The sequence below is a fragment of the Crotalus tigris genome, unplaced genomic scaffold, assembly GCF_016545835.1.
Source record: "Crotalus tigris isolate CLP2741 ecotype Arizona unplaced genomic scaffold, ASM1654583v1 scf7180000018541.849907, whole genome shotgun sequence".
In the NCBI taxonomy this organism is placed as follows: Eukaryota; Metazoa; Chordata; class Lepidosauria; order Squamata; family Viperidae; genus Crotalus; species Crotalus tigris.
Genome location: NW_024097065.1, coordinates 61,064 through 122,011, shown reverse-complemented (window position 1 = coordinate 122,011; position 60,948 = coordinate 61,064). Strand labels below are relative to the sequence as shown.

At 37.2% G+C, this 60,948-nt stretch overlaps 1 protein-coding gene and 1 long non-coding RNA gene across 2 annotated transcripts; one reads left to right on the top strand and one right to left on the bottom strand.

Annotated features, from left to right (window-relative positions):
• Nucleotides 1-4,666: 4,666 nt before the first annotated feature.
• On the top strand, nt 4,667-20,433 carry TMEM64 (transmembrane protein 64). The gene is made up of 3 exons (XM_039353944.1): nt 4,667-6,743; nt 14,433-14,588; nt 17,827-20,433. Exons 1-3 carry the CDS (start codon nt 5,985-5,987, stop codon nt 18,016-18,018), a joined length of 1,107 nt encoding a protein of 368 aa, XP_039209878.1. The 5' UTR covers nt 4,667-5,984; the 3' UTR covers nt 18,019-20,433.
• A 10,422-nt stretch (nt 20,434-30,855) lies between these two features.
• On the bottom strand, nt 30,856-57,825 carry LOC120312776. The gene is made up of 4 exons (XR_005557965.1): nt 57,643-57,825; nt 44,136-44,524; nt 42,928-43,032; nt 30,856-31,642 (listed from the first exon to the last, which is right to left on the bottom strand). It is a non-coding gene; the product is annotated as an uncharacterized LOC120312776 (long non-coding RNA).
• Nucleotides 57,826-60,948: the final 3,123 nt, after the last annotated feature.

Sequence of the window (60,948 nt, the reverse complement as noted above, 5' to 3'; positions counted from 1 at the left end):
AGCCCTGCCTTTCTCATGATGTGCTCTGCATATAAATTAAATAGGCAGGGCGACAGAATCAAAGGCTTTTGCATAGTCAATGAAGCAGAAGTAGATGTTTTTCTGGAACTCCCTAGCTTTCTCCATGATCCAGCGTATGTTGGCAATTTGATCTCTAGTTCCTCTGCCTCTTCGAAATCCTGCCTGTACTTCTGGTAGTTCTCGATCCACATACTGCTGGAGTCTAGCTTGTAGGATTTTAAGCATAACTTTACTAGCATGTGAAATGAGTGCAATGGTGCGATAGTTTGAACATTCTTTGGCATTGCCTTTCTTTGGAATTGGAATGTAAACTGACCTTTTCCAATCCTGTGGCCACTGTTGAGTTTTCCAAATTTGCTGGCAAATTGAGTGTAGCACTTTTACTGCATCGTCTTTTAAGATTTTGAATAGCTCAGCTGGAATACTGTCACCTCCACTAGCTTTGTTGTTGCTCAGATTTTCTAAGGCCCATTTCACTTCACATTCTAGGATGTCTGGTTCGAGGTCAGTGACCATCTCATTGTGGTTATCTGGGATGTTAAGCTCATTCTTGTATAGTTCTTCTGTGTAGTTTTGCCATCTCTTCTTAATCTCTTCTGCCTCTGTTAGGTCTCTGCCATTTTGGTCCTTTATCATGCCCATCTTTGCATGAAACGTTCCCTTCATATCTCCAATTTTCTTGAAGAGATCTCTGGTCCTCCCTATTCTGTTGTTTTCTTCTATTTCTTTGCACTGTTCATTTAAGAAGGCATTCTTATCTCTTCTAGCTACTCTCTGGAATTCTGCATTCAATTGGGTGTATCTTTCTCTTTCTCCTTTGCCTTTCGCTTCCCTTCTTTCCTCAGCTATTTGCAAAGCTTCCTCAGACAGCCATTTTGCTTTCTTGCATTTCTTTTTCTTTGGGATGGTTTTAGTTGCTACCTCTTGTACAATGTTGCGAACTTCCATCCATAGTTCTTCAGGCACTCTGTCTATCAGATCTAATTCCTTAAATCTATTTGTCACCTCTACTGTATATTCATCAGGAATATGATTTAGTTCATACCTGAGTGGCCTAGTGCTTTTCCCTACTTTTTTCAATTTAAGCCTAAATTTTGCAACGAGAAGCTCATGATCTGAGCCACAGTCAGCTCCTGGTCTTGTTTTTACTGACTGTATAGAGCTTCTCCATCTTTGGCTGCAGAGCACATAGTCAATCTGATTTCTATGTTGACCGTCTGGTGATGTCCATGTGTAGAGCCGTCTCTTGGGTTGTTGGAAAAGAGTGTTTGTTATGACCATCGTATTCTCTTGACAAAATTCTATTAGCCTGTGCCCTGCTTCATTTTGTACTCCAAGGCCAAACTTGCCTGTTATTCCGGTTATCTTTTGGCTTCCTACCTTAGCATTCCAATCCCCCATGATGATAAGGACATCATTTTTTGGTGTTAATTCTATAAGATGCTGTAGGGCTTCCTAGAACCGGTCAATTTCATCCTCTTCAGCACCAGTGGTTGGGGCATAGATTTGGACTACTGTGATATTGAATGGTTTGCCTTGGATTAGAATTGAGATCATTCTGTCATTTTGGGGATTGTATCCCAGTATTGCTTTTCCTATTGTTTTATTGACTATGAAGGCTACTCCATTTCTTCTGAGGGATTCTTGCCCACAGTAGTATACCTGATGGTCATCTGAGTTAAATTCACCCATTCCTGTCCATTTTAGTTTGCTGATTCCTAAGATGTCGATGTTCAGTCTTGTCATCTCTTTTTTGACTACGTCTAGCTTGCCTTGATTCATGGATCTTACATTCCAGGTTCCTATGGAGAAAAAATCTTTACAGCATCGGACTTTCCTGAATTCCCTACTGCGTTACTAAATCTGTCCAGAAATGGAAGGGTTTAGAAACTGTAGCTGGCTATTTCCAGCATCCTACCTGCCCTGCTTCATATCACTATTCAAACCATCCTTGGTGAGAACAACTTGGAGGACATGAGTTGGATAAATGGCAGCTTCTAAATGACTAAGAGATTGCACCATTTATAGTGTGACAAATTCAAATTAGTTCCCGTAATATGTACACTATTATGTATTTCTTGTATCACAAACCTAAAAAAATACCTCCAACATCATTTCTTCGGTTACAGGACCAACCTGCTTGGGTATTCAGTTAGTCAAGGGCCAATTCCTACCAAGTTTTCTAAGGTCCTATTTTGAGTTTGATCCTCAACCTGGATAACTGATACTTGTTCTGTGAATAATATCTGTGTCCTGCTTTTTTTCTGATTGACATATGCAGTTTGTTCCCTAAGTGCTCTGCATCTGCTTCTAGTCCTTGTGATCCTTTACTGTATTTTTTACTCTTTCCTAGTTTTATGTGTTCTTATTTCTCTAGTCTCTCTGATCTCTTTGATAATCTGTACTTTAAGCTCTTCCTGGGTTTGATTATTCACTTGAATTTGAGTTGTCTTTTTTCTTTTCTGCATTGGACTTTTGATCTCTGCTTGCTATGGACTGAATATACCATATGCTTTCTAGCTCATTTGGACTAATGTCCAGAATGTGTCTGCTTGGAGGCTGACCTTTTGTGAAGTCCAAAAGGATAATTATCTGCTCAATAAACTCCCTCTTCTTCCTTGACTTAAAAAACATTCAAGTATTTATTGTTTGGTTAAAGATATACTAAGAATAAGTTAAATGTCAAATCAACTTGTTATTCGGTTTATGTCAAAAACTACAAATACGGTCTTGGGATCTCAAAAGCTAATGTATTTATTATGTAATTATGTTGACAGAGCAGACATAACAAACAAACAATAAATAGAAGCTGGAGCATATGCTTCTTGTTGAAGTACTATATAAATACTGTACAAATTATTCCTATAGTTTTCCCTTATTCATTTTGAATTTGGTTTATTGCTTCTATTGTGGCATATATAGACTGCTCTGAGAGCTATTTAGAATCATTAAAAGATAATGTATTGGCAGGATCTTCTATTGCATTTTCAGTCCTCTTTCCTTACATTATACACTTGAATAGAAAAAATACAAATGCTTACAGCATACAGTAAACACACTTCTGTAATAGTGAAGCCTTCTCATGTAAAAAAAGGTTCATTGGACTAATGGAGACTTGAGTCAACTCATTTATTATCTTGCCCTGAGACAGAGACTGCTACACCCAGATCTTTAATGTATTTAGATAATATTCTCTCAGCTTGTCTAGCAATGGCAATTACATTCCATGGCAGAAGAGTAGCCTTTAGCATTAAACAAATTATAATGTTCAGCAGATTTCTGATCACGGTGTAGTGTGAGTGCTGATTTTCTTTCTCAGTGTAACTATTCCTTCCTAGTTCTAAGAGGAGTAAATTGGATAATGTGAAATATTTTTTTATCTTGTGGCCATAGTAGGTGACTCAGGATGTGTTCAAAGCTTTCAACAGAACTAAGAGTTTAAAAGAACATGAATACAAAATAGAAGATGGATGTAATCACCAAGGAGTTGCAGCACAAAAATTAGAAGAACTAAAGAGCAAAAAGAACTTAGATCTGCAAACGAAATGAAAAGCAAGAAAAAGAACTATTTCCTACCATACTAGTAAAAAAAAAAACAACCAGGAAGGGGTGGTGCAGTACTATGAATAGATGGTAAGAGAATAGTACATGATGGGGAGAAGAAAGAGATTGTCAACTTCTATATGCTTCAGTGTTCTCCCCCAAGAATTGAGATCAAATGGACCTAAATAGAACAACTAACAAAAGAGGATGGCAACCCAAGGGGAGCAAAAAGGTAGCTACTTAAAGAAATAGATCAATGTTTTCTCAATCTCTATAACGTTAAAATAGAGGTGTTTGAACATAGAGGCTCAGTTATACTGCTTGAGAACATGGACACTCTGAATTCTACTCCATGGTTAGGGCATGGAAGCCAGCTGGTTCCCTTAGGCAGGTCACTTTGTCCTAGCCCAGCCCAGCCCAGCCCACCCTACAAAGCTGCAGATGTGGAAAAATAAATCAAATTAACATCTGTCCCTGGCAGGGGGTTTGTACTAGGTCAGAGGTCCCCAACCTTTTGGGCACCAGGGACTGGTTATGTGGAGAGAAGTTTTTCTGGTTTTGTGTGCTGCCTGCATCCTGTGGATGGGGCTTTCCTTGTTTGTGCAGACCAGTTGCTGGCATGCCGCAGAACAGTACTGGTCCACGGGGTTGGGGACCCTTGACCTAGGTAATTTCAAGATCCCTTTCAATCCTTAGGCCTGATTCTATAAAAATGTAATAAAGTGGGGTGGGGTGAGGTGGGAAAGGAAAAAAAGGGGTGTAAATAGTTTGTTAAATTTAAAACTGACTGACTTAAACTTAAAATAGATCAGAGTAAAATATTACACCTTCTTTTTCCAGCATCTCTGTAATTTTGGAGCTCTAATGGAAACAAACTATTAAGGAAAAGCACCCCAAAAATTCTCAGCTAGGGTTTGTTTGCACACAGCTCAATTCCTGAAAATTAAATGGATCTATTCCACGAAAGAACAGTCTTACACTTATTTAAAATTAATATTGTCATAGACATTGCATTACCATTGTTTGCATCATACATTACATTATGGTACATCAAAAACAGCTCTTACATAACTAAGTACTGTATGCAGTTTATCCTGAAAGTCCAAGTTATTGTCTTCTTTAAAAAAAATGATTGACCTCAGAACTTCTTGGCATTGGCAGAATGCAAAAGTGATGGTACCTCGTTTTCACTTTTTTAGGTGGTATACCTTGTTAAAAAATATCAGTAAAGCCAGCGAGGTGATAGGTTTCAGTTAAGTGGCTGGATTTCAAACTTGTTTCCATTTTCCTTCTTTCGTCAGCTTTGCTTAATTTGTATTAAATTACAGATTATGAAGCGAACTTGTAATTATGGTCTTTATAAACCACACACTTCATTTTTTTCCAACTTAAACCAAAATCCTTTACGAGGTATTTGATATGCTAATAACGCCCCTAATGGCAAATCCCCTGGTACACTTCAGGCTGCGGTTTGTGCTGTGAATAGATATCCGCACCAGACCACAAACGTGTAGGAGGCCAAAAAGCTGTGCGGATAAATGTGAAAAGTGCATTTGTGTAAACAGATCGACGTGATTGCACTTAGGACAGCAGAGCTTTTGAATATAAAGCCAAAGGGGTTGGGGCGGTTCACATCCGTAAGCACGACGCCCTGCGCGCCAAAACAGACTTGTTTATGACTGCGAGGCGTCTGTGGTGAAAGACGTGGCAGACTCCGCAGAGAGAGACCCTGGTGGACGCAGACTTATGAAGTGTTTCATCTTTGCACCACAGCACAACGGGAGCTGGTTGTGAAGAGACGTGGGGGGGAGGGAGAAAAACAGCTGCCTTCTGGAAACGCACCGGACACCCACTCTTTCTACAACTCCGCTGCCTGAGGACGGGGAGGAGGAGGAGGCCGAGGAGGCGACGTCGACGGCAATCTCGTCCGGCCCCCTCCCAGCGCCGCCCATCCGCCCCCAGCAGGCCGCGGAGGATCGACGCATCCTCGGCGTCTTTTCTATCTCGCGCCCGCCGCCGCCTAGCCGCGCGCTTTTTGAGGCGGCTGCGCTTGAATTGCGGCGGCCTTTCGCACCGGCGGCGGGGCCTTGGCAAAGCTTGGAAATGGGGTGCTGCAGCTGTTGCTCTTGCTTCTTCGCGGGACGTCCCTTCTGGCAAGGCCGCGATGGCTTTGGCCGCCGCCGCTGCTTAACCGCCGGGTAAAAGGAGACCACCGGCTACGGCTGGTTGTGCAAGAGAACCGCCCGCGCCCTCCTCAGTCCCGGCGCCTTCCTCGGCTGAGGCGGCGATGAGCGAGCGGCCGCGTCTTCATCCGGCGAAGCGGGGAAGGCGCAGCGCTCCCTCGACCTTCGCCCGTTGGCGGCGCCTCCTACTCCGCCTCCCCCTTGCCGCGCTCAGCTCTTCGTAGACGCTGGCCGGCTATGTGGAGCTCCGGGGCCGCCGCGTTGCAGCTGCTCTCGCGGGCGACCAAGCAAGCCTTCGCTCAGGGAGCCCGGCAAGACCTGAGCCGCTGGCTGCCGCCTTTGGGAGCCGCGGGCGAGCCGGCGGCAGGGGCAAGCAAAGGGGCCGGCAGCGAGCAGCTGCTCTTTGGGGAGCAGAACGGGCTGTATCACTGCCCTCCGCCTCATCCTTCCCAGGAGCCGTCGGCGGAGCTCTTGCTCTGCCAGCTGCCCGAAGCGGGAAACGGCTTGGGGGAGAGCAGGACATGGCACTGCTCGGGATGCCTGCTGGGCACCTGCTGGTGCAAGAGTTGCCTGAGCGTGTGTTTTCTGGCGATGTTCTGCTTCGCCTCGCTCGCCTTGGTGCGCCAGTACCTGCGGGACCTGATGCTCTGGGCTGAGAGCTTGGACAGTCTGGCCGGCGTGCTTCTCTTCACCGTAGGCTTCATCGTGGTGTCCTTTCCTTGCGGCTGGGGCTACATCTTACTCAACGTGGCCGCCGGCTATCTCTACGGCTTCGTGCTGGGCATGGGCCTCATGGTTCTGGGTGTCCTGATCGGTACCTTCATCTCCCACGTGGTCTGCAAGAAACTCCTGGCCCGATGGGTGCTGGCTAAGATCCAGGGCAGTGAGAAGCTCAGTGCTATCATCCGTGTTGTGGAAGGAGGAAGCGGCCTCAAGGTGGTGGCCTTGGCTAGGCTTACACCAATACCCTTTGGACTTCAAAATGCACTCTTCTCTGTGAGTAACTGTCAAGGAGTTCTGGATGTGCCTTGCTTAACAAACCGCAGGTGAAAGGCTCCTTGAAACCAGTGCCAGTTCTACCTCAAGGCTTAGCAACTTGCTACTCTCCAGGTGTATTGTATTAGATCCCACCAGCCCCATCTTGCACAGGGTTGTGTACCTTATAGTTCAGAAGAGCTAGATTGTGTGAGATTGGCTATCCCACCAGTTCAGATCCAGTTACAGGACAAAGAGGTTGCAAATAATTGGTTTATCAATCAGTTGTAGAGATAGTAGTAAGAACCCAGGAGTAATCAGAATATATATTTTTTTCAAAAGCAGTGTTTTGGAAGAGTTCCTAAATCTGCACCGATTGTCCAAAGAAGATCAATATAGGTCAGATATTTCCTGCAGATGCATGTAATGATAGCCCACAATGGGAAAGCTTCCTGGAATGTAACTTGGCACTGCAAAACAAGGGGAGAGGGATGTTTAGGTGTTTTCCTTGTCTCAAATGTCTGCCAAATAGCATCTCTTCCTGTGTAGTGTACAGTAGTTTACTTCCTGGATGTGACAGAAGGCACTGCTAAATAGTCTTGCATTTAGAAAAAAATAAAGCTGTGCTATTCAAAAGGAAACACTGGCAGAAAACAGGTTAAATTATGCTTTCTTGCTATCAGTTCTCGCTTCCATTATCAAGAAGCTGTGGTTTTTAATATTATTTTTACAACTCTGTTAGCATACCTTTCATAACCACTGAGAGATGTACATACTTAGATATTGGTAGTTTATTATATTCCTACTTATTATTTCAGTGTTTAGAAGACAATATATGGGTTTTAAATTTGACAAAATTTGATCCATCACCAGAAGCTTCCAAAACAATTCTGATGTAGTTTTTTTTAACATAAGAATTAACTTGTCTCCCCTACTTACAAGAAATAATGCTTAAAACCTGAAAGCCAATTTTGTATTGGTTCTGTAACCCGTGAAGGTTAATTTGGTACATTTTATATTTTTCTAAAAGGAATAGTTGGTTTTGGCCTGTAACATAACCCATGTATTTTGCTGCATTCAAGGCAAAGGATGAATATATATTTAGTACTTGTATTTTGTCCTTAAAGTATTTTACATTTTATGATTGATTAGGAAGACTGGATTGTTTGTTACATGGTGACGTCTAAAAAGGTTTTATTTCCTTGGGAAACTGCAGAAACATATGGAATATGTTGTCATGATTGTAGGGCAATTAATATGCAAAATGTATTTTTACTTCTTTTTTGGCTTAGTGTTCACAATTAGAAAAAAAGATACAAAAAGAAAAAATAAAGTGAAAGAAAAAGGAAGTCATAATGTACATTTTAAAATATACATATATATAAAGAAAGCATTAAATCTTGAGCAGATGAAACAATATTGATCAGTCTTTCCATTACAACAGTAAAAGGCCAGTTCATAAACAGAGAGTGAATGTAAGTCATCAGTTCAAGATTGTAATTGAGAGTGACATTTCATACATATAATGTATTTTTATTGCAAAACAATAATCTTTTTTGCTGTGTTATAGCCCGGTGAATCTGTAGTTCTCTCAATACTAATACGTTTCAAAATATTGGTATATGATTCAAATCATATTCATCCCTTAAACTCTCTTCTCAAAGCCATATTAACAACTAAAATATACTCAACCAAAATCAAAACAATAAAATATACTCTAAGTGTAAATGTGCCCTCGGTCATTTTGTATAATCAATTCAAAGTAGACAAAAAAATATTTTAATGCATTCTTCGAGTATCCAATAAAAATGAAAAAAAAGGTTACATGAGTCTCATCCTGAAGTTATAAGTAACATGCTTAATGTTCTTTAAGACTCTTATTCATTGTTTTGTGAATATAGGATATTTCAATATTTCATTCCAAAGTACTTTAAGATAACTGATAACATATTTCAGTGATGGTGTTCAGGATTTTGAGATGTATCTGAAACTAAAAGTTTTCAGTAAAAAGTTGTTTTAATCAAATATACCACTGGTCTTAATTTTTAGACAACCTCAAATTCCCCTTGTAATAATTCAGATTTAAACAAATTAAATTAAACAAATTTAATTCAGATCTTGAATTGAACAATTATGTATAAATTTAACCTCCTTTCTCAGAAGTCATCTTAATCTTGACACCCTGGTCCTGCTTTCTGTCCTTTGAAATAATGACTTGCTCATGCACATTGTCACCTATCTATCTTTCAGGAAACACTGTATTTGGTGCTCTCCCTCAAATGTCCTCAGTGGGAATATTGACCTACGTATATCCATCCTTCAGTAATACTAATTTCCTTTTCCTATAAGCTCTTTAGGATTCTCTATGGAGATTCTTAGTCACCCCAAGCCATAGTAGGCCCAAAGGTGCTTTTCAATATTCTTTGGGATCTTTAGGATTTTAAAAATCTTTTAATAGTTAACTGAAATTTAAAAATTGACAAAATTCAAACTACAAAAAAGGGATATTGCCATGGGTTAGGCTTCGGGTTCGGGTTCTCTGGTAATTGAAAGTATTTTCCCACCAAGTCAGCTGGGTGACCTTGGGCCAGTTAATTTCTCTCATCCAAGCCAAGACCTCAAGATATCTTGATGTGTGAGTAAATAATTCCAATTGTAATTACCTTGCTAAGGGATTAGAATATTGCACATCAAAGAATATTGTGCCATAATTTAAACTGGCATATCAAGGATATTTCTACATCCATCAAAACCTCCATTGCCAACTCCAGTTTTTCTGAACATGTATCTAAAATAACAAGGGGCAATCTAATATGTTAGACTTGAAAATCTTTTATTAAACCAGATTGCACGGAATAGATAATTGAAGTAATATTGTCTGTAATCTGTAGGGCACAAAGAAAAAAATCTACAAACTCCATATGGCATCAAGAAGGGCATTGGGCCAGTAAATGCTTGGCTCCATGGAGTTGCCCCGATTTAATAGATTACAGAATAATAAAAAAGGAGTTATTGCCTGTAATCTGTATGCCAGGATTGTAATAAAACAATTGGTGCAACATTTAAATTCTGCAATCTATTGCATTACAGTAAAAGCAGAATTCTTACCATCTTCAAATCATAGTTATATGCACTACATTAAAGGATATTGGAAAAAATATTTTTAAAAAGTAATTGTAAACTTCAAACAGTACAGAATTAATATAGTTGTGAGGAGTTTTCATGTTTTCATATAGTTAATAATATTATTTCCTGCAGAGATATAGGAGTGTTAGATAAACAGCTGGTTCACGTATGGTCTTCAGTTTTATTATTTACATTTATTAAATGTAAAATGTGAGTTTTATTATTTACATTTATTAAATGTAAAAGTATAACTAAAGCTGATTATATTTATGAAATGAATTTGCTTTAAGCATGTTATTAATTTCTTATATATGGAACTAGAAATTGCAAAATTTGTTATTGCTTATTTTTGTTAGTTTGAAAGATAGAAAGGTAGAAAAACAAAGGTAACAAGGCCGTTGACCTAATAGAGTTATATATTTTGGGTCTATTAAAAGCAGATGTGTCAACCTATAAATAAAAAGGCAGCAGTAGACAAGCCCACATCAAAATCTGGCCAAATATAGCAATCTTCAGAAAAGATAAAACCTTTGCAAATCTACTCAGATAATTGGTACTCCTGCATTCACTGGGCTAACTTCAAACTTAAGCTGTTGCGGTATCATTTCTGAGTTGAAACCTACAGATAGTCCCCAACTTAGGACAGCAACTGGGCCTGGGAAATCTGTTGCTAAGAGATGCGGTCATAATTTGCAACCAGATCACTTAGTGACAAGAATTTTTGCATTCCCATTTACCATCATTAATTGAATCCCTCCTAGACAAGACAACTTCCTGCTAGTTTCCTACAACCAAGTCAATGGGGAAGCTGGCAAGAAGTTGCAAGTTCCAGGTAGCTTCACAAGCAGGATGGCAAGCAAGTAAGTGGCTCCTGCTGAGTGGGGGACAATGCGAAAGGGGCATGGTGAAGCTCGGAAACAGTGTGTAAGAGTGCGAGGGAGGCTTAGTGAGGCTCAGGGAGGGTCCACAGTAATGTTCAAGGATGTGAGTTAGGCGCAGCAAGACTTGGGGAGGGTGCAAAGTGTGTAAGGGTGCAAGGCTCAATGAGGATGCAACGGGCTGCATAAGGGGGTGAGGAAGTCATGGTAAGGGTTGGGGAGAGTATAAGGAGTGCACAATTGTTCAAGGGAGGTACAACAAGGATCAGGAAAGGTGTGCTTGGGTAAGCAAGTGGTGCAGTGCAAGTGCAGAGGGGCTGGGGGAGGGTGAGCAGGTAGCCATAGCACTGAGACTTATATATCCTTTGCAGTGCTTTACAGCCCTCTCTAAGCAGTTTACAGTGTCAGCAAATTGCCCCCAACAATCTGGATCCTCATTTTACTGACTTCGGAAGGATGGAAGGCTGAGTCAACTTTGAGCCAGTGAGACTCGAACTGCTGAACTGCTGGCAGTCAGCGTTCAGCAGAATTAATCTGCACCTGCAAAATTAGGTAGGGGGTGACATTCCTGCACATCTGTGACCTTCCCTGCTAATTTCCCCATTGACTTTCTGGGAAGCTGGCAGGAAAGGTGCAAATGACAATCATGTCATTGCAGGGTGCTTCAGTGGTCATAAGTGGGAGCTGGTTGCCATGTGCCCAGATCGCAGTCACGTGATGCAGAGGTGCTGGGATGGCCCGTGCTTTGAGGATAGATCATAACTACCATTTGTTCAATGCCATTGTGATTTCACCGGAAAAGGGTTGTAAGTCAAGGATTATTTATATTTGTTATTTAAAATAAAGTATCAGCACAGGAATATCCAATGTTTGAATCATAGTAAGCCATGAGCAAGATGTGATTATTATGGACTGTTGACTGCACACAGAAGTGTAAAATCAACACAGGTGCTCTAATTCAGGAGATGTAAAACAGTGTCTCACACAACTCATTCAACAGATGTAGTGGAGTTATTTTCATGTGCTACAACTATCTGAACTCCATAATTAATTTAATTCTCAAGTGTTGGACATGCATATTCTAACAAAATAAAAACATAATCTGTTTAGTCACATGGGAGAATTCCATCCTGTCTTTATAATAGCTACCAGCCTTTTCTATAAAGTTGTAGATGTGAGGAATGTGATTATGTGGATGCTTATGCAGAAGCAAATCACAGGGTCTTTTGCTGGGATTACTCTCACATGTGCTTATGATTGCAGCCTATGTTTGCACTCTTGTCCATCTAATATGGATATAAACCAACTTAATAACTTTCAGTACTGCATTGTGGAATCAGGAAATACAATAAAATAAAGTTTTAAATCCCAATCATTTAAGATACCTGCATTTTACAACCACAAGTATAATTTGTAATCAGTTCTAGAGATTTTTAGGAACAACTTTATATCCAAGTTTTTATAAATTTATAAATTTTCCATTTTTATGATAAATGTAATTAGCAAGCTAATATTTTAAACTGATATAGATTTGGAAAAGAAAGGTAAATATGTATCCATTTAAAATATACTGTATATTGGATTCAGTTAGAGTCTTCTATAATTAATTATTCACCTATTTGATATGTATAACCAATTAGATTTTACTGTAAATTGTAAGATAATCTATTACATCTTGTAGTTTCTAACATAAAGATCCAGATAATCAGGAATATTCGGAAAATGCCCACATTTAAGTCAGTTTTTCTTCTAATCTTGTAATCTCCATAAGTCTCTATCAGACCTTTACAGAATATCATTACAATACAAGGAGGCAGTATGAAGTACTGAATCTGGCTGAACTGCTAATGTACTCTACAAATGTTTGCTATGTATGTTATATCAGTAGTCAGAAGTAGCATGCCCATATCCCAGTGCTACATGATCTGCCTTGGTTGTCAGATGACTTTCAAATATAATTTAATACGCTGGTCATTACTTATAAAGCTCTTCATGGCATAGATCCTGGATAATTGAGGGACCAGCTTTCTCCAAATGTTTCTGTTTGTTTGGTACTCTCTAGCAATGCAGGTGCAGCCCCAGATCCTCTCTATTAAACATATTGAATATTCTTTATTGGCCAAATGTGATTGGACACATAAGGAATTTGTCTCCAGTGCATATACTCACAGTGTACATAAAAACAACAAAATGATAAGCCGTAGATCATAAAACATAATCACAGTCATAAATCATAAGATACAAACAACATGTGATCATAAAATACCAATAGAAGAACCAAGTGGGAACCAAGGAAGGAGGACCAAGGACAACAGAGTTGTAACCCCTACCTTCTGGAACAGTGTCTCCCCAGAGTTATGAATGGTGCTTTCTTAAGATAAGGCTCTAGTCCAGTGTTTCTCAAGCTTGACAATTTTAAGGCATGTGGACTTCAACTCCCAGAAATCCACAGCCAGAAATGCTGGCTGTGGAATTCTGGGAGTTGAAGTCCACATGCCTTAAAATTGTCAAGCTTGAGAAACACTGCTCTAGTCCAAGCCCTGAAGTTAATGCATTTTGTGGTTACCTGTTATGATTGTTTCAGTCTGAGCTGACAGTCTTGTATTATATTTTATTTATTAGATTTTTATTCCACCTGTATTATTTTCATAAATAATTCAAGGTAGCAAACTACTTAATACTCCTTCCTCGTCCTGTCTCCTCACAACAACAGCACAACAGTGAGGTGAGTTGAGCTGAGACAGAGTGATGGGATCAAAGTCACCCAGTTGGTTTTCATGCCTAAAGTGGGACTAGAATTCATAGTCTTCCAGTTTCTAGACCAACAGGTTAACCACCAAACTGGCTTTTATAAAACTATTTGGCTTACAGATTCTAGAGTATGCTGTAAAATTGCATAAGGCTATGTTTATCTCTACACGGAAGTAAATATCCATTTCCAAACATTTTTTGCAAAAAGGTTATGTATTCTGAAATAAGAAATTAAGTATATTCTTTCTTGAAAATTTAAATCATGTATCTGATTTACATCAAAGTGATCCTGCACAAATAGCAGGATATGATAAAAGAAAATATCATACTTTCTGTGAGTGAGTTGGGCAGTTTCTAAATTTGCTATATAAATAAATAAAATAAAATGAGGAAACATAATGGTGATCTATAGTTTCAGCCAAACGAATTTCAACCATGGAGGATTTGGGCTGCTTGTTAATGAGTTATTGTCTATGGTTGCAAAGTTGTAGTTGCAAAAACAATACAATAGAATGGTATCAGCATTAAAGAAAGAGGCAGAAGATCAAAATACAGATGTAAATGTAAGCTTTATATTTCCCCCCCCCCCCAAAAAAAATATACCAGAGTAGGGGAAAGAATTCTATAGAGCTACAGCTGAAAAGTTTCCATCCTGAGTAGGTTGCCATGATCTTCTTTCTGAGGTGATATATACAAAAGTCTTTTATGTGAATGAAAAATCCAGGATATACTCCAGCTTGAAATTACTATATAGCTTTGGCAAACTGTTCTTTACCTTTCTGAATAAACATAAGCTGGACAAACTGTGCTTAAGTATAGTCAGATGTCTTTTTCCCCGTCTTTTATTTTTCTTGAAATGTGGGGTTGTTAAATTGCTGTCATTTCAGCAGGAGTGAAAAAAACTGACCAGACTTGCTTGTCTAATGAATAATTTATATGTATTCCTTTTGTTTAGATCACAGATCTTTCACTACCAAACTACCTGATGGCTTCTTCCATTGGATTACTTCCAACTCAACTTCTAAACTCTTATTTGGGAACTACCTTGCGCACTATGGAAGATGTTATTGCAGAACAAAGTTTTAGTGGTTATTTCATTTTTAGTTTACAGGTAAATTGTTTCGACCTCACTCAGCAATTTGTTCTCATAGCATTTTAGCTTAACTTTTATGAATCAGTGCATTTCTGTGGTACTCTCTTGCTATTTTGAGCTGGGACTTCCATAATCTCTTACCTTGAATATATTGATGGAAATTGAACTACAAAATATTTAGTATATTGCCTACCTTTGCTGAAAGTATTTCATCTAATATCGCATAGTGTTTTGTGGAATTTACTCCTTCATTATAAATATTGTTAAACATATTGAATTGCTCCTTCCATGAATAGAAGTTTCTCAATCCATCTGAGTATCCTGCATAACAGAAAGGCTAATTCCCAAATTTTGATTGAAATGTTCAAGCTCAGGGAGATAAAAAATATTGGGCCCATTCTAGAAGCCATTGCATTTAAATAATGCTTTAATTGAAGGAAGCTCTTCTGGGTATTCATGTATTTGCTTTGGAACCAATGCAATGGCTCAGCGGTTAAAGAAGTTATCATATTTGATACAGTAGTTGATAATAGTTGGAATTCTGTCATTTTCCTCAAACTTAAAATGCTAGGACTTTTATTCATTTTGCCACAATATTGTTAAAGCAATATTTTCTTAGAGTTAGCATAAATGGCAAAAGGCAAGACATGAAAATAATTTACATTTTTTTAGAAGTTGGACAAATCGTGTATAAGTAGAGGTAAAACTGTAAGAAGAAATACATAATAAAATGTTGGGAGCAAATATAACCAAACCTAATTTTATGACTATTTTCACTATAATCATAAGTCAAGTCACTCAATTATAAGTGCGATTCCAGTTTAATCAATAGCAAATTGAGTAACATGACAGTGGGACCCTGCAGCTAGCTAGAAATATGAGCCTATTGCTAAGTGCCTGAATTGCAATCATGTAGCTGTGGGGGCAGGGTGAGAGTCAAAAGTTTGAATTTGGATTGTAACTGACCTTTTTGTAGGCCACTGTTAATTTGAACATCATTAAGGACTTACTGTATTGGCTTCTTTTGGTCATTTCTATGAGATCCTGTGAGAACACCTAGGGGTGTTTGCAGTGAGGTAAAAATCTGAAATTGACAGAAAATATTTGTGTGCAGAATGCATAGTCATTCATTAACTAGGCTTTCCAAGCTAGCGTCCTCCAGATTACAAATTACATAATCTCAGCCCATGCCAAGTGAGAAAAAATTACATTATTTACTTTTGAATATCTGATATAATATTCAGATGTTCTATCTGAATTTTTGGCACAGAGTACTGAGAGATTAGTACATTGGCATTGTGAATGATACATTGGAACACCAGGTAGTTCAGCATGACATGTGCAAATCTTTCTAAAGATTTTTTTCCCAAGTTAAATCAATATTATGGCTTCTGTGAAAAGATAATATTACTCTGTTGAAACAAATTTTATTTGTGTCCTGTAATGAGATACAATATGTCTTTTGGAAATGGCATTAATATTTTAGTATTTGAGAGTTGTGCAAATGCCAAGATCACTCTTTAGGCCTGATGCAGAAAGTTTGTTTGTTTGTTTAAGCCTAAATTGCCTAGAGAATCCATGGCAGAAATGAAATTCAAACCAACAGTATTATACAGTAGTTTACAGCACTTGTTTTCTATATCACATTACATATAGCAGTAAATTCTGTTACATTAAACTAGACATGGGATATAAAGTTTGTTTATTTTTCATCTAAATTAAAATTATTTGTTTATTTAGCTTAGACAACTCTTAGAGTGTTCATAAAGGTTGATCATGCATCTATATCAAAGGCACAATTAATTGCATACCTTTTGTCAGCTGTTGCCAAGAGCAGACTTCAATATTGATACAGGTAGTCCTCAAATTACGATTATTTATTTATTTATTTATTTATTTACAAATATTTATATGCCGCCCAATCCCAAAACAGTCGTAAAACAATAAAATAATCCAGTCATACCGCGAGTCCGATCATATCCCGGCCCCCCCGGGGACATCAGCCCCAGGCCTGCCGGAACAGGAGAGTTTTAACGGCTTTCTTAAAGGCCGGCAGGGTGGGAGTAGTTCGAACCTCGGGGGGAAGTTGATTCCACCAGGTTGGAGCCACCACAGAAAAGGCCCTTCCCCGAGGGCCCACCAGCCGACATTGTCTGGCCGACGGGACCTGAAGGAGGCCCAATCTATGGGACCTCACCGGTCTCTGGGAGCTGTGCAGCAGAATGCGGTCCGGTAAGTAACCTGGCCCTATGCCATGAAGGGCTTTAAAGGTGATAACCAACACCTTGAATTGCGTCCGGAGACCCACAGGAAGCCAGGGCAGCTCGCGGAGGATAGGTGACACGTGGGCATACCTTGGCGCACCCACAATCGCTCTCGCGGCTGCGTTCTGAACCAACTGCAGCCTCCAAACGCCCTTCAAGGGTAGCCCCATGTAGAGCGCGTTACAGTAATCCAGTCTTGAGGTGACAAGGGCATGAGTGACTGTGAGTAAAGCCTTCCGGTCCAAATAAGGCCGCAACTGGTGCACTAGGCGAACCTGTGCAAAGGTCCCCCTGGCCACAGCTGATAGATGTTGTTCCAGATTTAGCTGTGAGTCCAGGAGGACACCCAAGTTGCGTGCCTGCACTGAGGGAGGTAAATTTGCCCCCCCCAGGACTAAAGATGGACCATCCAGTTGGCCTTTGGGAGGCAAGACTCAGAGCCACTCTGTCTTGTTACAATTGAGCCCAAAATTTCTGTTGCTAAGTGAGACATATGTCAAATGAGTTTTGCCTCATTTTACGACTTTTCTTGCTACAGTTGTTAAGTGAGTCAGTGCAGTTAAGTTAGTAACACGGTTAAATGAATCTGGCTTCTCCATTGACTTTGCTTATCAGAAGGTGACAAAAGGAGATCATATGACACTGGGACACTGCAGCCATCATAAATATGAATAGATATGAGTCAATTGCCAAGCATCTGAATTTTGATCACGTGACCATGGGGATGTTACAAAGGTTGTGTGAAAAATGGTCATAATTCACTTTTTTCAGTGGCGTAACTTTGAACAGTCACTAAATGAACTGTTGTACTTTGAAGACTACCTGTATTTTGACTCTCAGTCCTGCTTTGTAATTTGTGGGCAAATGACAGTTCAATTGCAGTAAAACACCAGTTTAAAAATTCACTTTCTTGGTGTACTTTAAATATTTTTATGTCCATGATTGCGGCTGAAAATATTAAACCAAAACAACCGTATCTGCTTCATCCACAGATTGTAATAAGTATAGGCCTCATGTTCTATGTTGTCCACCGGGCTCAAATGGAATTGAATGCAGCCATAGTTGCATGTGAAATCGAAATGAAGACATCCCTGGTGCAAAGCAGTCAGACCAGCAGCAACAATTCAACATTTTGCAACAAGAGGACGCTTGCATTTTCTGGAGGAGGAATCAACATTGTGTGATTTCCTCTCATTTTCTGCAGTATTGTGTTAGGTTTGTGAAACTGGGTCGTTTAATTTGTTGCTTACGACTGCTGGACTTTTCAGCAACACTTAAAATCCGAGTGGCTGGCAGATGTACTGGGGTACAAAGTACACGGCAGTTTTTATATAGTAAACTGGCTAAATTTTTGTAGTAACTATAAACATAGATGCAAATCTGGCTGCACCTTTGTCTTTATTATCATGACTTATAGTCTGCACTTTAGACTTTGTTTGGTGTTTGCTTTTATAAACTGAAGAATACTCTGATACAATTTTCTTTCTGCTTAGCATTATTTATAAGACTGACTAAAAATAGTAGATCTTTAATACTTATAAAAATGTAAAATATGCAACTTCATGTGCAGAACTCTTAAATGTGTGTGTTTTTGAAACTCAGTGAAACCTTGATCTAACAGTGCAGTTTGCAGAGTGGACTTTGTTCCTCATGAATGTCCATGAAATCTCTAATTACATCATTTCTGGTGATTTAATTATCTGAGCAAATAATGGATACTGCCACAAATGATGTAATACTTATTGAAAATTATAGGCCTCAATTAGATGATCATGGATGGAAAATTCTTGTCCATTAGTTGGGAGGAAATCTAGAGAGAAATAGACTCACTGCATCTGAAGTCCAATAAATAGATATCCACTAAATTGAGGTTTCACTGTATTTCTGGAAAATACAACCTTTTTTCACAATTGAGAACAATCAGTGCAGGAAAATCCCATTTTTCATAGCTGGGAGAATAAGATGAGCATTTCTTCATGAGAGAGCTCTTCTGGAATCCAGAGTAATTTTCTTATTTGTAACTGGTTAAAGGACATCCCCATACTTCTCTGGGGTTACCCACTAAAGAAAAGTGGAGAAAGTTTTTGCTATTTTGGGAACTATTTGGTTTCCTTAATTTGTTTTGTTAAAAAATATGAGAGCTGAGAGAGAGAGAAAAACCCTTACATAAATCTTTAGTTGAATGTATTTTTGTAAGCCTCTGAAATGTTCTGGAGCCATCATTGTTCCTATAAGTTCAAATCCTACATTGTGGGACTGAAGTGCTCTTATATAACATGTTAAGTTATACTGTATAATATGCAAAGTAAAAGGGAAACTACAGAGTACTTAATAGATTGTGGAAAAGAATGGTGTGAAGGAGAATTTGCAGGTGAAATACAAATCTTTGACAGGGTTTATCCTTGTGAGTAACAACAAAAGGGCTCTTCCACAGTTTTTAACTAGCCGTGAAAAGATTTTTGGAAACTACATCAGATTTGCTTCATTCTGCACTCTGTAACACTAGCAAAATAGGTGGAATAAAACCTTTCTAAAAACATAATAATACTAATTAATCACGTGGCCTTTATTTTTTAGAGAAGACTTTTTGGTTTTTCTTTTTTGAAAAGCTTTAAAAATCCACACAATTCCTCCCTGCATATGTTTTCTTCTGATCATAAACTAATGCTCTTACATAAGTTTTCTGCAGTATTTTAAATTTGTATCTATGAAGATATGGAGATTGCATTTTTTTGAAAAATTAAGATAAAATAGATTTTCCATCTTTAAAACATTGACTAGGAAATGGCAGAAATGTCTTGAGGCTCAGGAATCTGTAAACATTTTTAAGAGACAATTTCATAAAATAGGTTGAATTCTCTTTAGAAAATCACTTTGTTCTATAGATTTGAATGAAATGGAATAAGCATAACTTGCTCATGTGTCTTCATAACATAATTCTTTATAGATGGCATATTTGTATGCCTGACATGAGAATTCACAAAGATATTTCATAGCAGTTTGAATCAACTCAAAACTTTGAACTCACTTTCATTTTTGTCTGAACAGTAGAGTCCATTTCTGGGCTCTTACACTTTTGCAATATCCCTTCCAGTCCCTCCTAGTCTGTTGTCATGGTGCAGTGATTTGTAAAAGTCTTAACTACAATATAAAATCTGGCCATTTACTTCAACAAGTTTATTTTGTGTTGAGGCTAATTGTTTTCAAATTTATTGTGCAGAATAATCTTCTGCTCAGACTCTACCATATTTGTTAAATAGTTGAATAAGTAAATATGCCACATCCCCATATAGCTTAAAATATCACAATATTTCAAATTTAGTGATAAATATGGAACTATTGGCAAGACCTTCTTTGGGAAATTCGGTGTTGTTCTGCAGTTGCATTGTTTTTGTTACTTGAAAATTGGAAGTTTGGCTATTATTTTATGACACTTTGATAGTGAATGATTGCTGACCCCTTTATTACTGTGACTTTCATTTGAAAAGTAATATCAGTAGGCACTGTAACTTTGATGTTACTTCACCCAAGATTTTATCAATATTTGTTATTCTGTGAACTCCTTTGTTAACAACAATAAAGGAATCTTTGCAAAGCTATTTTTTCTGGCAGTTTTAGTTGCACTACATTTTCAAATTGAGATAATTTGGTTGCACAAGGATTTTGAAATTGAACCCTTTCAAAGTTTTTGCATGCAGTGTGGCATTTATGTTCAAAAATGAATTATTATTTCTTAACTTATATGTCTGCCCATTTTACCCAGGTGACCCTGTGCGACTCACAACAGGTAAAAGCAATCCAATAAAAACTAATTAAAAACTGATAAACATATAAAAACTAAATGCCATTTAAAAAACAGAATTATAAGCAGTGGCAGAGTTCACCTTACAAGACTTAGTCATTGCAAAAGCTCTTCACCATTGCCAGACCCTAGACACAGCAGCAGAGCCATGTCTTTACAACCTTCCTAAAAGTTGGGAGGATTGGGGCTAACCTAAGGTCCATGGCAGAAAAGGGTCTCTTCCTAGTTCCTGCCAGATGACAGTTTCATAGATGGCATCCACAACATTACACTCCCCCTCCCCCCGCTGGTGCTGATGGGGAGAGACAATCACTCAACTCAGAATCATGCCATATTGAGCTTTATAGGTCACAACAAGCATTTTGGAAGCTGGAACCTGGAAGCATACTGTAGCCAGTGCGGATTGCAGAACAAAGGTATAATGTGTGCTGATTGAGGAGTGCACATAATTGCCCGTGGTGCCAAATTCTATGCCAGCTGCAGCTTCCACATGTTCAAGATTCTACTCCATCTAGAACAAAAGTTGCTCCATCTTGTTAGGGTAGAGTCAAAGTTAGTTGTTCCCTATTCAGAGCCCTACAGCCTTGAGACACCAGGACAGGACCCCAACAGAACTGCTTACTTTGCCAAGGATAAGAGGTACAAACCTGGATATCAACATTTGATGATGCCTCACCTCATGGCAATGTATGAACACACCCAGCTGTTTCAGTACCAAGTTCTTAAGGAACTTCACAGTGCAGAGGCTGAAGACAGGACCTAACACCAACACCAGAGGAAGGAGGAGAACCAGCACAAGCAGTGCTGCCCACCTCCAATTCTCAAAACTAGTCCAGAAGGATATGGTTGATGGCATTAAAGACTGCCAAGACATCAAGAAAAAGGATTGTTGGGAAACGCCCAATCTGGTGGGGAGGAGGATTGAAGCATGGAGTTAGTCTGAAGCCACTAGGCAACCACAAAAGGGCAAGAACTAACCCCAGGCCAAGTTCCATGGAATCTCAATTATTTGTTTCATCTGGGAAGATTTCTGTATAAAAGGCAGAACAAAATAAAGTAGCTAGCTTGAATTCTACACATTTGTTAATCTTTGTTCCATTATTAGAAGAACAATATGATTTTTTTATTTCCATGTTATGGCATTCTAGTCATAAAATAAGGATGCATATAGAAGACATTTTTAACAATCTAGATTATTAGTTCATCAATTTCAGGATTATAAGTAGGCTTTTTTTTATATTTGCCTCAAAGAAGGATTTCTTCCTGACCAAACTTGGAATCTGTGGGCAAAGTGTATATTCTACCACTGACATATAGCCTTTCTCCCAAAATATTGAAATAGCATCTGTTTATTTAGAATACTTTGGTTAATTTTTCCCTGCATAATACATACATTAGCTGTAGAGTGCCTAGATACGAAATTTGAAGATATTAAGACATTAAATAAAACATTAAGAAGATGGTTAGAATACCTAATCTGAACTGTTGAAAGCACCTCTAAGAGTATAGCAACTGAGACTGAACTCAAGAGAATTTACTCTTCTTTCCTGGGCTTAATTTTCATTTATGTTGATTGCTGAAATACTACTGTTATCTTGTACACTTTATACAATTATATTATGTTCTCTTTTATTATTTAAATGTATTCTGTACATCACCTGGGGATGTATTGCCTATCAGCTAGTATTTAAATAAACATAAAAAGTAATTAAAACCTCTCAGATAAGATCATCTGCTAGCTTGTATTTTAACAATTGTCAATGGAAAAATATTGTCAATGCAGTTTAGTAATAATCATGCTATAAAAAGCACTGATGAAATAAGCCCCAAACCTGTGTTGTTAGAGTTTGAATTTAGTACCAAATAATGAGAAAATATATACACATATGTACAAGTGTCTGTCTTGTATATCTAAAGCACACAAATTAATGTAGTAGTTGTTGATAATGCCATTGTGTAAAGCAATCTCTACCTGAGCCTTTGCAGATTTTTAGTACAAATATTAAAGTTAAATACAGCCAAGCATTTAATATTATTCTTTAGTAGATAATAAGTCTGTTTGTATAGTGGGTTGACCTAGATATTTAGATTGTTATATTTCAAAGAAAGATCAGATATTTTATTAAGCGTGACTAAAAATACTTTTGTGTTTTTTAAAGAAGCCAAAGTAGCTTCAGGACATAGATATATTTATAGGTTTTGCCTGCTATATTTTCACCTATTTGTTCCCCTACCTGCAATGTGCCAGTTTAAAAGAAATGTATGGCATAGCTATTTCATGCTATTTGAATTTTAGTCAGCTGCTTTTTAAAAGTGTACTGTAAGAGTTATGGTTTGAAATGTGTGAGGTAAAAATTAGGCTGTATGCACCTGCTGTTTTAATGCTTCAAATGCACATAGCAGATAATTGGAAAATTTTTGAGAACATGTGCCTCTGCTTCATTGATGTGTTTTTCATAATGGTGTCTCTAAAACAAGGAATTGCTCAACTGTTACTTATAAATATATTGAGTTTGTTTCTTTTAAACTTTCTATAGCTTCAGCTTGCTGCTTTCATAAATTGGACATCTTAACTCTTTTCTTCCAACTTTTGTATTAATACATTTGATTGTATTAATTATGCCCATCTTGTCAGGTGCAAGCAACCGGAGCCATTCGTAATTAGCTAAAGTAAACTACTTTATTGTCTTCTACCTAAGTTATAAGAATCTTCCCAGACTGCTTACCTTCCCTTGGGGATGACCAAATAAGGCTTCATGTATCTTGAAGGAAGTGAAACTTATGTTGTTTGCAGCTTCGCAACAATTCTAAGCAGGGTTCTCACTTGATCCTTTCTTTCAGCCTAGCTGGCAGTTTTCAACCATCTAGATGTTTATCAGTAGAGTGGAGTTACTACCTTATAAACCTCAGATGTTCTCCTCAATAAATTTGGAACAATGGGGGCATGAGGGGAATGGAGAAGTAATGCAGAAGCCAAAAATGTGTAGTAATGCAGAAGCCAAAAATATGTACTATATGTAGATTCTGGTTCTTCATCTGAGAATAAACTGTAGGACAAAATGAGCTTCTTCACAGAATTTTATATTTGTTCTATAGACCAGATGAATAGCTTGTATGCATTTTAGATTCTTTGATTGAAATGGGAAAAAGGCATGTATAGTATAGAATACAAACAGATATAGAAGATGATAGAAAAGTTAGATTGGACTGTATTTATCCAATTATCCATTTGTTAGAGCCATATTTGTTAGTTGGTATGGTAACGGGTAGGGGGGTGAGAGTGAAGTGATAAAACTCCTCAGAAAATCTATTTACTCTGCCTTATAAAGATAACATTCATAGTTCAACAAGAGGGCATTAAAAACAGGGTGTTCAATGGCCCAGCCCAACCATTAAACAAAGGACAAATCAAACGCAAAGTACTAAAATTATTCCTGGTCTCTGCATTACGTTTTTCCTAAACAATTAATCCTTCTTGAACAAAATATTGTGATACTTCAAAATAATGCAATTTAGTATTGCTGATGCTAATCAGGACCTTCTATATGTGAGGTCTTTGACAATTCCCACTTCTTCTCCCTAAAAAATATATTGGCTGTAGATATCTCTTTAGTCTTGGACTGGGTTAACTTCTCTCCTTTTGAATGGTGTCCTGGATTCACACCACCATCTGGTGAACCAGCTGCACTTGTCTCTAGACCAGGAGACAATCCAGAAAATCATTCCTGCTCTAGGCCAAGGCTTTTCAACCAGTGGTATGGGTACCACCTGTGGTACATTGGCACCTGGCAGGTGGTACGTGACCATCCTAGAAAAGTGGTAGCAGGGGAGGGGAATGAGCTGAAACGATGGCAGCACCGCACAAGCCTGAGCGAGAAATGGCTGGAGCTGCAGGGCTGTCAGGGCTCAGCGGAAGCGCCAGGATCAGCGCCAGGCTCCAGCTGGAGCTCGGCGCTGATCCTGGAGCTTCTGCTGAGCCCAGAAGAAGCACCGATCAACTGGAATGTTGCAGCATCTCCAATGTGATTTACATTCAGATGCTTTGCAACTGATTCATATTTATGATGGTCACAGTGTCCCAGGGTCATGTGAAGTGACCAAACTCTGCTGCAACCACCCAGCAGATGGGGAGAATAAAAATCAAACAAACCCCCCCCACACTGCCAATACTCAACAGAAATGCTCACAATGATGAAAACCTCGGACAGGAGGAAGAGCACTGCTGGGTGGGCAGGCAGGTGTCTGTTGTAAGTCGAGGACTACCTGTACTTCATCACTTTTTTCCTTTTTTTTTGGTCAACAAGTTTTTGACACCTTGCTAGGCGACTGGTGGTACTCGGATATTGCCATATCCTAAAAGTGGTACAATAGGTGAAAAGGTTGAAAAGCCCTACTCTAGGCATCTCACAAATGTGTTGTATGTGAGGTGCCTCTGGAGACTGCAGGTGATCCCTAATGCAGCAATTTTGGCAATGATAGGCATGCTGTGGTATGCCCATGGGTCACTACTGCTGCATATACTATATTGGTTGCTACTTTGCTTCCAAGTGCTGGTTATTGCCTATGAAGCTCTCCATGGTATAGGCCTGGTTATTTGAGGCATTGTCTGTGTTCAGTACTTTCTGCAACACACTAAGATTGGGTACAATGGATGCCCTCCAGATCTCATTGATTAAACAATGTCATTTATTGGGATCTAGGAAGCATTCCTTGTTTGTTGCAGTGCTTGCCATCTGGAACACCATCTTTCAGAGGTCTGTATGGCTTCCACCTTGATGACATTCTAATTTCTGATTTCTTCTGAATATGTTGGAAAGCATCAGTCTCAGTACAGATCATTGGGAGATCCACATGTTCACATCTTTCCATTTAAGAAACTTTTCTTCTGTAAGATTTGTTTCCCTAAGACAGGGATATCAAACTCACGTCACATGATGTATCACAACGTATAGTGACTTTTTTTCCATTGCAATGGGGTGAGCACGGTTTTGCCATGACGCATCTGGTCCATGGGCCAGCAGTTTCACACCCTTGCCCTAAGAGGACCTTGATCAGATTCCTAAATGTACATCCACATTTTTTTTGTTTAGAGAACTTTATACTTTCCCAGTTCAAATGACTTGAGTTTTTAGCATAATACTCATAATAGCATTGTGCACTTGAATTCCCACACCTGTGTCCTCATAGACTGAGTGGATTTTCTTAAAGCTCAGTGTCCCAAATCCTAATCTATAAAATTTCTGTTTAATAATTTGAAATAGTACAGCACTTTTAGGTTTGAAGCCGGGGTGGCTGAGTTACTTACACACTGATGGGAATTCTCTACCTCCAGGTTCCCTTCCTGCAGTTGAGATCTTGAACACCTCACTTCCTTTCCTCTACTTTGCAGATCTAGTCAGTCAGCAAGAGTGATAAACAAGTGAGATAAGGAAAGCAATGGGACACAGGTGAGGTGTTACTAGAGAAAGCCAGCTGGAGAGAGACCTGCAGGCAGGGCAATTACTAATTGTTGAGAGACTAGATCTGAGTTTGAGAAATGAAAATGCAAAGTGATAAAAATGGTCTCAGTTTACTTTGGGTGAATAAATGTATTAAAAGCCAGTTCAAAGTCCAAATAAATAGTAACAGGAAACACAACCACACAAGCTAATTCTGCTTTATTGTAAGATCATATTAATAGAATTTTGTAAATCTGAAAATACAGATCTCCAACCATCACTTTTAACAGTAAGGATGAATCATTTTGAAGTTTCTTTTTGTGCTCATTAAGCAGTTATAGGTTCCTCTCACTTTTTCTGATCATTCCTAGGAAGCATCTCTTCCCCTTGTGCCAGAAATTCATTCCCATGTACCATTATATGCCAGATTCACAGTTTAATGGTTAGAATTCATAAATTATGTCTTTAGGATAACAAACGTTCTTTTTTCTTAATGCTAACACAAAAGAGAAAGAGAAAAGCACAGCTCAAGCAACTTCATTGCATTTTTCCCCTTTCTTGTACATATCACCATCATTTTAGCCATTATCTATCCATTGTCTTGTACATATAGCACTGCTAAATACTTCAAAGGTTATTGTGTTACTTATAAATACTTCGTATCATTGCAGTTGTTAACAATCTGCAATCAACAGTCATTTGACTGCTGTTAAGGAGTCCCACGAGAAATATAATAAGGTGTAAACTAGCAGAGTGCAACCTGCTTCAAGAATGTAAATGAATCAGGAAAAATATTTTTCGGAGCTCTCTGGCACATGAAAAGAATTGCTTGCCATCATTACTAATAAACTGACTTTTAAAAAGATTCTATCCTATCTTCCTGGCTGATTATGAAAAAAAAGTCAGAGCATCTCTCTAAATCAAATATTCACAAAACAAAGCAGGAAGCCTGTTGTTACCTTTCATGTGCAAAATTACAGCTACTAGGGAAAAAGAGGGTTGTAAATATGTGAAAGATTTACAGAAGTACAGATAAATGAGGACTGGGTGATAGGTAAACCTAATGGGATTTGAGCATACTTGGTAATCATGTTTGAGAAAAGGAAAACCTGAACATTTAGCGCTATAGATAGGGAAATAGAAATTGCAGGAAGAGCATATTGTTTTCCAATAGAAAGGTTAGGATTATCTCCTAGTGAAAGGTTGGAATAAATTATAACACTTTGACCAAAGCTCATCACATCAAACAAGTGAAGAAAAAGACATGGTAAGATTGGAGTTGTGAGGAAGATCTGAAAATAACAGACTAGTGAAAAATATCTGGGAGGAAACCCATTAGCTACCCTTGCATGGCGTTTCCAAATTTGATCATTATGGTAGAGAAACTCCTAGCAGGTGTTCCTGTTCAAAAGGAGCCTCTGATATTTCCAGGAAGCACAATGCTGTATCTGCAGAAGAGCTGAGAATTGTAGATGCTAAGTTTGTTCTTTTCATGGAATTGCTGACAGGAGAAAAGACAGGGATGAGTCAAAATTAAAAATAAAAATTAAAAAAGAGGAGCAGGCCTTTAATTGGGTAATTGTAGCCATCATCTGGATACTTTTGTCCTCTGGCCCTGTCCCTATGGCTGCCCTGATTAATCCTCTGTCAATCCATGTGCTCTGTCAATCATGTGCTTCAGGCAGCAAAATAGCTCCATTAAAAGACAAGTTCCCATAATATCGTGGAAAGAAAAATCTTCATCAGGGTCCAGTCCAAGCTGGGAATAAACAAAATGGAGACTGCTTTAGAAAGAAGGTTGTAGTTTATTGAAGAGCAGAGCCAGACAGAAGTGTGGCTCTGGGAAAGCTGAGCATATGTTGCTGGGAGTGGTGGGTTTTTATACCTTCTTGGGCTTTTGTGTTTGAAATTGTTCTTCCTATTCATGTGACATGAACTTTGATCTGAGCTTTTGAGCATGTCCTTTTGTTATTTTGATGGTGGTGGGTTAGGTCCTAAAGGTCATGCCCTGCTTCTTTGGGGCTGTGGTTGATGACATACTTCCTGTGTTGGATTTCTTGGGTGAGGGGTTGCTGGTTCTAATTCTATCACTCTGGTATTGTTAGCTATTAGTTTTGCTGCAAGTGATTTCAAAATATTTTGTCTTGAATGGGCTTTTGCCTGGTAGTATTTGCTCATGAATGGGGCCTGGGTCCTTCTGAATGGGATTATCAAACTGCATTTCTACAGACCTGGCCTCTGTCTGGAGCTATTAAGAAAAACTGGGCCTACTTTTCTGCCTTTAAAATCCTTTGGGGAAATATCATATTCTGCCTTTTTAATATCCCAAAATATTTCTTTATAGGGGTGTGCTGTCCTCCTACAATATATATCTCCTTGGTTTGATAAGATTGAGTTTGGAGAGGATAAGCAGAGGTGGAGAAATTGAATCCTTCATAGAAAGAAGAGAAGGAAAGATTCCTCTCTTCTTTAAGTTTGTTGGACTATGAAAGAAGCTCAGATCTAAAGCTGCCCAATTTTATTTTCATTACAGTATTTCATATTTTACTTCTTGCCCAACAAGTTCAACCAGACATCTGAGTAAACTCTCACTGCAACCTCAAAACTAGACAGATGTAAAGCAGATTCTATCCTTAAGATCATTAAAAGGGAGGGAGGGATGCCCATAGAATTATTTTCTTTTCGTATTTGTCTTGTCATATTTTTTTTTTCATTCTACCCTGAGGTGATTTCCTTTTGAAGAGCGAAACTCTCCCTGGTCTTGGCAGCACACAATCACATTAACTAGGTCAAATATAATAATCTGGGAAATACGAATTCTTGCCCATTTTCTGGAGGAAGTATCTGGCCTCCTGTGAGCCTTTGAGTCAGGTGAGGACAGATGTAGTCTTACTAACTCAACCGCCTTCTTCCCTTGATCAGGCTTGCAAGAGGCTGTGTGGTTTAATCAGTAGCAAGTATGTTATATCTTGCCAGGTTTTCACAGTGAGCTCTTGGATTAGAGAGGATTTTTTGTTCTTTTTTCTCTCCAGCTCATTTTTGGGGGGTGGAGTGGGGAGGACAAAATGGGCAAAACAGGCAATTGACTGAGCTATGGCTTTCACATCACACAGCTGAGTAAGTAGTTAGATTAACTTTATACATAATTGCATCTGTTGGGGTGTGGGTGGGGTAAATCTAATACCCTAGAGAAGACATGTCAAACTTGTGACGTCACCTGACGTCGCAAGACGTATCGGGACTATTTTGCCATTGCCGGCAATGGGGTGGGCACGACTCCAGTATGATAAAATCGGCCCATGGGCCGGCAGTTTGACACCTCTGCCCTAGAGTTAGTTAACTACATAAATTGACCCCTTTGGGCAGGGGTAGGCAATCTTGGCTCTTTTATGACTCATGGACTTCAACTCCCAGAATTCCTGAGCCATCTATGCTGGCTCAGGAATTCTGGGAGTTGAAGTCCATGAGTCATAAAAGAGCCAAGGTTGCCTACCCCTGCCTTTGGGTATTATTATAACTTTAACTCTGGTTGATTTCTTTAAACATCTTGTTGGCACTGGCCAGTGTAAACTGATTGAATCCATTATTGTTGATCCAGATGAAAAATGGAAAAACCTTTAGAAGCAAGTTTTAGATTTATGGATTACAATACAAAAATCCTTGAAATGTTAAGCACTGAACTGTAAATGCATTTCCTGCTGTCACATGTGTTAGCTGTGAAGAAGTATGACCATACATACAAAGCCATTCCTGATCTAATCTATTGAATAGAAAATATTCAATTTGTACTGTAATATAGGAATTTTATTATACATGTTGTTATTTGTTTTAAATCTGACTATACTTTCTGTTTTCTTACACATACTGTATACAGCTGTATGTAAAAGTTCTACTTTTGAATGTTTTACTATATCTGGCCTTATGTCTGTAATAAAATATTTGATTTTGACAATGTGCAGCATTTCACTACCCTCTAAAAGTATGGACTTCAGCTCTCAGAATTCCCCAGCCAGCAAGGCCACTGTGAGAATTTTGGTAACTGATGCTGGGAAAAGCTGTTACAAGAAATGTATACATGGGAAGAATATGGTGAACCAATCCTACTGGTCCCGTAAGTTCTAAGGATTGATTTATACCATCATTAGCTGCAATATGGATTTAAATCTTCAACATTGCTTTTGAAACATGATGAAATCTGGCTGTAACTGAGCCTTTCAAATTTGGTCTAGATATTTAAAATGAATGATTGTCATTCCTAAGGTGAAATATCTTTTCCTGATCAACCGTAATGAGCTTCTATATAAAATGAAACAATGAAGACTTTATTTTATTTCATGTGGCAGTATCCTTTATTGCTATAGTCTCAAGATTTTGTTCTACCATATTAATTTAATAAAATTGCTGCCATTAGTCAATTATATTTTCCAGTACTTAAATGAAAGTGGTAAGTTATACATGGAAATTGGCTATTGAAGGCACAATCATGTTATAAATGCAAAATGTCCACAAAAGGATGGCTGACTGGTCATAACATCTTCCTACTTGAGGCTGTCGGTTGTACAGGTGATCCTCAACTTACGACCACAATTGCTAAGTGAGAAATTTGTTAAGTGAGTTTTGCCCCATTTTACTATTTTTCTTGCCACAGTTAAGTGAATCACTGCCGTTGTTAAATTAGTAACATGGTTATTAAGGGAAGCTGGTTTCCCCATTGACTTTGTTCACAAAAGGTGACCCCAGGACCCCAGGACACTGCAACTGTTGTAAATATGAGCCAATTGCCAAGCATGGGAATTTTGATCATGTGACTATGGGGATGCTTCAAAGGTCATAAGTGTGAAAAATGGTCACTTTTTTCAATGGCGTTGAATGGTCACTAAACAAACTTGTAAATCAAGGATTACCCGTATATCTTAAAACTGAGTTCCCTAACCTTTTTGTCTTTGCCAACCAGGCGGAGGCAGAGGGACTAGTTCTGTGTGAGTAGCAGGCAAGCACGCCCATCTGTGCAGCTCCATTTACATGTGCTTGCCTACCACTAGCACAAGTGGGGATGCACGCGTGGGCAAGCTCACCCACCCCTTCTGCAGCTGGGTTCTGAAAGGCTCAAGACCCCAAGTCAGAGTTGGGGACCCCTGTTTTAAAACACAGCAGTTTTATGGACACATACAGGGCTATATATTCCACTGAACTCAGTGAGATTTATTTCTAAGGAATCAGATATAAGGTTGGGATTTTGTTTTCTTTACCTTTTTTAAAAAAAACATCCCCATAGAGCAAGAGTGTCAAACTGCTGGCCCGCTGGCAGTTGCATCATACGCAGGCTGCACCCACCCAGCTCCAGCAATGCAAAAAAAGTCACGATATGTCACGACATGTCATGATTACAAAGCTGCCCGTGACCCATTATTTTCTCACTTGTAGAAATGGGCCTGTCTTAAAATGATATTTCAGAAAGTCAGATCTTTCTTCTTTTGACTATGGAGTTATACAATTAGGCCTGGTTCCTTGTTTCAGAAAGCAGATGATAAGGCTGGCAAGGTTTCTGCCCTTTGCGTTCTCCACAATCTAAACAAAATATTAAAAGACAAGGAAGTTGACAGGAAGTTTGCATGAAAGAAGAAATATTACTGTAAGATGTTTGCTGGCTTCTGTGGAAAAGCTTAGACACTGACCTAAATATGATTCTAGGTCATTGTAATTTTTGTATCATGCTAAAAAGCAAATGATTAACACTGATTTGATACTGGGGCCATCACATCTAGGTTATAAAATTCTTTGATTCAGCCTAGTTATCATTTCGATTTTTATAACCCAGATATGATATTGACATTGATCTTGGTGAATTTTGTTCCCAAACTGCCAACTATTTTATAATTATATATCCACAGTAAAATGGAAAAGTGTCTATAAAAGATGCACTTCTTACTTTATTTTTTTCCTTGTGGACATTCTATTTAACCTCATATCCAAGGTTTTTATGTTGCAAATCTTGCTTTCTATTCTGCCATTTCCGTGTATTCAAAACAATACCACAATTGTGTGTGAGATCTGTAGTACCAAGAGATACCACCGGATGGTGTCATTGTGTCATTTTTTAAAACTTGCTGTCTTTCACAGTTTGAAAGCTATTATTAAAAAGTATTTGCTAGGAAAATTCCATCCTCTTTGCTATTCACATTCATATTTTTAAAATGATCCAAAGAAAATGAATATAAATCAACAGTTTTTCTAAGTGAAAATAGGTAACACGGTAATTACAGGCTTTTTATTCAGGTATGAAGACCAAAGGCATTCATCAGAAATATTCTCAACTGACTTTCAGGGTTGTTTTGGGATATTTTCAATACTAATTCTTCAAAAAACAGTTTGAATATAACCACCACCATTTTCAGATCTCAAACACTGAGAACAAGGAACAAGAATGATTGCTTATCTGTGAGCTGCCACAGATACTGCACTGTAAAAGGGAAATAAAATAATTTTCACACACACAAAACACACAGAGAGAGAGAGGGAGAGAGAGAGAGAGAGAGAGAGAGAGAGAGAGAGAGAGAGACAGGCACACACACAGAGAAAGTATTTTTCATGTTGTGTGTGCTTTGTCTGGTTGTATACAAAAAAGTCTCAGAAGTTCCTATATAGGGAGAAGTAAACAGACATCAAGTAATCTTCTTCTTGAAAATCTTGAAGCCCAAAGACAACTCCAAAGACAGGGTTTAGTTTCTGCAAAAGGAATAACTTGCTGGGAATTTAAAACTCTGTATACTGTGAATGACCAATTCAGGATATTATATTGGCAAATGAATAGTTTGAAACAGTGTGATGCAAGACCAGAGCAATTCTGAGGAACTCTTGAGAGTTCACAAAGACAAGAATGATAAACAAGAACCAAGAGACATTAGAAAGAAACAGTTTTGAAGATCAAAACCTTCTGGAAAGATGCTGACAAAGATTCTGGACAAAAAAGAAACAATACAAAGCAAGACCATCCACGAATACATTGTGGCAGACACTAGGCTATGAAATAGGTAATATATGTGACAAAAATATAAGAGGGTTGTTTCAGAATATTCTAGAAATTGCAATCATAAACCACAAGGTGGCAAGGGAGTCCTAAAGGTAATGATTTTCTCTGAACAATCTGAACAACCAATGAACACATAGTGTGAGCCTTTCCTAGGTAAAGAACCAACAAGAATAATATGGGGTATCTTTCCAAACACAAAATCATGTTAAAGTGATAAATAAATACTATATATCAGGAAGTAATCAAAAGCTACTATTTAGAAGTTGCCCAATAACCAAGAAGCACAGGGCCTTTTTTTTCTAACAAAACAAAATCAAAAACCAAAAAGCAAACCATTTAGGATGTACGAGATTGTTAAATATCAAGAGAAAGGATAACAATATTGGTGAATCTATATTAATCTTACTGAAAACTTCAGTACTGAAACAAAACTAGCATTGCATCATATTTAATTCTGAGGCCCGCTATCCCGTCCAAAAGAACCTACAATGCAGATTTAATTATTATACATTTATTTTAGGCATAAAATCAATTAAACAAAATTGTGTAGTGCTTCCATGAATTCATGACATATGAACTCTAGAGAGCCACAGTTTTTTAATACAAATATTATTGCAGCCAAGCTGAAAATAAGAAACTGTTTTAAATTTAGCAGTAAGCATAGGACTGTGGCTGTCTAGAGCTACTTTCTAACTGATGTAGAATCCATAGGCTTATAGAACAAAAGATGGTTTCATTCAGATCATGTGTTCACTACTGGAGATGAAAAAGAAGTCAATAACTTTAGAGATACTTTTGCACCAGAAACAAAAGGATTTTACAGTATGTCTGACATCACTGTGGGTCTGAAGGAGATTATTTCATTATGTGCAAATTTCCTAATGCAAAGGGGGAAATTCATTCTTTCTCCCATTGGTGTACTTGGGGCCATTTTCCTAGATCCCTGAGCGATCTCTCATTTCCTACCAGACTACAGAAAATATTAAAATAGTCACCAGCATTGCATAATGGTTTCAACCAAATTCTGTCTCTTAATATTGCATAAGATCAGTGTACCCTTGTCCCTTCTAGTCTGATCAGTAATATATTTAATACAGTTCCACTATAATATGACCTAATAATAACATAAAGATTTGTGTTATTCAGTCATAAAATGATTTTGAAATAAGGCTAAAGTTCCAACATATTAAACCTATATAGTTAAATATGATGGAATAAGTTTACTAAATTGATATATCAATAAGTACAGCCCTTGGCCAACCTTCCCTGCATCAAGAAGTTAAACAGTATCAAGTTGAGTTAATACTAGGATGGGATTTTTCCCAGGAAATACTAGGGCAGTGGGTAAGATCAGAGTTTATAGATATAATCAAAAAATTATCTAGCTGGGGGAAAATTTCACCCATACCAAATATTTTAAAGTCTACTTACAAATTGAAAACCAAAAATATCCCTTAAATACAGATAGTTTTGTTTCATGGTTCAGTGTTGTCTCCTTTATTCTGTCATATGCATCACTTATTCTCATTTATGCTGATAAATTGGAATACCGGGCTGTTATCTCAATTAGCCAGGAAAAAGTTTTTATCGATGGTCAGTTTATAAGAAGACATTTTTCCTTTATAAGTAACAACTTCAATTAATTAATTGTAAGCAATCTATTCATATTCCAATGTCTGCTGCATCCTAGATAAGACAGAATAATAAAAACATTTCCTTCACATTTCAAATAGCAAGAGATGAGGATATCTTCTGAGAATTGAAGGCACAGAAGAACCAAAGATAACAAGCGAAAGATGGTACATTAAATATGTTTCAGGATCAACTACCTTCACAGGAGAAGCTAATCTGTCATCAATTGTGAAGCCAATAAGCTCAGTGCCATACAGATGGTTGTATTGTTAAAAGCATGCTCAATTTAAGAATTTTGTTGGTTATTTCACATAATTTTCCACTCATCATTTCATGGAGACTGCATCAAGAAACAGCTTAGTTTGGGAATGAGAACTATAAAACCAGAATAACATGTATAATAAGTACAATAAAATGTAGCCAACTTGATTAAAACACCATTCATGCTAGTTTGTGGCATATTTCTGGCACATATTCTGGTCTGAATTTAGTGGTTTTGTCTGGCCTTAAAACCAGGAAAGACTTGATGATTGTTCCAAGCAGTTCCATACTTCTAGACAGAATCTTGTTCCATACTTCTAGACAGAATCTTGCCAAACTGAAGCATTCTACTGTCTTCATCAAGCAAATACTCTGAAAACTATTACAGAGGGGCTGTTTTCACCCTCTTTTTCTCACACAAAATATCTGGACTGATCTCTGTCTTATTCCTCTGGAATGCACCCCCCTCTCTTCTGGGAATACAGCCTACTACATTCCATCATAGATTTGTTGATTTAGGATTGGACTAGAAAGAACATGATAGTTGATGTAGAGGATGACTAGTCAGGACAGGGTCAAATGCACCATTTGGAGTCCCTACACTCCCAAAAGAGACCTAAATTCAGCCTCCGTTGAAGTTCATTGACTTTTATCTGCCACCAATTTGCCTTGACCATTAGTAGTCAGAGTCTGCTGGAATAAACTCCCCAGTACTTTTGAACTCTATCTTGGCTCCTGGCATCCTGTGCTTGATAGTTGATGGGAATAATGGTTTGTTTTATTCACATAGAATCTGTAACTGGCATTGTATTAAACTATAGCAAATAAACAGCCATGATATTTATTATATCCAAAGATAAGAGCATTGCATAATAGGAATGTGGATTAATGAATGGAAGCTTCTGATTTTGGATTAGATAATTTGGGGGCAGTTTCTAGTCAACAGATTTTTTGCTGACTTATTTCTTTTAACTTAATGTAAATAATTTTGAAATTTTGGTTTACATGTTTTAAATTAAATGAATAAGTATAATTTTGTAAAAGAAGTTCCTTAAATCTTCGCCAGCTTTACAAATGCCTAAATTAAAAATTGGTTGCATACCTTTACAATAAAAAAGGATTAGTTATTCTGATTTTCTGATAGGGCATTTGAGGTTAAGTTCAAACTTTCAAGTAATAGGTTCATAACAATCTCATAAATAAGTGCATATGAAGTTCCATTTTGTTCTCTAGTATAAGACAACCCTTTTAGTAGTGTATATCCTGAATTAATAATAAATATTGATAGATAGCCAGTACCTCTGTTAATTTAAACGATAAGAGAAAAAACACAGACTTGCAAGTTAATGTCATCCAATATGACTACTATTCATTTTTTTCATTTTGTGTCTGGCACTCAAATTACTAACCAAATTCAGATTAAGAGACATCAATAACATGCTGTGGATAAATTGGCTGCCAAATTAAAAAAAAAATAAGTTGGAGACAAAAGAAACTGGGTGTCTGGAGATATTATTTGATGACTGTCTAATGCAGCATCTGGAAGGACAGAACACATGGAAAATGGACGTGACACTGTGTTTCTGGCTGGCTGTATAATTAAAGAGAATGGCATGAGTAATTCTTCATGATCTGAACATTAACATTCATTTTGTCTGTGCATGTTGGAACTGGCCCCAAAGTAAATTTGCTTCTTAAAAAATTTGATTTGGCAAAGCTGCCCATATCTATTTAATGAGCCCTAAATACAAGATTTCTTTGGGCATAAATCTCTCTTCACCATTTCTTCACCTTCCTTAAGAAGAACCTAGTCAGAATATATCACTGGCATTTATTTAGATATTCCCAGCTTTAGAATTCCTTTATAACTCTATGTAATACATAATCTTATTAAGGAATTTTCATGTCTTATCAAGAGAATCAGGTGACAAAAGAACTTTGTCTGAATCTTTAAAGAACTGTTGTTGGTGAAGGCAAGCAATATCGGGTTTCTGAGGAAGACTTCATATAAATTTTTTCCTTGTTTCTCCAAACTAAGAGAAAAGCAGGTACCCATACACATAATTCAGCTTCCACAGTATGATTCTGCACTATCCAATCATTTATTGCAAGCAAAGGTCTAATCCTATTGCCTAAAGTAAGTTGTTCATCCTTTATTTTGCTTTTTAATTTTCTTTGTAGAAAGAAAATTGGATGAACTGAAGAAACTTCCTGGATGAGAAGCGAAACGTCTTCAAAGGAAAACAAAGAAAATCTAGTTGCCTCTTGAAAAAGCATCTTTGGGACAATCATGATCTGGATCAGTGAGGATCTCCACAGACGTTTGTATTCACACATTTGGAAAGATGCCACAATATCTAATAACCCATAGTGAACCCATTTTTTTATTAAAAGTGCCTTCCTTGACTATATTTGTGGTTCTGAAGTCAGTAAGAACTTGTTTCTATATGTGAAGCTCTGATGCATCATTTTGGAGGGCAGAGGCCAGTTGTATGTTTTCTCTTGATAGCAGCATTTTTCTATTTCTTGCAAAGCTTAATACTGATGCCAGATGGTAGATATCATGAGTTTCATTCATGTGGCCAGAGTAAAAAATAAAGACCAGACCCACTACTACAAAAAAATTATAGGGTAGTAATAAGTGAGGGGGAGAAGATGGAGCCCCACAACTCGTGCTTGCTTCAATATTCTGTTGAAAGATGAACTATATTTGAATGGATCTGCTTTTTATAAAAAGGAGTGGCAAATTATCACAAGGAAAGAAATAGTTAAGGATTAGCTTTTCTTGGAGACACATTCAAATTTCTTTGAGAAATCATGGAAGATGAGTGTAATGACAGTGAACTCACCAAGTATAGACTAGGCAGCTTAATCCCAACACCAGATACAATTCTGGAACTGTTAAATGCAATTTATTTGTGAACATTTAGAAATGAACACACTGCTTGGTAAAAGCCAGTATGGTTTGACAAGAATAAGCCATGCCAAACCAATCTGATTGAGTTTAACTAATCACAGTAATACAGTAGACATAGTATTACTTAACATTGGCAAAGCATTCAACTTTGAGATATTAGAAGACAAGATGATCTGGACTATGCTTTCATTAGGTAGATACAAAGTATGTTGAACAATCATACCCAATAGCTATATGTCAGTAGATCCATGTCAAATTGGAGGAAGTTTCAAATAGCGTATTGCACAACTCCATTCTAGGTCCTCTGTTGTTCAACATGTTTATGAATCCACTACATGTCCAAAACACATTGCAGCAGATAGAACCTCTTAGGAGAGGAATGAGGAACATCAAAGACTGGGAGAGTTCAGTGTCTCAAGTATTATGTAATACAGAGCTACAGTCTCTATTAAAAAGTCTCTAAAAAGAATCAACAGACAGTATCAAAATTCTAAACAGTATTGACAAGCCAAATAGCAAGAAAAAGTTCAGGCAGAATGAATATAAAACGGTAATTTTGAGTAGAAAAGATCAAAGGCATAACTATAGTTGGAAGGGGACAATAGTGGACATAGTCTGCATCAATAAAAGTATAGTATCAAGATCTAGATGAGTTCTTGTTGTCTATTCTGTGGTCAGACCACTGAATATTGAATGCAATTCAATGCAATTCTGGGCACTGCATTTTAGGAAGGACACTGATAAGAGCAAGTTCAGGACAGTGCAACCAAAATAATAATGGGACTGGAAAGAAAAACATCTGACGAATATTTGAAGCACTGCAGGGAGATCTGCTAGCTTTCCAAGTATATGAAGAAGTCATGTAGAAAACAGGACACAATTGTTTCAGGACTGGACACGAAACAGTGGATTTATATTACAAGAAAATATATGTCAGTTTGTGAGCAGGAAAATGCTGTAATGATTACAGCTGTCCAGGGTGCTTGAGTGTGTTCTCTTTACTTGGAGCTGGTTAAATAGGTGTTGGGTAGGAATTCCCACATTGGACAGAAGGATGGACTAGAATCTGTGTTCCCCAACATGCTGGCTGGGGAATTTTGGAGTTTGTCCACATAATCAGTATTGTCTACACTGACAATATGATCCTGTTGAGTTACTTTGAATTAAGTTCATTGGCATTTTTTCCCTTGAAACTGGGTATTATAACTGAGGCTGAATGGAGCTGAATTTCCAGATAACTGCAGGTATCAAGTGGCCCTCTCTTTAGGATTATAGAAAGGGTTCTATTTCCAGATCTACTCAAAGACCAAATCTTAAATATCTGACCTTCAAAACATGGGTTATAATATCCCCTTTACACTCTGCTTCCCTACTATTTAGGTGGTTGAAGTTGGATGCTGCTGCAGTTTTGCTAAAGTTAAATACATCTCAGCAACTCTGGTTGCTGCATAAATGAAAGACTACCTTACTTTCCATGACGGAAGAAAAGTGAAAAAGGGTAATGAGCTTAATGGAACAAATCTACCAAATTTATTGTCCTGCTATATTATTATTTTCTTTACCAATTGTCCTTGAGTAGTTAGTAAATAAAATTAAAATAGATTGTCAAAAGCTGCAGAGATCTGATTCCTTTTCTTTATGTTCTCACAATGCAAGCACACTTTATAGGCAAGGGAATTCTTGACATAAAAATGCCAATCCCCAGAGCAAACTTGTGTCCTCTTTGTTTTTCTTTTTTTCTTTTAGAAAAACTTCAAGTTGGCTGACAATGTATACATTTCCCATACAACATGCACATGATGAAAAGAAAATCTTTCTATAAGTTTAACTGTGACCAAATATTTGTGAACCCTCCCTTTCATTTGCATATTTATGAATTTTGCAAAATCTGTATGATGGGTAGAATAATATTATAGAATTCAATTTATTTACTTTAGTTAAGCAATATTCCACGATGAATTCAGGGCAATATTGATCAGGGGAAAGAGGAGACTGAGCCTTAGAACCCTGCTTTGAGGGTTTCCTTAAGGTTTTACCTTCTTCCCATCCCTGTTAAACATCTGTATGAAACCAATGGGCATGAGGTGAGGTATCATCAGGACACTAATGAGACTTAATTTTCTCTCCCCATCTCTGGTTGATCAAGCTATGCCATCAAAATTCTTTCCCAATATTGGGAAGCCGTGGGGACTCCAGATAGGAAAGGAAAGGTCTGAGCTAATGGTGTAGGGTTCCTGCCTGAGCAGAGGGTTGGACTCGATGACCTCCAAGGTCCCTTCCAACTTATTATTATTATTATTATTATTATTGATCATCGCACAGTCAGCCAGATGTTCAGACTGGATTTGGCATTTTGTCTACCTATCCTTACCCGGGACCTGGGATAGGCAGATGTGGATGTTTGATGGTATTACAGATATTGTCGCAGGATGGAATCAGTTCCTAATAAGGCTGCCTTTTGCAATTGACTAATAGCGAACTTGTCAATGCCAATGGTGTTCAAGTGGTGCTCCAGTTGTTTTGGGATTGCACCCAAGGAGCCTATTGCTATTGGTACTACCCTTGCTTGCTTTTGCCACAGTCTTTCTATTTCTATTTGTAGGACTTTGTATTTTGTTATCTTCTCCAGTTCTTTCTCTTCTATTCTGCTGTCTCCAGGCACTGCCACGTCCACTATTCAGACTTTTTTGTCTTTCTTATTGACAATTGTTAAGTCTGGGGTGTTATGTTGCAGGTGCTTGTCTGTCTGTTTGAATTATTATTATTATTATCGATCATCGCACAGTCAGCCAGATGTTCAGACTGGATTTGGCATTTTGTCTACCTATCGAGTCCTTACCCAGGACCTGGGATAGGCAGATGTGGATGTTTGATGGTATTACAGATATCGTCGCAGGATGGAAGCAGTTCATAATAAGGCTGCCTTTTGCAATTGACTAATAGCGAATTTGTCAATGCCAATGGTGTTCAAGTGGTGCTCCAGTTGTTTTGGGATTGCACCCAAGGAGCCTATTACTATTGGTACTACCCTTGCTTGCTTTTGCCACAGTCTTTCTATTTCTATTTGTAGGTCTTTGTATTTGTTATCTTCTCCAGTTCTTTCTCGTCTATTCTGCTGTCTCCAGGCACTGCCACATCCACTATCCAGACTTTTTTGTCTTTCTTATCGACAATTGTTAAGTCTGGGGTATTATGTTGCAGGTGCTTGTCTGTTTGAATTCTGAAGTCCCAGAGCAGTTTAATTTTATCATTTTCTATGACTTTCTCTATTTTATGATCCCACCAGTTTGTGCTTACAGGCAAATGATATTTTTTGCAGATCTTCCAATGCACCATTGTTGCTACTTTGTCATGCCGCTGCTTGTAATCAATTTGTGCAATCTTCTTGCAACAGCTTACCAAGTGGTCCACTGTTTCTTCAGCTTCTTTGCATAGGCGGCACTTACTGTCTGTTGCTGTCTTCTCAATTTTGACTTTGTATGCATTTGTCCTTAAGGCTTGTCTTGTGCAGCCAGAATTAGTCCCTCGGTCTCTTTCTTCAATTTCCTGCTCTTAGCCATTGCCAGGTTTTATTATTATCTGCTTTCCCAGCTATTTTTTTCATGTATTGGCAATGTAGTGCTTTGTCTTCCCATGCCTCTATTCTGTTCTTCATTTGGTCTTTCTTGTAGGCCAGTTTGGTCTCTCCAGTAGTTAGTAAGCCTTCCTGATATACTAATTTCAGTGCATCTCCATCATTGTTCTTCAGATATTCTTCCAAAGCCATTTTTTCTTCTTCAACCATCTGATGTACTTGTAGCATTCCACGCCCACCTATTTGCCTTGGTAGATAAAGTCTATCAATGTCTTATTATTATTATTATTATTATTATTATTATTATTATTATTATTATTATTATTATTATTATTCATATTTCCCATTACTATAGCACCACACTTCTGCAGCATTTTGTAATATTACTGTTTTTATTCCATTGAAAGCATATTCCACATTCTATTTCTATTTTTAATTCATGTTGTTAAGCGGTAACATGTTCTAATACTTTTCTCATATCCCACTCATATTTTCTCACAGTCAATTACTTTTAATCTATCTTCTTTTCCTTCCTTCCTTTTATGTTAATTTTTTTTCAATATTCACACCTGAAACTATTAAAAAATGGCCTGTTCTAATTCAAAACATTATATTCTTCACTAATACTGTTTTCATCATAAATAGCCAATCAATCAGGCTTTCGGATTTATATTCATTCCTTTGCCATATGTACGCATGAATAGATATATGCTTAAACCACTTATTCAAAAAAGGCTTCTTTCTGAATTGATACTCCCACAGCTATCACCATTCTCAATTACAAAGGGGTCTCTGAATGGCCCAATCACTTTTTCATCTCTCCCCAACCATCCATTCATGTTGTCTAACAGCATATTTTTCTTTATGAATCAGGAATCCTTACCATTATTTTTCAAAGCTGGCAATATCGTTGGAGAGGGAGTCTTATCTAAAGCCATCTAAGGAGAAAATTAGATGTCTGAGGAGCAAATATAAACATTTCAACCTCACTGTGAGTGGGCTTCCTCTCATATACTTGTACCAACTGGAAGTCTCTCAAATCTGTTTCAGGGCTTCTTGATTCTCCCCCCCCCCCAAACATAGATGAGTATATTTGTGTGGCAAGGATTGCTATGACATGTGAACAGTACATATTTTTTTGATTTGTTTGGGGTTTTTAAATGATCACAATAGTTAGGTGCCGTCATTAAACCAATCTAACCCATATTGCAAGGTACATGATGATGATGATGATGATGATGATGATGAGAGAGAGAGAGAGAGAGAGAGAGAGAGAGAGAGAGAGAGAGAGAGAGAGAGAGAGACGGAGAGAGAGATGGAGAGACACAGAGACACACACAGAGAGGAGAGTACACTATTAGCAATTTTCGGGCTATACAAAATCCTTCCAGTTGCCACATGCAGACCATGTACTGTAAATTATTCATTACTGCACTTACCATGTCACTACCACAAGCATCTTTATATCATGGTCCCATCTTTTCTTCAGACTCAGAAGAAGCATAGAGGTCTTCTCTGGATTTTGTAATGGGACAGTTCTGAAACTTAATAATAATAATAATGATAAAGTTGGAAGGGACCTTGGAGGTCATCTAGTCCAACCCCCTGCTCAGGCAGGAAACCCTAAACCATTTCAGACAAATGGCAGTCCAGTTTCTTCTTAAAAACTTCCAGTGTTTGAGCATTCACTGCTTCTGGAGGCAGGTTGTTCTACTGGTTAATTGTTCTAACTGTCAGGAAGTTTCTCCTTAGTTCTAGGTTGCTTCTCTCTTTGGTTAGTTTCCACCCGTTGCTTCTTGTCCTGCCTTCAGGCGCTTTGTAAAATAGCTTGACCCCCTCTTCTTTGTGGCAACCCCTGAGATATTGGAACACTGCTATCATGTCCCCTCTCATCCTTCTTTTTGTTAAACTAGACTTGATATGACATTACATTACACTACCCTTTTTCTGCAATTTCAGGCAGCATGACACATTGGCCTTCTCTTAGTAGTTACTTGTTAGCCATTGTCAAGTAAAAGGAAACCAAAATATAAACAATAGAAAAACAAATCTTATGAATGAAGTAAGTTATCACATTAGGAGTTCTAACCTTCTTCAAACAATAAAAGTTATATCCAGTGGTGGGATTCAAATATGTGAATAACCGGTTCTCTGTGTGGATGCCGCTTCCGGAAATTCATTCTGGGCCTAGGCAACAAAAAATTAGCTACCGGTTCTGCTGAACTGGTGCAAACTGGCTGAATCCCACCACTGGTTATATCCTTCTCTTTCAGAAGATGTTTCTGCTGCTGTTGCTCTTTGCATGCCTGTTGTTCTGTGCGTGCTTTATTACCCTGGCATTGCCATGGTAACTGGGCAGAAACTGAAACGGCTGCCCAAAATGATTTCTATCCAGCCACAATCATACTGAATTGACCTGTCAGTCTTGACATTAAAGGAAGCAGGCTTGAAAGTAGGGTTGACAGAAATAATTACTACGGTGGTTGTGTTTTGAGGGGACCACCAGTTACAGGCCCAGAAATGTTTTAATATCAACAGTGTGATTACTATAAGTGGGGGAATTTCATTTTATCTACAAGTTATTTCCTTTTCAAGATAAATACCCTAGTGAAGCCCAGACAAAATCATTAAGAGAAATCTATCTCACCTTGAGTGCAGAGGAAACAATTGATCTACTCGGAAAAGAATGAAAATGGATCTTTATGCTTCCTCAAACATTTTTCAATTTCAAAGTAATCAATCAAGCCAGGAAGAGTCTTCAGGAAAAACATAAGTTTCACCAACAAATTTATCTTCTTAAAAAAGAGGATGAAGTATGTTGACTTAATTACCACCTGTCTCAATTAATCAGAGTAATCCCTGGCACTTAATTAAGGATGATAGTAGATTTTATAACAATTCTCTCCATTTATTCTGCTGATGTCTGATTTCATACCAAATCCATGCTTCTGAAATGCACACTTTAAATGATGGTTAAAAATGTAAATATATAGCGATCAAAATATGTTGAAAATAAAAAATAAATCAATCAGAGACCTGCAAAAAAGAACAAGAAACACATTTTACTTGAAAATATATATGAGTGTAATTTTAATTATATACAAGTCAAACTTCCATTTTCAGCAGGTTTTTTTTAAAGAGCTCCCTTTAATTATTTTTATTGCTTTATAAATATATAAAATACAAAGCAAAATAAAAATAGAAAATTAAGAGAAGAAAAAGAGAGGGGGAAAGAAAATATGAAGTACATGGGAAGAAAGAAAGAAAGTGTTGACTTCCAACTCTTTTTAGCACAGTACAAGATAACAACATTTCAGCCTCAACTTTTTACTTTTACACATTAGTATATAACTAGCCATTTCTATAACAACAAATCTATTTAATCGGAAAGTCAAAGTTTCATTTTTTTTTTCCATCACAAGGACAAAATCCAGAAGTGATATTCAAATAAAAAACATAATTAATTATATTCTCCTCTTTGAATAAAACAGTCAATTTAACCATTTCTGCTTTATCCTCCTTGCTGTGGAAATAATATGTATTTCTATTTGCACTTAATAATCTTTATAAACTATTACCATTTATGTTAACAAAATTCACTGTATTCTTTCAGATTCTTTAACCTTAAAGGGAAAAATACTTTTTTTCATCCATTTTAAAAGACTAAACTTTTCTTTAAAAACATTTTTGAAATCAGAATTTTCTAATACTTTTTTAACTTCCTCTGAACATGCATACTTTAAAGTTCACTACTGAATTTACAATAGATCACACCCTCCAAGTTACCCTGATAGAATAATTTTTTCTTCTTGTATACACCTTTTTTAAAACCATTTTCAGCAGTTTTTTTTAAAAAAATGTTTATATAGGGAGACATAATCTATTAGGAACTACATTCAAGTAATCTTTATTTAGTCAATGAGCAGCACAAAATAAGCAGAGAGACCAATAACACTACAATCCAGCCCCAAAACATCTCAAGTAGGAGAGGGAAGTAGTACAATACAATATATTACAATACTAAAAAACTATCTATAAGACTACAGTTAATATTAAAACTATAAAGAAACTAAAGTCATTACAAAATAGTTCCTAAAACAATATAAAACATTTAACAGTATAACTACAAACCATAGTACTATAAAACTAAAGAAAAAAAGTTAATTAAAAAAAGTTAAATCATCCCTTTACTAGCTTTGCCTTATTTCCATTGTGACAATACAAAACTTAGTTATTGATTGAGCGAGAGGTTTCAAATCTAAAAGAAGTTTTACAAAATGTTTATATGATCTTCCAACATGTTTGCATAATACAGATAACACAAGATTGGTCCAAATGGCTTTCTAAAATTTAGGGTACCACTATGTGGATGTTTCTATCTCACTAGCACTATGAGGGCAGGTATGTTCAATCAATGGAATTTACCTGCCTTCTATTAGGGTTAGGTTAGGATTAGGGTTGGGTTAGGGTGGAAATAATGTTATGTCTACCTTCAAGAATGCTTGTTTTCAGGTTGGGAAAAGTTAGGAGAGATAAATAATGTGCTGTAAATAATGTTATACAATGGGGAGTTCCAACTCACTCATCACATTCATATCCCAAGTCTTCTTCACATACTTTATAATATATAAAAGTATATAAAACAGCTGTATATCAATTTGAAATGCTTTCTTTTATTTTAAATGATGGAATATAAGCTATTTTTCAAACATTTTACTTGTTCTTGATTACTAAGTTGGATTTAAGTTAGATTCTGAGTTAAAGAAGAAAATATTGCATTTGTCTCATCTGAAATCAAATTGGAACTCTGGAGGTTTTTGAGACATTTTATATAATAATAATTTCATTTCTTGTTTAGCAATCAAGAATAATAATCAGGAATATTAATTAATTTGACAAACTACTCATTTAATTTGACCATATACTTATCCACCTTGAAAATTAATTTCACACTGTTGTACTTACAGTATATAATAAAACATATTGGGATAGTAGAATAGTATTGTAAAATATGCTTTTATAAAATAAAAATGATTTATCAGGAAGTTCAGGATATTCTAGACACACGTATGTTACTTAACATTGCTGGAATTTGAATATTTCTAACACAAAATGTCTTTGGGAGATAACATATATAAAGTGTTTCAGAATTGTTTAACAGCAGTTTATGAAAATACATCATAATCACAAGAATTCATTTCCATTGTTATAAACAGACTATAAAGTTCATTTCTGCTTTATGTGTTCACAATTTTCTGCTAGCTTCAGGTTTATCTCTTGTTGTTTACCAGCTTGCCAAAAGAAATAAGAATTGTTTTGGTTGAAAGAAAAAAAGAAAAAACAATTCTTTCACTGTATGTCACTCAGTTATGGAACAAAGGAAGAAGGTTCTTACTTTTGGTGCCTGGATAGAATAGCAGTATAAATCTATGAAAATTCAGCACACATTTAATGAAATCTTCAAGACCTTCTGTTGATAAAAACATATAATAAAATGAAAAAGAAACTTTGTGATAAGCCAGAAAACCAGGGATCCATTTGAGATTTCTAATATTATGATTAGCACTCTATGAAAATAGATTAAAATGAATAGAAGAAATCTTTAGCACCTTAACTGTTACTAGGAATAAAATAAACAAGTGGAATATAATGGCATATAAAACAATAACATTTTGTTTCATCCTCCAGCAATTTAAGAGATCAATCTTCTGCATGTTGGAAGTGTTTGCTATAGGACAAAGATCCTTATTACCATCAAAAATATTTTTTCCAAATTCATCTATTACATGCCAAACAAGGAACATTATAAGAAAGCTTTGAGGGTGATATATTTGCATTTGCCTTTAGATTTGAAAAATGTATTTAAAGTTTTACTTTTTAAAAAAATGTGAAATAATATAGTGATATCCCTACATTAAATGTATGAGCTGCATCTTATAATAGGCATATACAAAGCAATGAGAGCTGTGTTGGTCCTTGAGAAAAATAAAATGTATAACTGGATATTTTTTTAGAACCAATCAACTAGCATAAAAGAATAAAGGGAGATATGATAATATTATTCAGCTAACTGAAGGTATACCTCAAAAAAGCTACAACTTGTCCTTTATTAAGCTAATAATAGGACATAGAACAACCATTTTCAATTACAGAAAATCAGATTTAACTTAAACGTTACTAAAACTCACTAAGGATAAATGCAACAGTGGAATGAATTTCTGAGGGAGATAAGTTTCCCTTTGCTGAAAGCATTCAAGCAGAGACTGATAAATATCTATTGTGATATTTCAGTTTACAGTCTTGCACTGGCTAAAACATATAAAGAACGGTTGCTGGAATTGGGTATGTCTAGTTTAACGAAGAGAAGGACAAGGGGGGACATGATAGCAGTGTTCCAATATCTCAGGGGCTGCCACAAAGAAGAGGGAGTCAAGCTATTCTCCAAGGTGCCTGAAGGCAGGACGAGAAGCAAAGGATGGAAACTGATCAAGGAGAGAAGCAACTTAGAACTAAGGAGAAACTTCCTGATAGTTAGAACAATTAACCAGTGGAACAACCTGCCTCCAAAAGCGGTGAATGCTCCAACACTGGAAGTTTTTAAGAAGAGACTGGACAGCCATTTGTCTGAAATGGTGTAGGGTTCCTGCCTGAGCAGGGGGTTGGACTTGATGACCTCCAAGGTTCCTTCCAACTTTATTATTACTATTATTGATCATCGCACAGTCAGCCAGATGTTCAGACTGGATTTGGCATTTTGTCTACCTATCGAGTCCTTACCCAGGACCTGGGATAGGCAGATGTGGATATTTGATGGTATTACAGATATCGTCGCAGGATGGAAGCAGTTCCTAATAAGGCCGCCTTTTGCAATTGACTTATCACCATTCATTTAGCAACCATTAGAAGTTATCATGGCACTGAAACAAGTGATTTATAACCAATCAACACACTTGACAATTGTCACATGATTGCGATTCAGGCACTTGGCAACCGAGATGTATTTGTGAAGGTTGCAGTAGCCTGGAGTCACATGATCACCATTTACAACCTTCTCCGCCAGTTTCTAACAAGCAAAGTTAATGGTGGAAATTGGATTTATTTAATGACTGTGGTAAAATGTTGTAAAATTGGACATTGACAAACAATGATTCATTTAACAACTTCAGCAGAAGCTCCGATCCCAATTGTATTTGTCAGATGAAGAATACCTATAGTTGGATAGTATGGAATATATTGTTTATACTCTAAATCAGGACTTTTCATATACCATCTGTGGTACTTTGGCACATGGCATGTGGTACACAACCATCCTAGAGAAGTGTAGTGGGGGAGGGGAATGAGCCAAAGTGACCCAAGCCTGAGGGAGGGGCAGCTGGAGCTGTAGGACTGTCAGGATTTGGCAGAAGCCTCAGGGGTGCCAGCAGGGCTCCAGCTGATTGGCGCTTCTGGAAGCAGTGCGGAGCTGGAGGTAAACTGGAGAAAAAGGGGGGAGGAGAGGAATAAAAGGAGGTGGTTTGGCGGGAAAGGGGAAAAAAAATAACAGGGAAAGAGAAGGGGACCGAGAAGAAGCTGTGGAAGGAAAGCTCAGCAGGCAGGGAGGAAAAAGAGACAGGGAAGAAGAAGAAGCTGTTGCTGGAAGAAAAGGTCCCCTGGTTTGTTTTCTCCAGCAAGGAGAATGTAATCAGCGCTGATGAAATGAAAAGCTGGGAGGCAAGCATGTCAGAAAGGAGGTGGGTTTATTTTGTAAGCCAGTGGGTTCCTGATCAGCTGGCAGCTTGAATGGATTACCATAAGGATTTTTACAGTGTTTTGTAATTCAGAGGCTCGGTTTGTGTGCTTTGGTTATTGGAATATTTTAGTTTGTTTCACAAAGTCTAGCAATGAGTCTAAAGTGCCTCCTGTAGGTTTAATCCCTTTAAACAAATGTAATTAGTTTTACCCCCCTTATCTTGAGCCTGTCTATAGCTTTTAGTAAGTTTTCTTTTCAGGTAAACAGGCTTAATTTAAGGTTATCACCAGAGCCTGTTTGCTACATTGTTTAAACTGAGACACGCCTGAGGCAGTTTAAAGAAAAAAAAAAACCCGGAGTTTAGTATTTCTTTATTCTGGGAGGTTTTTGTGAGCCTTTCTTGCTTTGCGCTTGATTCCTGTGTCTTTAAGGGTACAGGGAAGGGAATGGTGTGTAGGGGGGGTGTATTCTTACTACACTGTGGCAGGAGAGCTCAGAAGGCAGGGAGGAAGAAGAGGAGAGGGAGAGAGGAAGAAGGGCCGACCAGCTAGCTCAGGGGTCTACAAACTTAGCAACTTTAAGACCTGGGGACTTCAACTCCCAGAATTCCTCAACTAGCCATGATGGCTGAGGAATTCTGGGAGTTGAAGTCCACAAGTCTTAAAAGTGCCATGTTTGAAGACCCCTGAGCTAGCTGGTAATGGTGTATATTAATAAACATGGATAAATTCATCATACATTTGTCAGTGCAAAGGGAAAGTGATTCAGCAAAGGAATAGCCACCAAAGAAATTAAACCGGTACTTTTTTACTTTTTTCTACAGTTTGTAACATTTTATTAGATTATAGAATAAAATACAAAAATACAAAAGCAAATAGTAGGATACAGTGGGGAGAAAAAAGGGGGGGAAGTGAGGGGGAGAAAGGAAAAAGAACAGACTTCCTCTGTTGCAGTAGAAGAAAGCATTAACATTGAACCTCAACTTTTTACCTTTCCATAATATTATAAAGTAGCCATTTCTATAACAATAAATGGATCTAATCAGTAAAACCCAAAATCCCCACCCCCCTCTATTTTAGTCATCGTTTTTGACACCTTGCTAAGCACTGGTGGTACTCAAATATTGTCATGTCCTAAAAGTGGTACAATTTGTGAAAAAGCTGAAAAGCCCTGCTCTAAATGATGATTTAAATGCGGTTCTCTGTCTTTCAACATTTATGCTCTAGCTCAGTTTTGGTCTTGGTCTTGCTGAATTTTATTCAGTTGAGGAAAGTTTTGAAGGGGCAGATTAGGCTAGCAGTGTGCTACTTGATCCAAATGTTCATGGCTTTCCCCTCAGGCAGAAAAGTATTCAGGAGGGGGGTTGATTTTCACCAAAGTTGCTCAAGCAGAGCTTGGGATAGTCAACCCTCCTGATGCTTTAAAATGGATGCCTTTATAAAGCAATGAGTTGGAATCAATGGCCCCTTTCAGCCATATTCCATGAATATACAAAGTTCAGGACTATTTACTCTATTTCACATGTGGAAAAGCTTTGGAAAACTTAAAAGCTTGTACACTTCTTGGTTTTACTTTGCCCCCAATTAATATTTTCCTTGCAATCAATTCTGTATTTATTTATTTATTTATTTCTAAATTAGTAACATTTGTGAGTGTTCTTGGCTGAAAGCAGCAACACAGAGATAAAATAGTTTTGCTTAAGTGTTATCTTTCAGAAATATTGGGGGTATGGTATGGCTACACTGGCTAGTCTGGGAAAATAGAAAATAAACCATACAATGCAATTCATATATAATTCTACAATTGTATAGCATTGTTTGTATTTGAGTGGAATTTTGATTCATCTCCAAAGAACAAGATATAATACTGCTATTGCTAAAGTCATAAATATAAATAATGTTTATATTAATTCCTCATGGGTTTTTGATGTGCTCTATCGCTGGTTAATTCATGTGTAAATGCAAATATAAAAGTACCACCTGGGTTAGACACTAAATATTCTCTTTTCAAACTCCAGTTGAAATATGGAAGAGCTTCCATGGATCACTCACAGCCTCTCAAACATAAAACATTTAGTATTCCTCCCATAATGTTCTATGTAGAGCAATTATTAGACGTAATTCTTAATATGTAGAAAATGTTCTCTTTATAAACAGTAATTCTGGTTCCATTCCCTTTTAGGACAACATATCAAACTGGAATGCTTGGATAGCAAGCTTTTTTTTAATCAATCCAACAATGTTTGTTTGCTTGTTTGTGGAATGTAATTTACGGATTTATTTACCATCTCAATCCATTAGGACTTAGATTTGTCAACAAAATATTAGAAACATAGTCAACAATGCTTAAATATTAAGTCTTGGTACCCTCTGAGTTTGGTTGTTCGCTTGAAGATATTTGATTATTTGGCAAGGTAATATCATCATCAGTAGTAAGTATGGGATTTGCTCCCTGTTTATATATAATAGGTTGCCCTGCCAGCATTGATCAGAGTGTGGTTTTTTCCTTGATAGTTCCTTAATTAAGCTATTGTTTTCTGCTTGATTGTTTGTCTGGTGTTAATCCCTACTCATCTGGGTGCTGACTGCTGGAAAGGATGTGTTCTGGTCTTTTGTTTCCTACTTAGCTTTTTTATTGTTGTTAAAACAAGGCATTTTGTTTAACAAGATTTTATTAAAACAAGGCACAAAATGAAGTCTCTCTCTCTCTCTCTCTCTCTCTCTCTCTCTCTCTCTCTCTCTCTCTCTCTCTCTCTCTTTCTCACTCTCTCTCAGCGATTAAGATGCTGGGCTTGCTGGCTGGGCAGTTGACAGCCCAGTTTTGAGATCCAGGTGCATGATGAAGTGAGCTCCTGGTACTTGCCTCAGTTCCTGCCAACCTAGCAGTTCAAAAGCATGCAAATGCAAGTAGATAAATAGGTACCTTTCGGTGGGAAGGTAACAGCATTCTGTGCACCTTGGCATATAGTCATGCTGGCCACATGACCATGGAAATGTCTTTGGACAATCCTGGCTCCCTTGGCTAAGAAATGAAGATGAGCACCACCCCCTAGAGTTGGACACAAGTGGACATGGGAAAGCTTTACCTTTATATAAATATAAAAAAGTTGTCAAGAGGTCAGTGGACTAGAAGCTCACCAAAGGAAAAAAAAATCAGACTTCTACAGCCTGTCAGCCTTCAATGTACTATATATTTCCTGTATTTATTACTAACATTCCATCGTATCCTTTTTCTTCTCAATTTTTTTAGAACCTATTAAAAGTATTGTTAAATACTATATCAATACCAATGTAATGAAGAAACTAGAGTGACTCTGGATCAGCAGGAAACATTCAGCTGGCCCTTTTGTTAGAAAAAGAAACAATTGCCATAGCAACACAGCATACATTAGTCAGGAATGAATGAAAGAGGGATATTTAAGGATAGCAAGTCAACTGAAGATAGCCAAGCCATTCCGCAAAATAAACATGCATGTGCAAATGGATGCATGCATGTGTACACCCCCACAAAGTTTTGACTTCAAATTTCAGTACAACAGTGCAAAGGCATCAAATCTAACTATGGAAAAATAAGTGTGCATAATTTATCACACATACCTATGATATAATAGTTATATGGAGAACAAGTTTCTGATATTTTCAAATGGAAGTATAATAAATACATGGAATTATATTATCTTCATTGATATAATAAATAAACTACATGTTGTTACTATTGTTATAGGCTTGTGATGATGACTTCCAGTTGTTTTATATTTCAGATCTGAGTATACTCTAGCAAACATGGCCATAAAGACAGGGTTTCTTAGTTTTAGCTGTACTAGTGTATTTTACAACAGATAGCCAAAAGTTTCCAAAGAAAATAATCCGAAAGTGTCTATTAACCAAAGGGATTGAAATAATAACTGGCTAGTTCAGATTGCTCAACTAGTTTCAGAACTTTGTACTGGGAAGAGACAGCTGTGCCAGGATGCTTTTCAGCAATCTTGATAACAAGCTGCTATATTTGGCCATGAAAGTGGACTACAGTGCAGGGGAACTACCAAACTCTGGGGAGTAGGATGCTAAGAGAGGAATTATAAAGCAAAATAAATGACTATTATTTATTAAGTAATTGAGTCCAGATCCTTTTGATTAAATCAAGCAACCTACATTACCATTATATTTTTAGAACTGCTTGTCCCTTGAGATGAAAATCCTATTTTGCAGGAAGGAATGAGTCTATATTCCAGTAATCCTTTTTATAATGCTTAATAAGACACGGATGGAAGCTAACACTCCCTGTCCATCCCCACCCCACCCCAAATCCACATTTCTAGGCTAAACTTTGAAATAACAACAGTTTAGCACTATAAGACAAGTTTGAGTATACCATATCCACAATTAAAACAATTTTCCCCACTTTTTAAATTATGAAAGTCGGGGACATTGGAAGTGGGGCTGGAATATCACGATGGTAGCCATCATTGTGATGAAAAAAGGGATTATCCGCTTTCATCCATCATCTTGAATTTTTAACCTGTGCTGCAGATGCACCTGGTGAGAACAGAAGACCAACCAAACCTTGTTAGGGAAAGCCGATTAACTCCTTTCTTATAATAGTATTTTAGACTGTTTAAATACCCCAAATTTAGAACTTTAACCTAGTGCAGTGATAGCAAATATTTTGGTTGAAATGTTGAAAATTCAGAAAATGTAATACACACACACACACACACACACACACACACACACACCCCAAAAGAAAAGTATTCATTTACTTTTTTTAAAAAAAAATGCAATCCAATCATGTGTATGATCCCAAGAAAACACATTTAAAGAAAATGCATTATTAGCAGTTTTATGTTCATTCTCATTCCAAATTATCCCTAACGTGAAATTTTTTGTGGTCAAGCACTTTGAGTCAATCAATGTATCTTTTTCTTCGACTTAAAACAGTACTATCCAGTCAATATTTTATTGATTTATTTTTTTAAAAAAAAAAACTGTAGTGCATCTAGAGCTTTTAGCCTTAGGTTTTGCTGTGCTTGATTATTTCTGCATTTTTGATATCTAAATTTTATTTTGGAACTCAGTAGTTCCAATTTAATTAAAGAAATTTAAATATGATTTTGGTTAATATCCTTCTCTTTCTTGTTTATTTCTTAAAATTTATTTGGCTTTTATAATATTGCTGCAGCTCCAATCCCATCAATTCTGGCAATGTAGAAATAAACAATTTCCTGCCTTTTCCAGGAAAACTCATACACAGAAGAGAAAAAGCAAATAATTCCTTACTTATTTTAGATTAAAAGACCTTTTGCCCCAAGTGGCCAGTTATAGATATTGCAAGTACAATTGCAGGCTTAATAATAGTAGTTGAATAATAGCTTCAACCTATTGCTCAAAGATTGACTATTTCAAGAGATTCAGACTTAGTAAGAGAGAGCCTTCTTTTCCTGGACCACAATCACAGATCCTAGATTGCCAAATATTATGTATGTGGGCTCTAGAAAAACAATAAGCAGTCAGATACCCCGTCCCACTCTATCATCATCAATGGATTATAAGTCCAGATAGTATGAGTAATGACAAGAATTGTCCATTAAGTTGCTTACTCAGACTTTGATATGTAACAACCCATAAGTTTTATATAGGGTTTACAGAGGTAAATCCTCTCATCAATTTTATATTTTGGAGTTACATTTATTCTTTTTGGTATAAAATCTTTGTGATGGCTTGGCTGATCCACTCCATTTCAACTTTCATTTTCCAAGTTTTTCTATCAGGGACATATTAGAGGGCATGTAGATATGAATTCTGCCTTAATACAAACATTGTATCCCAAATATTCACAGCTCTACAAAAGCAAGCTGGGAATATTGCAGGCTAATTAAAAGTGCCATTAGTGCTGCTGCCTCTTGATCTGAGAATTCTAAAATTCTGGTAACTCTAATTAGCCAAGACATTGCTACTCTGGAGATGAAGATTTTATAATAGGCTAACCGTTCTTATGCTTTTTAAAGACGATGCACTTATACATACGGTATTTAAAACACAGGTATAAGAGTAGAAACAGAGATGGGAATATTATTTATGAAAAGTGAAGCTTGAAAAGGGTCTATCATCTGGCACATGATAGTTGAAGAGGGGTCTTAGAAAGTAGAAAACGGGAGGGCAGGAGTAGCACTTAGGGATGACAGAATGTCTCCCTTTTTTGTGAATGGATTTTTGTTATTGGCCTGATGTGTTTTCTGACTCTGTTCAATTCAGTTTCTGGACTGTTGCCATCAAAGTGTTTCTTTCTTTTCAAGAATTTTGAATATGGATGTGGCACTTATTTCTTAATTAGCTTGGCAATATAAATTGCCTACAGGGAGTCCTTGACTTACAACTATTTCTTTAGTGACCAAAGTTACAACAACACTGAGAAAAGTGATTCATGACCATTTACGACTGTTGCAGCATCCCCATGGTCACATGATCGGAATTCAGATGCTTGGCAACTGGTTCATATTTATGACAGTTTCAGCATCCTTGAGTCACGTAATCAGTTTTTGCGACCTTATGATCAGCAAAACCAGATTCACTTAACAACTGCAGTGATTCAGTTAACAATTTGGCAAGAAAAGTCATAAAATGGGGCAAAATTCACTTAACAAATGTCTCTCTTAGCAACATAAATTTTGTGCTCAATTGTGATCATTAGTCGAGGATTACCTGTATTTTATTGTGTATAAATATTATTAATATTGATTATATTTCCCATAATTTCTTTCCCCATATGAATAGTGATCCCCAATTGTCTAAAAGGGTTCTGAAGAAATATTTATAGCAATTATTTCTGAAGGAATACCTAGAAAATAGGTTATGCCATTAATATTGTCTTCACGCCCAATCACCACTCAGAATTAAAAATGAGTGTGTTTTGAACTATGCAAAAAACAAAACAAAACAGGAAACCCAAAGTATCTCTTCTGTTGAGTGTACAAGGAGGAACAAAATGTCCCAAGAAAAGAAAAGCAATGAGACAAGTGGTAGAAAAGATTTAATAATGTCATTTAACTATATAGGTTTTAGATTTTTTAAGCCAATGACCTTCATTGGGATGTATGAATAAATAATCCATATGCTTATTCTAAAATTAAAAAGTAAACCTTATTCAGCCAATGGAAGGAAAAAAGAATACAAATAGATGTAATTCCAGAAATATAAACTCTGCTTTCTTACTGTACTTCATAAGAGAATAAAAACACATAATGTGAACATCCTTTGTATTCTGGGAAGTTTGTAAATGTATCTCAAGCAGGAAATGATGATTTCTTGTACTTTTTTTCTACACTGAAACATTATTGTGTCAACCTGACTATATACACACATGCATATGTGTTTGAAGAGAGAAAGAGAAAGAGAGCACACAGATTTAAATTATTTTATAACTGAAATAAAGAGGCTGAATTTTTAGAATTCTTCATATATTAATATAAGCTTAGATTTACTTAAATCATACAACAAAGCCTGATGTAAACAAATATCATTTGCAAGAATACCAAATTTTGGTATTTTGTTCAAGTTAATTATTATACTATTTTGTTCAAGTTAATTATTATACTTTCAGTAAAAGGATTTTCATAAAAAAAAATTCTAATCAAATTAAATCTAATGTGTTTTCTATCTAATTAGTAACTAACTAATTGCAAACGTATTACACGTAGGGAAAATTCTGGTGGCTTCATTGAAGGCTAACCTTGTTTCCTCACAATTTCATGCAATGTCATTTGGTTTTCTGTTTTACAATAGTCTTTTTATTATTTGCCCACAAATTTAATATGAATTTTGAACACCTCTTGAAATGTTAATTATTGACATTATTTATTTATTTATCAAATTTAGAAATTGCTCATCTCCTTCACAGAAGGACATAAACTAATATCTTAAGCACAAGTAGTTCTCGAATTATGCCTATTGTTTCAGCAATCATTCAAAGTTACAATAACAATAGCATTTAGACTTATACACTACTTATCAGTGACTTACAGATTCAGTATATTGATCCCAACAATTTGGGTTTTCATTTTACCAACTAGGAAGGATGGAAGGCTTGAGCCGGCCAGGATCGAACTCTTGGCTATGGTCAGAATTAGCCTGCAATGCTGCATTCTAACCACTGCGCCATATGGCTCTATATCACAATATCACTGAATAAATGATAGTTATGATTAGTCCTTGAAGTTCCGACCATTGCAGTAATCCCATAATCATGCGTTCGAAGCTTGGTGCTTGCCAATTCTCTAGCAGCAATTCCAGTATGAGCTACAAAGCATTCATTGTGCCTCTAGGAAGCCCCCATTCATCTCTTTCATGCAGTTTCACCACCATCCAAAATAGCGCTTCCCACATAGTCGCGCCCTTCATTGGGGAGCCATCGTGGCTGCCACATCTCCTACCTTGTCAAACAATGGAATCTGCTGTGCCTTGCCAATCTGTCCTACTGTACACTCCATGGCCTGGGGGCTATCACTCCTAACACAGGTAGTGGAGGACTGGGCTCCACCGTCCTTCCACTGGAGAGGTCTGGCAAGGCCCCTTTAACAGAAGAGGTCCTGCTGTGCTCCCGCCCAGTGCCTGGATTCCAGATCAGCAGTGGAAGAAAGAAGACGGCAAAGGTCACCTGGGAGTGGCAGTGATGGTAGACTCAGTTGAGATAGATAGCAGGCAGCCAAAAGGGCAAAGGTGGGAGAGATAGATGGATGGAGAAAGTTGAAGCAGAGGCAGTTAGTGCAGGGCAAGGGATGATCTGGACTGCCAGGACTGTTCTCTCTAAGCAGCAAGATCACACGATGCTTTGCTTAATACCTGCTTTGCTTTTGCAAAGGAAATTCTGGTCCCAGTTAGGGTTATAACTAAAGGACTACCAATAGTGACATTTTTTTTGATAACGTAAGCACATAAGGCAGAACGCTTCCCCCACTGGATTGGAATCCTTGGTGCATCATACATTTTATATGATATTAATGTTATTCTATAGTATTGAAATACATTGGAAATAACACGTGGGTCAAATCATATACAAATCTTGAAGATAACAGTACGTTTTCACTTAATAGTGTAATAAATCTGTTGGCTACATCTTTGAATGGAGAGCCATTTTGCTCTAGTAGTTAAGGCATCAGAGTAGAAACTGGAAGATCATGAGTTCCAGGGTGGCCTTGGGGATGAAACCAGCTGGTGACTTTGACCAAGCCATAGTTTTTTTTTAGTCCTAGGAAAGAGGCAATGGCAAACTACTTTTGAAAATCCTTGCCAAGAAAACTGCAGGGACTTGTGCTGGCAGTCTCTAAGATTGAACAAGATTGCAAAGAAGGAAAAAAGAACATGTCCAACAGGGAAGAGAGTAATGTATTAGAAAATTCCTAATTTCACTGAATTTTGGATAAATTAAGCAAAGATAATATTCCTGATCCAATCTTCATATTTTATTAAAGTCTTTAAAATTTGATTAATAAGTAATCTTCAATGTTCTGAAATTCTGAATTCTAAGGACTGCCATGTAGAACTTTATGCACTGGTTTATAAAATTATTGTTTTTGCATAAGTCTGCAACAAGCAATACTGTAGCAGGTGCCACATTGGAGCTGGCTTTAAGCTTGTTGATGCCAATCTCTCTCCTCACCCAGTGCCACACGTGGCCCATCCCCATTGTGTTTGGCAGTTTGGCTGAGGCAGCCGCCACCATTATCTCAATCCTAACTTATTCATGGAGTAACCACTCCTCTTCCAGAAAAACTGCTGCAGCACAAATAACAAAGTTGCTTGGAAAGAAGAGCTAAGCTGATCTTGGGCACAGCACTGTTGAATGTACAAAGTGGCAGAGTCTCTGTCCTGTCTTCCCCCACCCAATATGAGTGGTCAGAGCAAGGCAGCACAATGAGCATGAGTTTGATCAGATTTGTCAACCTAAATCACATTAATAGCAGAAACACCCCTCCCCAGTATTCACTGTTTTAATATCTGGACTTTAGGTTCTTTGGAGTATAGTTTTATAGCTTAGATAGTATGTCACAAAAACCCATTCATGATCCTACTTTTCTTACTAGACTATTCTTTGAGATGTCAGTAATTTTGAAACTACATGATTATGCACTAGCTTAATTGCCTCTTAGGATGGCAGTTGCCTCTTGGGTTCAAGATGGTGTACTCAGTTATTTCTTAATGCAAAGTATATTTCTACTAGATACAGAGACACACTCATGCTACATGTCTAAATAATCCTGCCCTTGACTGAATGGTTAAGAGATAATTTATTTAAAAATGTATGGAGGGGAGGAAAGAGCCTTCATTAGGAAATGAAGGAACTGGTATTTTATGTCTCCTCCAAATCAAAGTTTTCATGTAACTTCCTCCTTCCTTTCCCAAAGTCAGAATCAGCCACTCTTCAAATATAGGGTGCCATGCTAAAGAGATATGGCCTTTGTAAAATGGAGTATAGGTAGTGGAAGGTGATGCTAAAATTGTAACCAATCGGAAACATATGTTCTCTATTTGTTTAAGTGTGTCACAGAGACACTATTTAAGACTTTGGAGGGATTAAACAGTGGGATGTGATTTTGTTTTGTTTTGGTACATACAATGAATCAAATAGGAGCTGAAACAGTCATACAGTACATTTTCAGGAAAACAAAGAAAGATGTTGGATGCTAAATTAATTTCAACTCTGCTACCATTTCTTATAAATCATGCAATACCAATGTTTATGTAAACTTCCCAGCAGAGTGATACTTTGCCTAGAGAGGGCAGAATACTGCCCTGCCTACTTACTCCACTTTCTTAATCTTGCTGTTCTTCTATCACCATTTAAGCCCCCATCATATTAGGAAGAATAAAAATTCACCAACAAAGAATGTTGATGAGCATTGATTAGCAAATACTGGTGCTCCTACTCAGGAAAGCTTTTTATCTTAACCCCATCAGTTTTATACAGAGAGATAATTCAGCATATTTTTTGGATCCTGGCTTTTCATTTCTTTTTTTAAAAAATCTCCAAATGAGGCTATTAGAGAAGACAGAGATGCTATTCACTACTTATTGCTACCCTTTTGGTGATTTTTCCTCTCTGTGTACTACTGATATTATAGCTTTCCCCTCTTTCTGTAGATCTGGACTACAACAATTTTCCTCCTCATGAGAACTATGGATGATGGGACCTGTAATCTAATATCTCTAGAAGGTGCCAATAAGGAAACTTCTCTGTAACTATGTAAAACGTTTTCCCGTTTTTTCACATAAAGAAGGTGAAATTCTTTTTTTTATTTAGGGAAGAAAGGGTGGAAAAAGACCGAGCCCAACCTCAGTACTATCCCCCTGACATAATAACCTGATCTTGAAGATTTCTGTTAGCATATGGACAAGCCAAAATGGAAGAAGGATGATGCAAAATATTTATTTTTATTTTGTATAATCCAGGTAATCCTGTATTTTACAACAGTTCATTTAGTGACCATTCAAAGTTACAACTGAAAAAAGTGACTTATGACCGCTTTTCACACTTACCACTTTTGTGACATGCCCATGGTCACGTGATAGAAATTCAGACACTTGGCAACTGACTCATATTTATGATGGTTGCAGTGTCCCGGGATCTTGTGATCACCATTTGTGACTTTCTGACAAGCAAAGCCACTGGGGAAGCCAGATTCACTTAACAACCGTGTTACTAACTTAACAATTTCAGTGATTCACTTAAGAACTGCAGC

Bases quoted from the DNA above. Each gene is read 5' to 3' on its own strand.
- TMEM64 (XM_039353944.1), top strand. From the start codon at position 5,985: ATGTGGAGCTCCGGGGCCGCCGCGTTGCAGCTGCTCTCGCGGGCGACC. The intron at 6,744-14,432 runs GTGAGTAACTGT...CCTTTTGTTTAG, and splicing joins TTCAAAATGCACTCTTCTCT to ATCACAGATCTTTCACTACC. The intron at 14,589-17,826 runs GTAAATTGTTTC...CTTCATCCACAG, and splicing joins ATTTCATTTTTAGTTTACAG to ATTGTAATAAGTATAGGCCT.